Source organism: Martes martes (assembly GCF_963455335.1).
Source record: "Martes martes genome assembly, chromosome: 1".
NCBI classification, from domain to species: Eukaryota; Metazoa; Chordata; class Mammalia; order Carnivora; family Mustelidae; genus Martes; species Martes martes.
Window position 1 is genome coordinate 172,079,803 of NC_137888.1, and position 72,089 is coordinate 172,151,891.

Sequence of the window (72,089 nt, forward strand, 5' to 3'; positions counted from 1 at the left end):
ATTCTGGTGTATAGTGAACTACTTTTTGGTGTCACCTTCCAGCCACCTGGTTACTATAAAATCTAGAATTGTTCTTACATGGTACTACATAGTTCATGGTAGAAGTTTAAAAATTGCTAAACGTACAGTAGATTATGCATCCTTATTCCCTTTATTTATATGATCTGCCACTTTTCAAAGAAGACTATGTACATTGGTCTGTTCTATATTAAGAAATGCTGATTGCTACCTAATATGTTGTTTCTACAAATTTCTTGCCACTTAAGTTTTAGATGGTTCTATTTTAGATTTTCTATAAGCATAAAAGTCCATAGGTCTGCAACTTCATATATCTTTGCTTATTCAGAAACTTTTTTAACCCACTTTCATGTACAATATCACCTTGACTTTTTCTCTCCCTTTGGGGTTGTGTTTGATCTACTAGCTTGCACTTGCAGAAATGTCAATAGTCAATTTTCTTTTAATTAATATTTTTATCAAAGCTGACATTCTATCACCCTCATTTATAAGTCTATTAGTAAATTTTTCATTGGTGTTCTTAAGGAAGGAAAAAATCCACCAACTTTTTTGAGACTTTTTAAAAAGTTTCATTTAAGTTCAAAATAAAATATCCATTCTGTGGGAAGAATTTTAGTTGTGACAAAGTCAGCTTATAATATCTGTGGTTGGAACTTGACCCAGGAGTTTGAAGGCAGGTATCTACATTTTGAATTTTTTCCAAACATTACACTCAGTCACAACCTGCGTGGCTGGTTCTGGCGTTTCACCTGTACTGTATCAAACTGGGTCAGAAGCCATTGGTGGCTCTGATGAATTCTGTCATTTGTTCTCCTAAAGGCAGTCCCTTCTTTTAAACATAGTGAATCTGTATCTTTTACTCTCGCTGCTGGAAGATTTCCAACTTGAAAAAAGCCACTGTGGTGGCTGTTTTACATTTGTTATATTCCTTTCCTTTTAAACAGAGTATCCTAGTCACTGAACACTATCAGCTAGTACTTTATTTTATTTTTTCATTTTTAAATTTTAATTCCAGTGTAATTAGCATACAGTGTTATATTAGTTTCAAGTGTATAATATAGTGATTCAACAATTCTACATATTAAACAGTGCTCATTATGATAAGTGTGCTCTTAATCCCCGTCATCTATTTCAACCATTCCTTCACCAATCTCCCTTCTGGTAACCATAAGTTTATTCTCTATAGTTAAGAATGTGGTTTTTTTTTGTTTTGTTTTTTTGGGGGTTTTTTTGGTCTCTTTTTTCTTTCTTTTGTTTCTTAAATTACATAGATGAGTGAAGTCATATGGTATTTGACTTTCTCTGACTGACGTATTTCACTTAGCATTATACCATCTAGATTTATTCATGTTGCAAATGACAATATTTCATTCTTTTTTATGACTAATATTCCATTGTATATATATATCCATTCATCTATTGATAACATTTGGATTGCTTCTATAATTTGGCTGTTGTTTTTTTCATTTGTTTGTTTGTTTGTTTTTAAAGATTTTATTTATTTATTTGAAAGAGAGAGAGAGAGCATGAGAATGGGGTGAGGGGCAGAAGGAGAAACAGACTCCCCACTGAGCAGAGAGCCTGATGCGGAGCTCCATCCTGGGACTCTGGGATCATGACCAGAGCCAAAGACAGACGCCTAATCAACTGACCCACCCAGGCGCCCCCATAATTTGGCTATTGTAAATAATGCTGCAATTGACATAGGGGTATATGTATCTTTTCAAATTAATGTTTTCATATTCTTTGGGTAAATACCCAGTAGTGTGATTACTGGATCATATGGTAATTCTATTTTTAATTTTTTTGAGAAAACTCCATAATGTTTTCTACAGTAGCTGCACCAGGTTGCATGCCCACCAATAATGCATGAGGGTGCCTTTTATTCCACATCTTCATCAACAGTTGTTTCTTGTGCTTTTTATTTTAGCCATTCTGACAGGTGTGAGGACATATCTCATTGTGGTTTTGATTTGCAGTTCCTTGATGGTGAGTGATACTGAACAGCTTTTCATATGTCTGTTGGTCATCTGTATGTCTTCTTCAGAGAAATGTCTGTTCATGTTTTCTGCCTATTTTAATTGGATTATTTGGGGGTTTTTTGGTGTTGAGTTGTATAAATTCTTTATATATTTTGGATACTAATTCTTTATCAGATAAACCACTTGCAAATGTCTTCTCCCATTCTGTATGTTGTCTTTTAGTTTTGCTGATTGTTTCCTTTGCTGTGTAGAAGGTTTTTATTTTGATGAAGTCCCAGTAGTTTATTTTTGCTTTTGTTTTCCTTGTTTCAGGAAACATGTCTAGAAAAATGTTGCTACAGGTGATGTCAAAGAAATTACTGCCTGTGGTCTTTTCTGGGATTTTTTTATGGTTTCAGGTTACACATTTAGGTCTTTTATTCATTTTGAGTTAATTTTGTGTATGGTGTAAGAAAGTGATCCAATTTTATTCTTTTGCATGTAGCTGTTAGTTTTCCCAACAGCATTTGTTGAAGAGACTGTATTTTTCTTACTGCATATTCTTGCCTCCTTTGTCGAAGATTAGTTGACCATGTAATTGTGGGTTTATTTCTGGACTCTCTATTTTGTTCTGTGTATCCATTTTTGTGCCAATACCATCCTGGGTTTTCTGTTGTTGTTGTTTGTTTTTATTTTATTTTTTTAAATAATGGAGCCCAACATGGGGCTTGAACTCATGACCCTAAGATCAAGACCTTAGTTGAGATGAAGAGTCAGATGCCCGACTGCCTGAGCCACTCAGGCACCCCAAAACCATGGTATATTTTTTAAGTAGGCTCCATGCCTAGTGTGGAGGGCAACACAGAACTTGAACTCAGTACCATACTGTTTCTTGTTTTTGTTTTTGTTTTTTAAAGATTTTATTTATTTATTTGACAGAGATCACAAGTAGGCAGAGAGGCTGGCAGAGAGAAAGAGGAAGAGAAGCAGGCTCCCTCCTGAGCAGAGAACCGGATGCAGGGCTCGATCCCAGGACCCTGGGATCATGACCTGAGCCGAAGGCAGAGGCTTTAACCCACTGAGCCACCCAGGCACCCCTGTACCATACTGTTTTGATGACTACAGCTTTGTAGTATATCTTGAAATCCATCAGTTAGTATTTTAATAATGCCTTTGAATTGGGAAGAGAGTTGTTTCAAATGATTTGTATGCTTTTATCTTCCTATTAACACCCAGCATATCTTGTACTTAAAGCGTTAAAGCAATATTCTATGCACTGTTTCATATCATCGCACAGCTACTCTATGACATTCACTTCTATGTTTAAAACTTTTCTGTGGCCAATTTCATGGGACTTTCAGTTTCTCAAACCAGCTTTGTTTTCTGCTACTCCAGGGTCTTTGAACATGATAACTTCCTCTTCCTGGAATGTGCTTCCTCTTCCCTCCTTCTTCCTTTCACCAAGTTAATGACTATGCACCTATCAAATCCAAATTGAGGGATCACTTGCTCAAGAACAATTTAGGAACTTTTATTGTATGTTCTAAAAAGATCACTATTAGTCTTTCAATTCTCACTCATTTATTTGTATGATTATTTAATGTTAACTCTCCTTCTAGACCATTCATTCCATGAGAACAAGTACTAACTGGATCTGGCCCAACATTGTATCTTCTGCATCTATTACCATGCCTTGTATATGTAAATACTCAAATATTTGTTGAATGAATGAATGGTTCCTAAATTATACAGGTGGAAACAGAGGCACAGAATTCTTGAATAGCTTCACCAAAGTCTTATAGCAACTAAGCAATAGAGGTAGGACTCAAACCTAGGTCTTCTCTTTCCTACTTTTGTGATTTTTTCTGTTAAACACAGCTACTCTATGTTTCTAATTTGACCCCTTTTAATCTACCTTCTATTTTATAGTCGTTGTTTCTTTGGTTTCTTGCAAGTGGCTAGGATAGCTCAGATCACACCTTGAGTGTGATTGCAGCCTCAAGGGAGATGACAGGTATGTATCAGTGTGCCTGAAAAGGGACATGGGAAAGAAAGATGGAAATCCTCTTCTTCAAGAGTCTTTCCCTTGTAATGTGTTACAATTTCAGGGAAATAAATGGAACTATTAGAGGTAGTACAGAGACTCACCAGGTGAGGGCTATGGGGGAAGTTTGAAGCATTGTTTGGTGCTTATGACAATCTGTGTTTAGCCTGAAGTTGTAAGGTCTAAAGAATACTATACTCAGTCTAGATATGATTAAATGTTTGTAGTCCCACATCTTCTACTAATTAGTTGTGAGACTTTCTGCAGGTATCTTTACATCTCTGGCCTCAGTTTCATGTCTAAAAAATGCTAAGTGAATGAGTAAATGAGTCTTGGGGTGGAAATGATCACAGAATAATTGGCAAAAAATCTGACTGCAGCTCTGTAGGAATGACTTTTTCTCTTTTCCCTCATATTCCTTGCTAAATGAAGTAGAATGTGCTGTGACTTGGGGATTTAGGATAGGAATTAATTCTGTGTTATAATCTAGCTCCCGCAAGAGTATAGCGGGATTGGTCCCACCTATCTTTGGATTGATTATGGCAGTACTATAGGGCTCATTGTAGGTCATTTCTAATAAGGGAGGATTGAATCCTGGTATGTTTATTTCCAGTTATAATAATAAAATGTTAGTATCAGACAGGACTTTGGGAGTCAGTAAATAAAGCTATTTATTTTATTTATTGGGAAAGCTAAGGCTTGGAGAGGAAAAATGGAGAGCTCAGACTCAACTGAAGGCTTTGGACTTCATGTCCAGGTTTTCTCCACTATACCACATGGCTTATTTTATACCACACTGTTATTTTCAGCACAATTTTAAAAATGTTAAAATTGTCTCTGATATGATAATAATCAAATATGGAAAACTTAATGAAGCATTGGGGTCTTTTTTTCTGTTTTCTGATGGAAATATACTTTTTGTAATCACAAAAGTAATACATCCTCCTTGTAACAAAACTCAATCCACTCAGAAGAGCACACACTTGAAAATGAAGGATTCTCCACAATTTAATTTCCCAGAGATACTTATCATTAACTTGCTTCACAATTTTTAGGTTTTTCAAACATATATGTTTTTTCATATAAATCTATATATCATACTTTCTACATGGCTATATAGATAGATATCTTACATAGATACCGATATTTTATATATACATATATACATATATATATTTAAAAATTAGGTCATATTATACTATTTGCATTCTAATTCTTTTTCTTGGCAATACTTAAGAGACACATGGACAACAACACATAGACATCTTTTCTTGTTGGTACATTTCCTCCACTTATGTTGGAGTTACATCCTGACGAAGCCATCATAAATTGAAAATATATTTTGAAAGAGCACTTAATACATTTGATCTGCTGAACACCATAACTTAGCCTAACCTACTTTAAATGTGCTCAGAGCAGTTCCATTAGCCTGTGGGTGGGCAAAATCATCTAACACAAAGCTTATTTTATAATAAAGTATTGAATGTCTTGCGTAAGTTAGGGCATACCGTACTGAAAGTGAAAGACAGAGTGGTTGTAAATGTATTGGTTGTTTACCTTCAGAATCAGGTGCTGACTGGGAGCTGCAGCTTGCTGCTGCTACCCCGGATTATGAAAGAGTCTCATACTGCATATTGTTAGCCTGAGAAAAGATCAAAATTCAAAAGATTTAGAGTTTCTACTGCAGTAGGGTTTCTATTGAATGTATATTGCTTTTACCCTTTTTTTGTAAGGTTGAAAAAGTGTAAGTCAAAAACAGTTTGTACATCTAATGTATTCTTTTTATTGGGTGAGTGGTAGTTTGTTGTATTACTATATTTCACTTAAGCATCCCTCTCCTAATAGATATTTATATTGTTTCCAGTCTTTCATTAATTTAGGGATTGCTGGGGGTGCCTGGCTGGCTCAGTTGGAAGAGCATGTGAATCTTGATCTTGTGAGTTTGTGTCCCACATTGGGTGTAGAGATTACTTGAATGAGTAAATAAATAAAATTTGAAGAAAAAAAAATGCAGGCAATGCTGCAGTGAATATCCTTCTGCACACATCTTTGCATAGTCCTGTTTCTTCGTGATACATTTCTAGAAACCACACTTCAAGTTGATCATAATATTTAGGTGCAAAATTGTGTAAGTAGAGCAATACAGTTTGTCAATTCCTATGGTAGCAAAGAAAGGGGATTTCAGACTAAGGTGATTTTAGATACAAAATCCTGAAACACATGAACATTTCCTTGGTCAAGCTTTGTAGTTTTGTAATCACATTTTTGCAGGGTCCGCTCAGTGCAGCAAATTCCAGTTCAGTGGATCCTACAAGTCCTTTCTAGTTGCTCTATAAGTAGTGCTTCACTTGGCTAAAGTTCACTATAAATGGTTTGAATCAGGCCAAAGATGCCTAGAGTTTAGGTTTTTCCTTCCATCCCACAGTAGTTATTTTACCTTCAGCTATTTTATGAGACCCTCAAATATTGGGAGGGACTACCAATTATGTGTCAAGGAGTGAAGCAAAGAGGAAAAAAATAACACTTTCCTATTGATTAACTGTCATTTGTGGGGCGCCTGAGTGTCTCAGTTGGTTAAGCATCTGACTCTTGAGCTCAGCTCAGGTCTTGATCTCAGGGTTGTGAGTTCAAGCCCCGCACTGGGCTCCCACACTGGGCATGGAGCCTACTTTTAAAAAAAAAAATGTCATTTGTGAAAAGACAAGCTGATGACATCACTGAACTGACTTTTTGCCTCAAAGGATCACCAGAAAGGGAAGAGCCCCCATGGCTTGGATTTGCTGTTCCCTTTAGTTGCTTGAACTTGGCTCTCTCTGTGATCATCTATGATACAGCCAGTGCTTTCAGAACCATTTAGTAGCTTCCCCATACCCCAAGCCTTAACTCAACCACTGTTGTCCATGTCTGTGTTGGAGGATTATATCTTCTTAAACATGAATCTAGACAGAAGATCTGAGAGTGAGGAGAGCTACAAGAAGTCATCTGGAAGGGTGACCTCTTACCTTTGGAATTTCTCTGACAACATCTCTGAAATATCACCATCTTTAAGTGGCTCCTGTTGATCTTCAGAATAAATATTCCTACCCTAGTAATTTAAATCCTCTGTAGTTGACATATAGATGACCTTTTAAACCATATTTCCTTAATTTTCCCAAATAAGACCTATACTCTGGTCATTCCTCAACTTCTCCTCTCTGTCTTTTCTTTATGCCATTTTCTCTGCCTGTTAATGTTATTTATGTGGCTTAAATACCATCATTTCCACCCTATCTTCCTTCTTGAACTCCTGTGGTACTTCAGCTATATTTTTTTGGGACACTAATAATTTTCTATCCTGTATTTTCTGTGTGTCTATCTTGCATCTTCTACTACAGTATAAACACTTTGAGAACAGATTGATATGACTGTGACTGTCCTTTGTATTTCAATACCCAGGACATTGCCTAATACTCAGTAAATATTATTATGGAAGTCGATGGGCAGACCAATCTTCCAATCTTCTGCTGCCTATCCCTGTGCCAGGAAGGCTGAAAGAGGAAGTCCATTCCACTTTGGGGATAACTTAAATTGTTAGGCCATCTGAATCTCATTATCATAAAACAGTGCTGCATTCAACTACCTGAATATTCAAGTACAATACCTAGAGTCACCCTCTTCTACTCACCTTGCACCCATTTTTTCACCTGAAGAGCTGAGCCTAATGGAACAATGACCAATGGGAAATATGTGGGAAGCCCAGCTCTCCAAAGACAATGAAAACATTCATATTCAGATGAATGTCTGAATATGGACAGCTCATATTCAGATGAGTGTCCTGATAAGCTAATACCCACAAATAAATTCTCTGGTTTTGTAATTTTGTTCTAAAAAACACTCCCATATACCATGAACCTTAAGTTACCTATATATTTTTTTTTGCAACTTTTAGAAACTTTATATTCCAGCAACCTTATTTCCATTTTGTTTGAGTTTGTGGAACAGTAGCTTAAGAGACCTCTCAGTGTCTGCTGCCACCCTTTCAGTGGCCTGAACAGTGGGGGCTGCAAATCAGTCTTTGGTGGCAGGGTGAGCACTCCAGTCTTCAGTAGGGAACTGCTGAATGGCACAGAGGGCACCTGCACACCTTCAGACCAGCCTGCGGCTTCAGGTTGAATAGCAGTGAACTTGGAAACTGGAGCAGTACATTCACCCTGAAATTCCTCCTTGGTCACAGTCTTTCAGCAGCAACCTGTTCTTCCTTCTCAGTCTTTTCAGGTTCTATGTAAAAGTTGAGATTGGGCATGACTTCCCATGGGTGTTTACAGGAAATGGTGCAATGCATGTGTAGAACTTCTTAGCCAGCATCCACCACGTCAGACCCACTGAATGATCTCCTTTGTTATTGCAAGGGATGGCAATGTCTGCATAGCATAGAGGAGAGTGTGTTACACAGAGAAATGGTAGGCAGGTTAACATAAGAAGCTTCTGTGAGAAGCTGGTGGTCCATCTTAGGATCGGTAACCACCAGAAGTATTGGCTCCCAGAAGGCTCCCTGGATCTGGTTAGTGACGGTTCCAGGAGTGAACCAGCAATGAGAGTGGCCCCAGTAGCAGTAGTACACTTCAGCACAGCTCACTAGCCACTATTGCTGGATGATGTGACACTGACATCAGCCAGGTTTTCAATGGCAACAAAGGCATGAGCTGCCAGCAGAAGCTTCTCTCAGGTTCTCTTGGGATTTAGGAGGTAGATGCCATCACTTTTCCTTTTGTAGATGTACTATTCCGTTTGGAAGTCAAGGTTGGCGCCACCTAAGTGGGTTCCTGCTGCAAGGAATTTGAGAACATCCTCCTCCTTCCCTTGCAGGACATCAAGGGCTCCACACAGTGAAAGTTTCCCTTTAAGTGACAGTGGGAACCCAGAACAATGCTATATGGACCTCCCTCTAGGTAGCGTGGAATGGCTTAATTTATCTATTTTTAAAAGCACTGTAAAAACCCAATAGTGCCTGCTTAACACCATTTTTTATAATCTTTGATTTGCCTGCAAGTTAGCTAAATGTAAAGCTGATGTTTACCTACATTTAGCAAGTGCTTCCTAACCATCATTGAGGCATTCTGTGCACTGTTAGACTCTTATCTATGAGTTGACTTGGTCAGGGATACTGTGTGAGGTTGTGCAGAGTGCATGCTGCCCAGTTTGGGGATGAGCCATGATATGACCATGGGAATGCTGCCCTCCAAGCAGTGCAGTGTGTCCTCTGTGTGGTTATAATAATCTGATGTTCAGGTACATGCATTTCAGGTTTGGAATCTCTGGACCCCTCCTGTTTCAGTTTGCTGGGGCTGTTGTAACAAAGTACCACAGACTGGTACTTAAACAACTAAAGTGTATTGGTTCATAGCTGGAGACTGGAGTCCAAGATCAAGGTATCCTCATAGTTGGGTCATCCTGAAGACTGCGAGGTAGGGATCCCTGTTCCAGGCCCCTCTCCTTGGCTCGTAGATGACCATGTTCTCCCTGGGTCTCTTTGCATTGCCTTCCCCCTATGTATGCCTTCTTCTGTGTCTCAATTTCCTCTTTTAACAATATCTCTAGTCATACTGGTTTAGGGCCCACCCTAATGCTCTAATTTTAACTCAATTACCTCTGTAAAGACTTTATTTCCAAATAAGGTCACATTTTGAAGTACTGGGTATTAGGACTTCTTTTTGGTGGGAACACAATTCAACCCATAACAACTCCTAACAGATGAAAAGAAAATCTATTTCTTCATGGGAAAGTAACTGGGTTCAGAATTCTAGCTCTCCTTGTACTGGCTATGTCCAGATTAGAGAGGAATATGTAGGACTGCATCCCAATAGCAGCTTGGGCTGGACTGGAATTAAGGGAAGAGTTACAGATGGGAAAGGATAATGTGATATTAGTTAGGAAACTAAGGAAGAATTCATATTTATATGTTAGGACAGGCATTACTCCAGATTCTCCTGATGGTGACACAGTCCATGGCAGGAAGTGTGCATATGTGTAGGTATGGAGGGGGTGGTCTGGATCATTTGAAAAACTGGGCAGAATGGGCTATCTCAAGGAAGAAGCAGTTAGCTCAGGAGAGTAGTGGAAGCTACACATCCGTGGACTATTTGCAAAGATCCTCTGAGTCTCAGAGGCAGCCCAGTCTACACTGGTTACTGCTACTACAACAAGATACTCTCACACAGCCCTGCTCAGCATCCCAAGCATCCTACTCCATCATTCTCCACATAGATGCCCTAAGAGCCTCCTGGCTTTGAGGATACCCATGCTGCCTGTGTGCAGAGATGGCTGAGGCCTTTACCGTGAGACCTCAAAATGCCCAGAAATTGAAACATAGTATATAAACCATTTATTTTAAAAACACTGAAACATGTTTATATATATAGATATATAAAATATACAAATATATTATTGTTATATATACATATATAATTTATATCACACAGAAATATGATTATTATATACTAATATATAATACATGTATTAAAATATGTAAGTATATATAAATACATGAATATATAACACATTTAAAATATGGATATACTTATATACATATATTTTATATAATATATATTTTAATACACATGTTTCAAAAATAAATATATAATTTATTTCAATATATTTCAAAAACATATAATTTTATTTTATTTATCTTATTGTTGTTTTATGTATTTACTGCAGAGACTTGTGGTATGAGAGGGGGAGAGACATCAGAAGTCATGGAGTAAACCATATATAAATTTAGATGTGAAAATAAATATTTTAACCTTCCTTTTCTTTTTCACCAAGCTCCTGAATGACTATCAAGAAGTATTATTGCTCCCTTGGGGCACCTGGGTGACTTAGTCATTAAGCATCTGCCCTCGGCTTGGGTCATGGTTCCAGTGTCCTGGGATCCAGCCCCCCATCAAGCCTTGCATTGGGCTCCCTGCTCAGCAGGAAGCCTGCTTCTCCCTCTCCCACTCCTGCTGCTTATGTTCCTTTCTCACTGTGTCTCTCTCTATCAAATAAATAAATAAAATCTTTTTTTAAAAAAAAAGTACTATTCTTCCCTTGATAAGTATTATCAATAGAGATATTGTGGGAACTGGGTCAAATAGCCAGAATGCACACATATCAGCCCTGAGAGAAAACTTACAACGGCACAGAGTAGCAGATGTGTGGTTTTCTCCCTTTTTGTAAGATTCTGGGACAACACACAGAAATCTAGCGTAGCTGGAAATCAGATTCTGACAAAGAGATTGCCATTCTTGGAATCTGGGGCTTTTAGGATGAATTATTAGGAAAGCGTCAGCTCTTCTTTGCTGTTGTTGGTGGCCAGCCAGGATACAACCCAATTAAGAGTGGGCTCCGGCTGCAGCCGCTAACTCAGCATTTATGGTTGGGGATACCAGCCTCTCTCCTCAAGTGATTAGTGGGCTGGAGTCTAAGAGTTGTGATTGCAGCTGTATGATCTAGGAAGCTACTGGCAGGATTTTCCACATTAGTGTTCAGGCTGGGGAGGCTGGCATGTTAGGAGGAGTGGAGTCCAGGACTCGCCACCACTGGCCAGGATTAATGCCTGAAGCAGTAGGCCATTGCTGAATTTTCATGCAACTTTTTAGAAAGCTAACTTCTTTCCTGGGAGGCCTGCCTTCCCAGGATAAATCCTGGGCATAACCTTTCCCTCTGAAGGGAAGCGGAATAAGCACAGAGAGCAGAGATAGGTAGGCAGCAAATATTCAACCCTTCTGTTCCATTTCTCTGTTCTTAGATACTGCAGAGTTAAGGTTTGAATGCAGTTGTTTTTTATTCCCAGTCCCTGTTCTTTGCAACATCCTTCAGCTCTTCATCTTTTTCTTTTTTTTCAGGAATGGTTGTAGAGCCTGTGAGAGTTTTTTGGTTTTGATTTATGTAATATATATTTTAAGTCAAGGAGGTTTTTTGTTTGTTTGTTTGTTTGTTTGTTTTGCTTTTGTATTTTGGCAGTAGCAGTTGTGCCCCCAAAACTCCCAAAATAAAGATTTACTCTAGGATGTGAATTTACCCTGTGATCTTTGTTGGTTGTGAGGGAAACTTGAAATCATATGAATACTTTATTCATTTTTCTCCATATTAGAACTTGAATTCTTATCACCTCTTTCAGTTCTTTCTTCTGGAAGAATCGATTCTTGTTTTAAATTATTAATTAAAAATTATATGTGTTTTGGAGCACCTTGGTGGCCCAGTTGGTTAAGCATCTGATTCTTGATTTCAGCTCAGATCATGATTTCAGGGTCCTAGGATTGAGCCCTGTGTGGGGCTCTGTGGGAAGTCTGATTGAGGATTCTCTCTCTCTTTCAGTCTCCCCCACTCCGCCAATCCCACGTACTCTCTCAAATAAATAAATAAATATTTCTTTAAAATTATATATGTTTTAGGCCATGTGTCATAGATTTCCAGTTTTGTTGGTTTTGTTGTTTTGCTCCTTAGCAATGCTCAATATTCACTCATAATTCTACCAAACTGTTTGCCACAAGTGAAAATAACTACCTTTGTCAGCTTGAAATAATGAGTTGCAAAATTAAATTGCACATTCGGTGCCATTCCTGAAATTGAAATATTTACATATTTTATAAATATGTAGGATTGTATAGGAAGGTACCCAAAGCCATGCTCTTGGTTAAAACACAATTTTTTGATCCATCAGGAGTGAGAGAATCTTCCAGAACCCCTGTAATTGCCCTGAGGCCAATTTCTACTATTTTTACCCAGATCATAGACTTATGGGGCAAAACTACCTTGGGAATACAATCTAAGATAAGCCACCTTTGTTTATATTGTTCCTTTTGTTTCTTTTCCTGTGATCTATGCCTATTAAAATCTTACGATTACTAATTTCCTCAACTCTACTCCTAAAAAATAAATAATTAGTAGCTAGTAAGCACTTATCATGGGCTAGGAATGGTGCCAAGAGATCTCTACAGATACTCTCTTTCGTTTATAAGCATACCTCGGAGATATTGTGGGTTTGGTTCCTGACTATCATAATAAAACAAATATTGTAATAATGCAGGTCAAATTTTTTGGTTTCCCAGTGCATATAAAAATTATGTTTACACTATACTGTATACATACACTATACTGTATATATTAAATGTGTGATAGTTATATCTAAAAAGCAATGTACACATTATAATTTAAAAAAAAAATTTTTTTTAAAGATTTTATTTCTTTGACAGAGCGGGAGAGAGCACAAGCAGGGGGAATGGCAGGTAGAGGGAGAGGGAGAAGCAGGCTCCCCTCTGAGCAAGGATCCCAGTGTGGGGCTGGATCTCATGACCCTGTGATCCTGACCTGAGCCAAAGACAGATGCTTAATGGACAGAGCCACCCAGGCACCCCCAATTTAAAAATTCTTAATTGCTAAAAATGCTAATCATCATCTGAACTTTCAGTGAGTCCTAATCTTTTTGCTGGTCTTGCCTCAGTGTTTGTTGATGGCTGCTGCTGATCAGGGTGCTTGTTGCTAAAGGCTGGGTGGTTGTGGCAATTTCTCAAAACAAGACAACAATGAAATTTGCCACATTGATTGATTTGTCCTTTCATAAACAATTTCTCTGTAGCATTCAAAGCTGTTCAATAGTATTTATCCACAGAACTACTTTCAAAATTGGAGTCAGTCCTCTCAAACCCAGCTGCTGCTTTATCAGCTATATTTATGTAATATTCTAAATCTTTTGTTGTCGGGCGCCTGGGTGGCTCAGTGGGTTGAGCCGCTGCCTTCGGCTCGGGTCGTGATCCCAGGGTCCTGGGATCGAGTCCCGCGTCGGGCTCTCTGCTCAGCAGGGAGCCTGCTTCCCTCTCTCTCTCTCTGCCTGCCTCTCTGTCTACTGTGATCTCTCTCTGTCAAATAAATAAATTAAAAAAAAAAAAAAGTTTTAAATCTTTTGTTGTCATTTCAGCAGTGTTCACAGCAATCACTCCAGTAGATTCCATTTCAATAAACTGCTTTCTTTGTTTACCCATAAGCAGCAACTCCTCCACCATTAAAGTTTTATCATGAGATTGTGATAATTGAGTCACATCTTCAGGCTCCAATAGTAACATTAAAGATCACTGATCAACATAACAAATATAGTAATCATGAAAAAATTTGAAATATTGGAGGAATTACCAAAATGTGACTTAGAGACATGATGTGAGCAAATGGTGGAAAATGGTGCTGAGTAGACTTACTTGCTTGATGCAAGATTGCCACAAGCCTTCAATTTGTAAAAAGTGCAGTATCTGCATAGCATAGTAAAAGGAGGTATGCCTGTAATGGTTCCATTTTCATGCCTAATCTCTGCTTTCACTGTTCTGGGTAGACCAGCAAATAAGGAAAATATGGTCTCAGTCCTCATGGTGCTTACATTCTACTAGGGAAGATAATGAAAATGAAACAAGCAAAAGATAATATCAGAGTAGCAAGTGTTATGAACGATGTAAAGTAGAGTAACATGGTAGAAGGTGACTGGGAGTGAGGGGCAACTTTTAGATAGAAGGATCCCAGAAGACCTTTCTGAAAGGAGCCAGCTATATGGAGATCTGGCAGCAGAGAGAATTTGAAGGCTGAAGGTGTGAGTGAGGCAGGAGTCAGCCTCATAATAGCCCCATGAAATCAGTAGGTCCATCTGTGGGAACTGGTTAAGGAATTCAACTCTCAGAGCCCCAGTTCTTTTTGTCACAAAGACAGATTCATTAGCTCATTCATAACATTTTTCTTGAGCACTCACTATGTACCAGACACTGTTTAGACTCTGGGGATGTATGTATTACTGCCCTCAGGGAACTCGTCTTCTAGCGGAGGGCTTGGGAGGCAGACAGTAAACAAATAATTATAGAGATTAGATAATGGTAAATGCCTTAAAAAAATAAAACAGAGTAAGAAGACAGACTAAAGGCGGGAGGTCGGTTACTAGGGGAGTCCGGGAAAGCCTCCCCGTGGAAGTGACATTTGAGCAGAGACAAGAATGAAGTGAGGGAGAGAAACAGACCATGTAGCTACCTGGGAGTGGGGAGTATCTTAAGTGGAGAGAATAACTTGTACCAAAAGGTGTAAGGTTGAAGGAGCTTCATGAGTTCCAGGCATGGTAAATAGGTCCATGTGGTACAGAGGAAGGACTGGGTCATTCTGAGTGTGATCAAAAATCACTGCAGGATATGGAGCAGGGATATAATGGGAGTGCTATTACCTACGATGGCGTATAGGGAGAATTAAGAGATAAGTCTATACATTACCTGGCACAGTGTGTGCTGATAAGTGCCCAAAGACCTCTTGTTTCCTTCTTCCTTTCCTTTCCTTTCCCTTCCTTCCTTCCTTCCTTCCCTCCCTCCCTCCCTCCCTTCCTCCCTCCTTTCCCTGTCTCCCCTCAGTATCTCCTTATCTGTTCTTTCCTGTTTCCAGCCTTTGTACATCTATACTGCTCAAGTATGTCTTAGAATAAGGTGACCTAACCTGCTGTTATTTCTTTCCTTGTTAACTTCATGCTAAACCGTAACCTCCTTGAGGACAGGACTTATTTGCTTTATAATTGTTACATCACCCCAGTGTCTTGCAAATTGTTGGAATACAACAAAGTTACTGAACTGGCATAAAAGATTCTCTTCTGTGGGGAATGGCAATGATGTCTGGGAGTTAAGAAGTATGTTTGGACTGGCAGGACCTTCTTGTTTGTACTGGAGAGTCCTGAATTTGGTCATGGTAAATATACTGGGAAGTCTGAAGCTTTGTTGTGATTCACATAAGAACTTCCTAGCTTGCTAGTAGCTTAGAGCCAGATGCTTATTCCAGCAGGACTTGGGCAAGTCACTTAATCTTTCTGAAGCTCAGTTTTCTCATCTGTACAACTGAGATAATAATCCACAGGATTATTGGGGGATTGGAGGAGATCATGTATATAAAGCTCGAAGTACAGTAGACAGCTCTGAGTAATCAATAAATACTATGCAGTATTGAAGTACTGTCCTGATTCCTGCCTTTCCCCTCAAACAATCAGACCAACTCCAGGAGTCAGTCTGGCAGCTATGGAGAAGGGGAAGGAGGCTGTCCCTTGCTGAGGCAGTACATTTTACCTTCTAAGTTATAATTACAGCAATGAGTCTGGTGCTGGACAGAAAATCCAGTAGTACTTGTTCCTCCTTTTCAACCTTGTCAATCTATTTGTGTCAGATTTGCTTTAATTCTTTGAGAGCAAAGATCTTGCTTTTTTCCCCCCTTTTCTTTTCTATCTTGATGCCAAGGGAGGAAATAACTTGCCTAAGGTCACACATCTAATAAGTGGCAGAGCTGGGATTTGAATAAAGTGTGACTCATTCTGCAGCTCATGGTTATAGAAGAAAGCATACTGTCCTAAGTCAGAAAACATGATCCGGGCACCCTATCACTTATCCTGTCACCTTGGGAAAATGCATTTATCCTCCTCAGGAAAAGGAGAAACCGCTCTCTTAATTCCCAGTATGACATCTTTTCATTTGACTGTCTCTGGCTTCATTTTCCATCTGTACCAGTTTAAGATGGAGTGGTCTCTGACTCTGCTCTGCATTTGTGCAATGAAGCAGTGATGCACATTGCTCCAGGACCTATAGCTGACCTGCTTCTGTCAGGTGACCTTTCTGTTGAAAGATCTGTATGGTTATTTCTGGGTACCAACGTCCCCTAATGCTTGATAAAGCCACTTAACATTGCAAAGTACTCAATGTAGTTGTTTTGTAGTTAGCTCAGCCATGGATATAACTTTACATTTCAAAACCCTTTGCTCTAATTCTCTGTCCTTCTCTATACACTCTTCCCCCAGCCTTGCTTTTTTCTTTCATCAGCTAACTTCTGCTTTGAGTCCCATCTGTTCTTCCTTTTGTTCATTTTATCTCCACCAGGGACCTGGAAGATAGGAAAACATACATCTGAAATACAGAGTTGTTACCTGGGAGAGATCAGAGCATTGTTTCTTTCCTTTTTTTTCTCTTCTCTCTTTTTCCCTTAACAGCATGATAGTATCTTGGTTCTTTGCTGATAACTTTTCCAGGCTGCCAATTAAAAGGTTGGATAATGAGCATTTAGTGTTCTGGTGATTAAGACGTGCTCTGCCTCACAGGTCAGCGCCCCTTGAATTAATTGGCACCTTCTCAGTTGGAGTTCCATTCTCACATGTCTTATTCTACCAAGAACGGCATTCAGAGATCTCTATAATCCATTGTCATGCAGTTTGCCTAGCCTTTCCTCCCTCCATCTATGCCACTCATCTCTTGACTGAGTGATTTACCCTCTGCCTCCCTCTTGCCGTATGATTTGCCTCCCTTCCACTGTGTTGCTTATTTCCTTCTGCCCGGAATGGTGTAGTTAACAACTGTAAAGTCAGGAGACAGTCTATAATGAAATTTTTGCCATCAGTTCTGTAACCCTAGATGTTTAACTTCAGCTTTCTCACATATAAAAGGAGATGATGATGGCGTACTCATGGCACTGGATAGTTGTAAAGTTGAGATAAGATAGTGAGTGTAAAGGATTTGGTGGAATACCCAGCCCATAGTAAATGCTCACTAAATAGTAGCTGCTATAATTTTCCACTTGTACCTATCCAGATCTTACTGCTTCTTCAGGGCCACCACTCAAAATGCACTTCTATTTCCTATAAAAGGAGTCTTTTTTGACCATATTCCAGTCCAAGGAGACTTCTTCTTTCAAGTATTCTTATTTTGTGATTTGTATAGAATTATTTGGTTGATCTGAATTTATGTTCAAAGTCCCCACCTGCAGGTGAAATACTACCGGAGGCAGAGACCTAAGCCTCTCGCACAGAGCTGAGGCACATCTCTCCAGAGTGGAATTGTAATTTTCTGCTCCTGACTTGAGGGAATTTCATTTTGTTAATGTTGTTTTGGGTTCTTGATTGTTCTACTGATTTAATAAACGTTTCACTCATTTTTCACTACACCAAGACACTGGTATCCTGGGTGTTTTGGTTCCAAGAGTATAGTCAGTTCAGGCTGGTAAGGTTGTGACATGAACTCTTGAGTTCACCTATTAGGCAATCAATGGTAAGGCCTGTTTTGAACCATTACAATCATTTACCTTTGGCATGCTAAAATATGAGATGTTCTGAAAGAACCTTCAGGGTAAATCATGATACCATCTATGTGTATCTGCAGTTAAGACTTGTAAAGAAAAGTTTGGTTTCTGATTTTCAGTAGCAGGATTTTTTTTAACTGCAAGAAATTTCACATATACTTTGCCTCACAAATACCTATAATTAGGTCAGAATTCAGGAAAGTGGGCTTCTATTTGCATAGAATGACATTAATTCTGCATTTTCTCTTAACAAGTTTGAAAGAAAGGATTAATCACTTATTCATGCAAAACCAACTCACATGAATCTTTTATTTATCTCGTTCTGGTAATTTTGCGGAGCTCATTTTTACATGCCTCAGGTTGCAGATAAAGCAAAAACTCAGAAGGTGATTTACCCTCCACAATAAAGACATGATGGCTGTGTAAACAGGATGTTTCCTATAGGAAATCAATAGGTAACCATGGAAATGACTCTGCTATGGGAAATTCTATTTCCTTATGACCAAATCATCAAAAAAGATCAATTGTAAAATGAAAGGGCTTTGTGCCCATACCTTTCACAAAGTCTCTTGGTCTATGAAAAGGAGAAAACATGCACATAGGTGCTATATTGAAAATGAAACATCACTTTTTACGTTCAGAAGTTTGGAGTAGAATTTTTGAGTACTGTTCTAAGAGATATAACTAAGAAAACATATCCAATGGCAAGAAGAATGTCCCAGGATACAAGATGCTTGAATTCTTAACCCTTGCCTAACTTCAAGCAGTGATGAAATCTTTGATTTAATTTGAATTTGATTTTAATCTTATTGGACCTCAATTTCTTCATCTTTGAAATAAGTGGGTCAAACTAGTGCAGGTACCGCAGAAACGTTGCCTGTTTACTGTCCTCTCACTTTACCCTCTGTGGAAGACATCACTAATCAATTATGGTACTTTTTCTCACTGAGCCTAGACAGAACCTCAGATTCCTTGATGCTTTTCTCTAGGCAGCTGCTTCCTATGGAACAGAGTTATCATCTGTAAGGCATTCATCTGCAGCTCTCTGACCTTTAGGGCTCATATAAACCTGACATAAGAATTTGCAAGCTAGCTACAAGTGTACTGAATGTCTGTTCATGTCTTTTCAGCTAGACTTGAGCCCAGAATTCAAATAAAAACAACAATTAGAAATTGTAATTGTGTTGTCTGTTTTAAGCCAAATGAATCGTTTGGTTTCATTAATGAGTCAAATATTTATTTCAATAAAAAAGTTGCTGTTGAACCACACTCATCAATAAAAGTGAAATGATGTTAGTAGCGCTTTGTAGCTGTCCATTTTTATTAGCAGCTCAGAGACACAAAGAGCAAATGTTTGCTATTTGCATGCCTACTCCTTTGTCAACAGTAGAGAGCAGCACAGTTATTTTCAAGCATCTTTTCTGGGAGCCATTTATGCCTGTACAAGTACACATTGGGTCCGAAGGTGTGGGCTGTGGCAAGTTGCAATGGGAGAGTATATTCACATGTGAAAAGAACCACCTTAATTAAATCTAGATTATGGTGTTGAATTTCTCTTTAGGCTTTCAGAAATTGCTGTTAGAATATTTACATGTTTTAGCATTTCATATTGATTCTCTTTATTTTAGTCTTTCTGTTATTTTTTCTGTCTTGTTACTTGAGAGTCAGTGTTACATAAGCAAAACCAGCACAGCTGAAGGTTTAGATTTGAATCTCAGCTCTTTCTTGCTAGATCTGTGACTTTGAACCAGTCAGCCTCTCAGGGCCTCAGGATTCTCCATTGTTAAGCAGGGACTGAAATACACAACCTTCCATAACATCTCACAGGGTGTTGTGCATATCAAATAAAATCAATCCATGTGAAAGCATCATTAAATATAGGTTTAAAATAAGTGTTAATCTCTTATATGCTAGCATTACTAATATGCATCTAGCTGTTAGATAAAATGAATGACATAATTTTTACAATTTCTTTACGAATTAGGATGGTATCTGTAAATAGGTAGTACTGGCTGCGAGGATATCTGGGATATCCTTGGCGTGGAGGATGTCTTGTTGAAAGCAGGACTGCAGGAGCTAGTATTGTTACAAGGGCTGAACCCTGAAAGGGTATGTCAAAGATCCACAGGATTTATTGTAATTGCTCATTGAATAAAGGCTAATATTGATATTTTAAACCTATCAGACATAGTATCTCCTGTCTTTAACAGATATTTAGTAAAGTATTCTTTATTCTCAGATAATGAAATTTATAGATGATAAAATCTCTGTGTATATATATACAAATATAATTTCCCAGAGACAATAAGTTAATAAGTTAATGCCCTAATTTTAATATGATGGACTACCAAGTGAAAAGTAATTAAAAATAATATGTATTTCAATATGTAAGTACATGGACTTGACTACTCTAAAAGACATAATGAAGCAGTCACATGCTTATACTCACACAGAGAATGGAAACCATAAATGTATACTCATATAGGAGGTTCATGCTTGTGACTCAGGTATGAAGAATGTCACTGCATTATTGGTGAAGTGATTTTCACAAAAATGAACAATTCTTGGTAAAGGTTCCAGTTAGATGGAACAGATTCCCCTTGATTTATAGGCTAGACACTGTTCTGGACAATCTGTTAGGTATTAGAACTTTGTGTAAAACAAAACAAAACACCTTGAGAATGTATGTAAAACAAAGTCAGCATCTAGACTCAGATAATGTCAAAGAGGTTATTTCCCCTATGTGAATGTCTAGAGAGACACGGTACAGCTGTTGCTTGTGTGGGGTTGTTCGTTGCATTGTGGGATGTCTATTTTCACTGGCTCCTACACTCTAAATGCCAGTAAAAGCAGAGTGGTGGTGTGGGTGGAGGCAGCTTCTATTGTGATGACCAAATATGCTGTCAGCTGTTTCCAAATACTGCACTAGAGACAGAGCCATTCCAATTGAGAATCAGTGGTCTAAATAAAGAGTCCATACAGCAGCTTTGGCATGCTAAGAGTGAAAGTAACCCAGCCACTGACTAGATGTTCAGGGAATGGAAACCAGCCCTAGAAAGTACAGGTGGCAGTGGCTGGGCAGCTCGAGAGACACACAGCTACCCCAAGCTCATAACCTAGTGAAATCCAGAGTAAAGGTAGCAGGGCTAATTCCAGACTCTCACCAGTTGATGGGGCTAAGCCTAGTGATTTTTATCAGCCTTGATCCTGTTTTAATCAGGGACCCGTTAGGGCTGTGGTCACAGATCTAAGGCATTGTGGAGTCTACCCCGAAAACTTCTAGACAAAGTAGGAAGTAAAAAGTGTAGAACTATAAATATTGGAAGGAAGTTACGGAAAGACAGGTATTGGCTCAGTATTTGGAAACACTTCAAATGGAATGGTTACTTGGTAAAATAGTGATCTGCTGCATAATAATCTCTTACAAAGGGATTTCATCTTTGCAATTAAGTTTCATGTGTATATTTATCTTCAATTGCTTGTGCCTTTTCTTCCTCAGTAGCCTAATATTGTCACAGATCATTTATTATTAGCCGTCTATAGTGAGTTCATCCATCCTGAAATAGTAGGATCTTCACATACTATCTTCCAGAGACACTTCTATTTAGAAGGAAAGACCGATGTTTTATCTCAGTACACTGAATTGGTTTTCCATATTGGCTATGTGCATGAGTTACTTCCAGAGATTAAAGTGTATATATATATATATATATATATATACATACACACACACACACACACACACACACACACACATATACACACACATATACATATGTATATACACACATACATATATATGTGACCAAGTCCCTCTTCAGGCTATTTAGATCAAGAAGAGTTGATTATGGAATATGTATCTTTAAGAGTCCCACAAGTGATCCTTTCATCATTAAAGGCAAAGAACAACTTTCTTAAAGTATAGGCTCTTTCATCCATATTGGAACATAACATCTTCAGTCAGGGATTCAGTTAAGAGACTCCATAACACCTAGCTCAGTGCTAACCTCAAAGTTCTTATTCAGTAAATATTTGTTCAATGATTAATGTAAAACTTCAGGCACTGTGGCTCATGTATGTGTGTGAGTGTGTGTGTGTGTGCACAGGCATGTGCATATGTGGCACTTTGGAGCAGTGTGGGCTTTTCTAATACTTTGCAGTTTTTAACCTCATAGGCAATGGCTTACTTCTGCAGATTTTAATCTGATTGTAGTCCCACCTCCTTAGGAAGTTAATGGTTCCCCTCCCTTCATTCTTTCCATTATCTACCTACCTACCTACCTACCTATCTATGTTTACCTAGTGCAGGCTGAATTGTGTCCCCACTTTCCCAATTCATATGTTGAAGCCGTAATCTCCAATGTGACTATTTTTAGAAATAGCTTCTTTCTTTTTTTCTTTTTTTTTAGAGAGAGAGAGAGAGAGAGAGAGGAAGAAGCAGACTCCCTGCTGAGCAGGACCCCCCCCCCCCCAACCAAGGGCTCAATCCCTGGACCCCAAGATCATGACCTGAGCTGAAGGGAGATGCTTAACCAACTGATCCACCCAGATGCCCCTAGAAATAGTTTCTTTGTGGAGGTGATTAAGTGCAAATGAGATCATAAGGGACTGATGTCCTGGTGCATAAACAATGAATCTTGGAACACTGAAAAAATAAAATTAAATTTAAAAAAAAGAAGAAGAGGCGCCATAAGTGAACATGAACAGAGAAAAGGCTATGTGGGGGACAGAGTGACAAAATGGCCCTCTGAAAGGCAGGAAGAGAGGCCTCACATTAGATATCACCCTATTGACACTTTGATCTTGAATTTCCAGCCTCCAAAACTGTGAGAAACTAACTTTGTGTTGTTTCAGCCACCTAGCCTGTAGTATTTTGTTACAGCAGTCTGAGAAGACTAATACTGTCTATCATTTATCAATCACCTTTTTTTGATGTGTAGCAACTTGCCTGGCAGGTAGTATAGCTCCTTTCCCACCAACCCTAGAGACATCCCAGAAATGACTAAGTTTTGGGAATTATTTTTATTACAACTCCAAGCACTACAGTTTCTTCTCTTATATTGCAAAGAGAAAGGGGTGGTGTAAAGGATTGCATGACCTAGGTATTTTCTGGTATTGAGGGCTTGAGTGACAGGCAGTCAAATAACACATCCGCTGACATCAGGTACTGCTAATGAGATATTACTTTAACCCTGGGATAGAGGAGCTTGAGAAGCTCATGAGGTCAAAGGAGAGGCAATGTCTTTAGGCCTTTTGGTACATAATGAAATTTAATAAAATCTTTATTTTTAGGAGCAGTGGCTGTGCTTCACTTTGGTATTTCATGAGAATAACAAATTGAGACAATGAGGCTGAGACGCTGAGGATTTGTGAAGCATTAATTTTAGTTTATTGTCTCATTGCATTTTTTTGTCAGTAGACTCATTTCCTCTCATTTTCACACTTACCAATGAGTTTAACACCTTTATAATGAATTACATGCCAGTGATGAAAGAAAGACCAGTCATGTTCTCCCGCTTACTCTTCTCTAATATGACTAAATTATACCTAAAGATCGACTTTTTCAGGCCACCCTTTATGAGCTCTAAGAATGTAATAAGAAAACCATCTGAGCTTATGAATATGTCTCAGTGGAGTTTTAAATCAATGGCAAAACAGTTGTATGTGAAAATCTTTGGATCACAGTTATGGACTTCATTTGAGTGGAAATGTTTCCCTGGGGGGTTTCAATTCTGAACATTATTCTTCCACTTATAAGTTATGTATGTGCCTATTTCTCTTGAGAACTTGCACTACACATATTATCTGTCATCGTCACCACCTAGTTTTCCATCTAAAAGGTCGTTCATTGATTGATTGATTCATTCATTCATTCCTGTGTTCATCAAATGTACAGTGATCTAAAGGCAGACTGTCTTTGAAACCTTCACGGATTTGTTTGGGAGATAGACATGTATATAAACAATTAAAATACTCTCTAGAAAGAGATATAACAATGGAGCACAAAGGAAGGAGCTGTCTCTGGGAGGATGGAGAAGGGTTAATGTCAGAAATCTATCAGGAAGGACATTAAGGAGTTGGCATAGAGAAAGAGGGGAAGGATTTTTCCTGACAGGGAGCACAGCATGGATAAAGGTAAGGAAAACATAGTTATGGCCTTTTCTAGAAAGTCTGTGTGATGCAGAGAGGACTTAAATGTGTACAGTTGTGAGGATGGTTTATCATATGAGGTTTATGTGAAAGGAAAGACTCTTTTGTTTTTGGTATGGAATGTCTTTCATGCTTTATGCTTGCTGCTTCTCAAACATGCCATTCACACCCATGCCCTTGTTCTAATGATTTTTTCTTCCTGGAACACTTCCTCCTCATCCTTTGGGGATTAACTACCCTATGCGGTTAACTTTCTTCCCACCTTCTTGGCAAAATGTATAGGGTTGTATATGTCCTCATAGTACTTTACTGTTGCTATTGCAATCATTAGATAGCTCATTGTTTATGATAACTTTCTCCCTACTGGATTGTGAGCTCTTCAAGTACTGACACTATACATTGTTTTCTTCATTTATTCTAATTGTCTAGCATACTGCCTGGCAAATAGTTTGTGCTCAAAAAATGTAGAATGAATATGGGAATGACCACTAATACTCCAAACAGAATAATTTTTAGAAGAAAAACAGCTTGACACAATAGGAAAAGGCCTGCACGAGGATACTGGAAACTGAAATCTAACTTCATGTTGCTTCTTGGTCCTAATCAGCTGTGTGCCAAGAGACCTGCTCCTAACCTTCTGGGGCTGCCTCTGTGTGCACATGGATAGAGCTACCCTGTTATAAAGCCAGTAGATGGAGTGAAATGATCTTTTGAGATTCTTTCTAACAGCTGTGATTTTAAAACATATCTGATGAATTGATTTTATATTTACAGACATTTTCTTCATTTTCCTTTGAAGTGCAGGAGACTATTTTTTACCTGTTTAACTGTTCTCATCAATAATACACGGAGTTGTTGTTGTTGTTGTTGTTGTTCTTTTAATCATTAGGTGTTAGTGAAGGGAGCTGAAATCCTGAGTTTGTGTCCTGAATCATCATTAGGGTCAGGAGGGATGTGAGAGCATCTTTAAAACATCTTGCTGTCTCTAGACATTTCTCAAACTATGATCAGCAAAAGTAATTTTATGTTGTTTTCTCTGTACTGACACGTTAATGTTCTATCTCCAAGAACTTTTTTGTTGAGTTGAATTCTTAATGAGTTGGTTAGTAGGCAGATGACCAGAATCTAAGAAAGTGAAAAAAAAAATCATTTTATTAGTATTCACAACCAAAATACTTTGAAACTCTGAAGGAAAAGGGAAATAACTCAGAAACTGTTTTTCATCTAGTTTTTTATTATTAGAAAACATGGCTAACCAAGTATATCAGGTAGAAAGAGATGGCTTTATCAGATATGCAATCCACCAGTGAAGTATTGAAATAAAGTGAATATTTAAAATACTGCTTTCCAGTAAGTCTATCATCTTCCTCCAATTTTTCCTCATCATCACCACCCTGCCTCTGGTAGCCACGAATCTGATCTCTTTTTCTGTTTTTTTGTTGCTTGTTTTGTTTTTTAGATTCCACATATAAGTAAGATCATGCAGTATTTGTCTTTCTTTGTCTGACTTACTGTAATTAGTATAATGCCTTCAAGGTCATCCATGTTGTTGCAAGTTGAAGTTCCTCATTTTTAATGGCTGAATAATAATGTACACACACACAACATCTTTATCCATTTATCTATTGATGGATACTTCGATAATTTCCATGTCTCGACTATTTTAAATAATGGTGCTTTAAAAGTGGCAGTGCAGATATCTTTCTGTTAGTATTTTTTTTTAAATATATGCAAGGAAAGTGAATGAGAAGGTTGGTAATCTTTTTTTTTTTTTAAGATTTTATTTATTTATTTGATAGAGATCACAAGTAGGCAGAGAAGCAGGCAGAGAGAGAGAGAGAGAGAGATAGGAGGAAGCAGGCTCCCCCAGAGCAGAGAGCCCGATGTGGGACTCCATCCCAGGACCCTGAGATCATGACCTGAGCTGAAGGCAGAGGCTTAACCCACTGAGCCACCCAGGCACCCTCTGTTAGTATTTTTATTTCCTTTGGATATATTTCCAAAAGTGGAATTGCTAGGTCATATGGTAGTTCTAAATTTAAATTTTTGAGGGTCCTCCATACTGTTTTTTTTTTTTTTTTTTTCCTAGTGGCTGTACCAATTTACAATCCCATCAGCAGTGTGCAAGGTTTCTCTTTTCTCCACATTCATGCCAGCTTTTGTTACCTCTTATCTTTTGGTTGATGGCCATTCTAACAGGTGTGAGGTGATATCTCATTGGGGTTTTTGTTTGTGTTTCCATAATGACTAGTGATGTTGAGCATCTTTTCACATACCTGTTGGCCTTTGGTATATATTCTTTGGAGAAATGTCTGTTCAGATCATGTGTCCATTTTTTAATTTAGCTATTTTTTGCTATTGAGTTCCATCAGTTCTTTATACATTTTGGATATTAGTCCCTTATCAGATATATGGTTTACAGATTTTTTTTTTCATTCTGTATGTTCTTTTCACTTTGTTTATGGTCTCTTTTGCTGTAAATAAGTTTTTAGTTTGATGTAATCCCACTTGTTTATTTTTTGTTTCTTGTGTTTTAGATGTCACATCCAAAAAGTCATTTCCAAGGCCCATGTCAAGGAGCTTTATTCTTTTGTTTTCTTTTATGAGTTTCATGGTTTCAGGCATTGTATTTAAGTCTTTAATCCATCACAAGTTACTTTTTGTGAATAGTGTAAGATAAGGGTGCAGTTTCATTCTTTTACATGTGAATATCCGATTAACTCACCATCATTTATTAAAGAGACTGCCTATTCTCCATTGAGTATTCTTGGTCCCCTTGTTAAATATTAGTTGATTGTATATGCTTTGGGTTTATTTCTGGGTTTTCAATTCTTTTCTTTTGGTTTATTTGTCTGTTTTTAATGCCAGTACCATCCTGTTTTGATTACCATAGCTTTATAGTATAGCTTGAAATCAGAAATTGTAATGCTTCCTGCTTTGTTCTTCTTTGTCAGGATTTCTTTAGCTGTTCAAGGTCTTTTGTGGTTCTATATAAATTTTTTTTGATTTCTGTAAAAATCCTAATGGAATCTTGATAGGGGTTGTATTAGTTCTATAAATAGCTTTTGGTGGTATGGATATTGTAACAATATTACTTCTTCTAACCCATGAATGTGGGATAACTTTCTAATTTGTGTCTTCTTTTTAAAATACTTTTTATTTTTTATTTTATTTTATTTTTTAAAAGATTTTATTTATTTATTTGACAGACAGAGATCACAAGTAGGCAGAGAGGCAGGCAGAGAGAGGGAGGAAGCAGGTTCCCTGCTGAGCAGAGAGCCCAATGCAGGGCTCAATCCCAGGACCCTGGGATCATGACCTGAGCTGAAGGCAGAGGCTTTAACCCACTGAGCCACCCAGGTGCCCCTAAAATAATTTTTAAAGATTTTATTTATTTGAGAGAGAGAGAGAGCACATGAGTGGAGCAAGGGGCAGACAGAGAGAGAGAGAGAGAGAGAGAGAGAGGGAGAAGCAGACTCCCCACTGAGCATGGAGTCCAGAACAGGGCCCAGTCTGAGGACCGAGAGATCATGACCTGAGCTGAAGTCAGACACTCAACCAACTGAACCACCCATGTGCCCCTATTTGTACCTTCTTTGATCTTTTTCATCAATTTTTTGTTTCAGAGTAGCAATTTTTCACCTTCTTTGTTACATTTATTCTTAAGTATTTTATTGTTTTGTTTTGTTTATTGATGCTATTGCAAATGGGATTGATTTCCCTGATGATCAGTGATGCTGAGTATCTTTTCATGTGTCTTTTAGCCATATGGAGGTCTTCTTTGGAAAAATGTCTATTCATGTCTTCTGCCCATTTCTTAACTGAGTTATTTGTTTTTTGGGTGTTGAGTTTGATAAGTTCTGTATAGATTTTGGATACTAACTCTTTATCTAATATGTCATTTGCAAATATCTTCTCCCATTCCATAGGTTGCCCTTTAGTTTTGTGGATTGTTTCTTTTGCTGTGCAGAAACTTTTTATCTAGATGAAGTCCCAGTAGTTTAGTTTTGCTTTTATTTCACTTGCTTCCAGTGATGTGTCTAGTAAGAAGTTGCTACAGCTGAGGTCACAGGTTGCTGCCTGTGTTCTTCTCTAGGATTTTGATGGTTTCCTGTCTCATATTTAGGTCTTTGATCCATTTTGAATTTATTTTAGTGGTCCACTTTCATTCTTCTATATGTTGCTATCCAGTTTTCCTGACACCATTTTTTTGAAGAGGTTGTATTTTTTTTCAATTGGATATCTTTCCTGCTTTGTTGACCATATAGTTATGGGTCCATTTCTGGGTTTTCTATTCTGTTCCATTGATATGTGTGTCTGTTTTTGTGCTAGTACCATTCTGTCTTGATGATTACAGCTTTGTAATAAAGCTTGAAGTCCAGAATCATGATGCCTCCCACTTTGCTTTTCTTTTTCAGGATTGCTTTGGCTATTTGGTATAAGTTGGTTTTAAGTTGATGATAACTTAACTTCAATTGAATTGCCAAACTTTACATATTCACTTCTCCCCCTCATAGTTCAGGTTATTAGAGTTACAAAGTACATATTTTTACATTGTGTAACTAATAGGAGATTGTTGTAGTTATGGTTATTTTTACTATGTTCATTTTTATAACTTTTAATCTACAATTATAAATGAGTTGTCCATCACTGTTACCAAGTTACAGAATCTAACTTTCACAGTATATTTACCATTACAGTGAGGATTGCACTACCTTTTTTTTTAAAGAGAGGGGTTGGGGGAGGGACAGATGGAGAGAGAGTGAATCTTAAGCAGGTTGTCCACCCAGAATAGAACCCAACATGAGGCTCAGTCTCATAACCCTGAGATAATGACCTGAGCTGAAATCAAGAGTCAGGTGCTTAATGGACTGAGCTACCCAGAGGTACCCTTTTTAAAACGTTTTTGTGAAGTTAGTTAGCATCCTTTTATTTTCATTCAGGAATTCCTTCTAGCATTTCTTGTAAGGTAGGTCTGGTGGTAATGAACTCCCTCAGATTTTGTTTGTTCAAGAAAGTCTTTATCCTCCTTTATTTCTAAAGGACATCTTTGTTGGGTAAAGAATTTTTGGCTGACTGTTTTTTTCTTTCAATATTTTGAACATGCAAGTGCATTCTCTCCTGGCCTGAAGTGTTTTTGTTGAGAAATCTGCTGATAAGTCTTATGGGGGGCGGTTTCCTTGTATGTAAATTTTTTCTTTTCTTTTGTTGCTTTCAAAATTCTTTATTTGTCTTTAACTTTTAATGATCAAAATGTGTCTTGGTGTAGCCCTATTCAGGTTCAACCTATGTGGAATCCTTTAGATCTCATTGGTTGGGATGTCCATTTCTCTCCCCAGGTTTGGAAAGTTTTCAGCCATTATTGCTTTAAATATACTTTCTGCCTCTTGCTCTTTCTCTTCTCTATTTGGATTCCCTATAATGTGAATATTGTTTCTTTTCATGGTGTCCCATGAGTCTTATAGGCGTTCTTCATGCTTTTTTATTCATTTTGTTTTCCTCCTATGACCAGATTCTTTCTACTATTATATTCTCCAGGTCTCTCATTCTTTCTTCTGCATGGTTAAGTCTGTTTTTGAAATTTTAGATCGACTTCTTTAGTTCAGTTATTGTATTTTCCCCCGGGGATGTTTGTTTATTTGCTGGTCTCTGTCACTTTGCTGATCTTGTTTTGTTTGTAAATTATTTTCCTAATTTCATTTACTTATGTGCATTCTTGTAGTTCATTAAACTTCTTTAAGAGGATTATTCTGGATTCTTTGTCTGGCAATTCTTTTTTTAAGATCAGTTATTAGAGCTTTATTAGTTTCATTTGGTGATGTCATATTTACCTGGTTTTTCATGATCCTTGATGCCTCATGTTGGTAAAAGTGCGTTTGAGTAATTAGGATCCTCTTTTAGACTTCACAGATTTGCAGAGATGGATCTTTCCCAATCAGCACAGTTTGAGTTTTGGGGCCTGTCTGCTGGTAATGTTTTTGGGCAGGTGGGGCCTGCTATTATGGTCTGTTTGGGGGTTAGTTACCTGTTCAAATTCAGAGGTTGGGTATGGGCCATCATCTGAGAAGAGTTGGACAGGACTGCTGGCTTGGTTCCCTACTCAAGTGAGGCTAAAGGATGGGCTCTTTCAATTGTCTGATCAGCCTTTCTAGATGGTTGGGAAAGTGTATGATATTCAGTAGTAGTTGGGGCTCTGAATTAGTTTCTTTGCCCTGACAAGTTAGCAGGATGGGACCCAGGGCTTGTATGGCTCATTGTTTGAGAATCTGATTCAGGCAGGAGTGCGCACTGAATTCCCTAATCAGATGAGGGCACTGGTTTTACTCTGCAGATGGGGAAAGCCACAAGCTGTGCTCTCTGTTTAAGTGCCTCTGTAAGCAGGGGTGTTGGATGGACTATACAGTTTCCTATGTGCCCTGGTTAGATTCCCTGGTCAGACAGACTGGTGGGTGTATTGAGGGATGAGCCAGACTATGAACTTATTTTCTTGCCCAGGTGTAGGGGGAGAAGCAAGTAAAGCTCTTTGTTGTCTAACTCAAACTGACTCATGCCCCAGGTTTTCTGGCCGAACAGCTCCACTGGCTTTGCTGTGCAAACTATGGCCTCTTCCCATAAAGCTGCCCATCTTTCAGCTTTAGGACCACTGGACCACACAGCCTCCAAGTGACATGCTTGCTGGTCAGTTGGAGCTAGGATGTCCAAAGAGTGGGTAGAACTATCTCTCAGTTCCCTGAACTGTGTGGGGAAGGGAGGGAACATTCCAGGCAATTCTCAATTTCCCAAACAGGTCATCTTGTTGGGATAGGCCAGGAAATACCCTCAACCTTTGCTATGAATGAATCCTCCTGCCTATGCATCACATGGGAACCCTTCACACCTGCAACTAGCTTTGCTCTGTGGGTAGTCAGCTTTGCCTACCTGCCTCTCAGCTCAAGCACCCTGGGCCATACTGCTTCCAGGTGCTTTAGCCAGACCTTTGGTCAGACACTCTCCACAGGGGTTGTGGCCATGATTCAGCTTCTTGCCTGGGCAGGGGCAAACCAGGATCCAGGGCTGGCAAAACTCCTGTTTGGGGATCTGAAACAATCAAATCTGCACTCTGTTATGTTCTCAGATCAGATTGTACCACCAACCTGGCTCTGCAGATAAGCAAAGCCACTGGTTGGGAATATTATGTGGGCACTACAGGTATGAACTAGTTCTGTCAAGATCTATATGCTCATTGTTGCTGGCTGCTCTCCTGACTCCATCACAGTCAGATTTCTAGTGGTTGAGCCCTGCAGATTCCCCGGCCGTTTCCAAGGCTTGAGATCAGAGTAGTAGCTCCCACAAAGTGACCCACAATGCTAGGGGTGCTCGTTGTCCCCCTTGAGTTTTCTTTTCCCATCAAAGGTGCTGGGACTCAGGGAAGACTTCTCAGTGTGGTGCTATGCTGGGCTGGGGGAGAGGCAGTTGGGTGAGGGTGTAGCTGCTTCTCTTACACTTCTAATGTAGTCTGTCTCCGTCTCCATGATGCGGGGGGGGGGGTGCTTCAGCCTCACCTCCACATTCTAGGGTTCTCTCAGTAGTGTCTTGTTCTTAAAGAGTTGTTACTTTTTCTCGCAAGAGGAAGCAAAATCAGGAATGACCTCTGTCACCATCTTGGTGATATCACTCCCCACTGATGGTGTCTTTAATGAGAGAGCTAGATTTTTTTCTTTTTTCTTCTCCCCCGAGAAGAGAATATTTAAGTCCCAGGCCTTGGTTTTCCCTTGCTCCAAAGGAGAATTTAGAAGTCTTTGTTTTGGATGTTTCGATCTCCTATAGATGTAGAAAGCTGGGCTTTTCCACCTCCACTGGACTTCTCTGCTTTATCATCCTGTTACCCTGTTATATTAACCCCTCATTGCCAGGTCCAGGATCTAGGTAGAGTATTACCCTCAGCTGGCTCCAGGCTTTGCACATATGTGCTTAGAAATAATATTTCAACATGTTTTCTGATTATAAAAGTAATACATTATTATTGTGGAAAATTTGGGAAACAGAAACTAGAAGGTATAAATAAGAAAATAAAAGCCATCCTAAATCCCATCACTCAGAAATAACCACTGCTAATATTCTGTGTATTTTCTCATAATTGAGATCATAGTTTGCATGTAGCTTTTTCCATTGAACACTACATCATAAACACTTATTAAGCCTTGAAAACTTCTTTTTTTAAGATTTTAATTAATTAATTAATTTGAGAGAGAGAAAGAGAGAGAGTGCACAGGGGGAGGAGCAGAGGGAGAAGGAGAGAGAGAATCTCAAGCAGACTCTGCACTGAGTGTGGAGCCCAACTCAGGGCTTGATCTTATAACCCTGAGATCATGACCTGAGCTGAAATCAAGAGTCAGACATTTAACCAACTGAGCCACACAGGCATCCCTAAAATGCTTCTTAAGCATTGTTTTTTTTTTCTTAATTTTTAAAATTTTTTATAAACATATAATGTATTATTAGCCCCAGGGGTACAGGTCTGTGAATCGCCAGGTTTACACACTTCACAGCACTCACCATAGCACATACCCTCCCCAATGTCCATAACCCCACCACCTTCTCCCATTCCCCCCTCCCCCAGCAACCCTCAGTTTGTTTTGTGAGATTAAGAGACTCTTATGGTTTGTCTCCCCCCCCACCGATCCCATCTTGTTTCATTTATTCTTTTCCTACCCCCCAAACCCCCCAGGTTGCATCTCCACTCCCTCATATCAGGGAGATCATATGATAGTTGTCTTTCTCCAATTGACTTATTTCGCTAAGCATGATACCCTCTAGTTCCATCCACATCGTCGCAAATGGCAAGATTTCATTTCTTTTGATGGCTGCATTGTATTCCATTGTGTATATATACCACCTCTTCTTTATCCATTCACCTGTTGATGGACATCTAGGTTCTTTCTATAGTTTGGCTATTCTGGACATTGCTGCTATAAACATTCGGGTGCACGTGCCCCTTCGGATCACTACGTTTGTATCTTTAGGGTTAATACCCAGTAGTGCAATTGCTGGATCATAGGGTAGCTCTATTTTCAACTTTTTGAGGAACTTCCATGCTGTTTTCCAGAGTGGTTACACCAGCTTGCATTCCCACCAGCAGTGTAGGAGGGTTTCCCTTTCTCCACATCCTCACCAGCATCTGTCATTTCCTGACTTGTTAATTTTGGCCATTCTGACTGGTTTGAGGTGGTATTTAAGCATTGTTTTTAATGGGTACTTTACATGAAAGAAGATCCATAGTTTACATAATAAGTCTATTGTTATGTAGGTTGTTTTAAAACAGTGACTTTCCACATAAAATTTCTTCTACTCACTAGATTATTTTGTTAGGATAATTTCCTAGAAATAGAATTATAATGGAAAAGACTATGAGTATTTTTAAGACTCCTGATATGTAATATTTTTATAGAATTGTTATGGTGCCATATTCTCTGTTTAACCTCTGAGTCTCTTCTTCTCACACATTGCTGATAATGTGCAATATTTTCTGACACTGTGTAAATGACTGTGGCTACCCACTTTGGGCCATTGGTGCCAATCAGCCAGTCAATGAGGGCCTTTAACCTTGATTTAGACCCTTTTATAGAAAAAGAAGTGAAATTTGTTTCATAAAGGTTTATATCTAACTGGATAACAAAATTAGGGCATAACAAAATTAAAGCATAAAATTAACAAACAATTCAAGACAGAAACTCTATTACCTTCCTTTATAAGCCACGTCTTTCATTAGGAATCTGAGGTCTCTACAACATAGGGTCTCTGAGCTCTAAACTGAGCCTGAACCTGAAACTGCTCTGGGTTTCTGGAAAAGAATTTATTATCCTGTCTTCTCAGTGATGAATGGCATCTTGAGACACTCAACAGTTTCTAATCCCCACAGTCTTCTGGATAATGACAATAATGGTGATGATGCCTAACACTTAGCAATTTAACTTGTGCCAGGCAGAGTTAAACACTTGATGTGCAGTATCACATTTTATCTGCTCCAGACCTTTGTAAGTTGATAGTATTATTCATATTTTATGAGTGATTTTAAAAAATGGGGCTTAGAGTGATTAAGAGATTTCCCCCAAGGTCACACAATAGACAGGGACAGAGCTATTATAACAACCCAAGTCTGTCAGTCCATGGCCCATTATCTTGAACACAATGCCATATAGCCTCTTGTTCTGGAAGGGCCAAGAGGCTGAGCCACTGCTGGGAAATGTTGCCCAGTCAGACTCTCTAGCTGGTCTAGCTGCTCTTTGCAAAGGCAATTCTAGACAAAGGATTTTGCTATGTTTGTGGCCACAGTGTCAGGAGCTGCTCTCCTTAGTGTCTCTTGTCAGGAGTGTTACTGGTTGAGAGTGCTCCCAGGGGACTCGCCTATCAGAGCATTTCTCAGAGACACTTTAATGTCTGCTGGAGTCTGGTTTTCTGAGCTCTCAACTCCTGAACATTTAGCCTCACTTTTAGCATCACTTCTGGAAGGCATCTTACAGTTTTTGCACCTGCAATTCTGCATTAACTCACAACCCATGGCAGAAATGAAGGAAGCCACAAAAACCTCTGTATCAAGGCCTGAGTATCCACATCCTTGGCTAATGGTGAGCACTTGTCCTTCTCCAGGAAGCCCTTTTCAGAGTTGCAAAGTTGTAGAATATTAAAGATCAACCTCTCCTTTCAATATTAAAATCCACACCATGTGTAGACTTGACAAAAGCTCCCAATTCCTCTTCTAGTGCCCTCCTAGTGGGCTTGCAGCACATATGGAAAACCAGCCTTGGGAACATTTTCCCAAGCTAAAAAGGCAAATTCAACTCTTTTGCCCTCCTCCATGGAGGAGGTACTAGGTCTAAGCATTATAGGAACTCAAAGAAGATGCCAATAAAGGGTGCACTGACCAGAGAAGATTCCTTGGAATAGGTGAATCTAGAGTTGAATCTTCAAAATGGCTGGGATTAGAACAGCTGGGCTTGAATAGGGAGGACATTCTGAGAGAGAGAGAGGAACCTCATGCAAGATGTCAGCGTAGAAGAAAGTTGGGCCGACAGCAGGTCCATGCTATGTGCACAGAGATTTTTTTAACCTTCTCTTTTGTTGCTTATGCCCCACAGATGCTCTGTGTAATGTACTATTTACAAGGCCAATGCTAAGTGTCTCGGGATGTGACAGCTCTTACATTACTGCTTCTTCTAGGCAGATCTTGGCAGAAATTGCCTTGGAAGTAGCAGCCACCTTTGAATGTTTCTTTTGCGGGAAATCTAGCTAAATACCTACTCGGCATTTCCTAGTTGTTATTGAGGCAGGTGTTTTAGATTTTTCTTTCTTGTGATATTTTGGTTTGCTTGCAGATGTCAGAAATTCAAAATAGCTCAAATAGCAAGGGGGATGTATTGACTTGTATAACCTAAAGAAAAGCTCAACTTAGGTTTCAGGAATGGCTTGATTTAGGAACTCAAGTTTTCCTTGTTTTTATTTTGCAACGCTTCATCCCTCCATTTTGGCTAACCAGCTCAAACAGAGTCTGGCCATATTGATGTGCCTAGAAACTCCAAACATTCTTCCTTATAGGTCCAAACACAGGAAACAGAAAACTTTTTCTTATTGGTAAATTTGAAAAAGTATCCTGGGCCTGACTATCACTGGGCTGAATTGCATCACATGCCTAACTCAGGACCAAGTCCTGGGGCAAAGGAGGAGAGATGCTCTGTGGGGTCCACTCTGAGTCACATGCTCCCCTTTGAAAGGAAAGGTGGAGTACATCCACTCCAACCATATGGACTGAGTGGAGAGCTTGTATGCATCCCAAGAAGAAAACCTGGTTGATGTTAACAGAAAAGTGGCAATATAGGCTAAGTGGTAAAAAAAAAAAAAACAACCTATGATTACTGTAGTGAGTCTCTGAGTCTCCATGTATTAAGACCTGGTGTTTACTTTGGAAGACACTTTAGTATTGCCTAGATCCCCCAGCGAGCCATCTAGCCATCCACTCTATGATGGATGTGCCTGCTTCATGTGGCCACTGCAAGCATCCTGGAAGTCACAACCAGGATTGAAGAGTTACTTCAGTCTCACCGAGAGGATGTAATGGATGGTCTGGATGTGCTTTGTATCTGGTGAGAGGGGAAGGAGGATAAGTTTATAATCTGACCTTACTTTGTTGGAAGCGAGCAAGTAAAGCTGCATAACTCATTCTCTTGGAGGCATCTTTGTCAGAAGATAGTACAGTGGTTAAGACCATTGCCCTCCAGGGGCACCTGGGTGGCTCAGTCAGTTAAGCATCTGCCTTTGGCTCAGGTTATGATCCTGGGGTCCTGGGATTGAGCCCTGTGTCAGCTCCATGTTGCATTCCCTGCTCAGCAGGAAGTCTTCTCCCTCTGCCCCCTCTCTTTCCCTGCTATTGGTCTCTCTTAGATAAATAAGTAAAATCTTAAAAAAAAAAAGAGAGAGAGAGAGAGAGAGAAAAGAGAAAAGAACCTTGGCCTCTGAAGTCAGGCTGCCTGGGTTTGAACCGCCTTTTTTCAAAATCAATAGACCTCCATTTTCTTTCTCTACGAGGGGTGTCCTGAGGATTCATGAAATTATGCCTGTGAAATACTTGACACAGTGCCTAGCCTACAACCAAGTGTGTATAGAATACAAGTTAAATACTCTTTGCTATAGCAGGTGATGTCACAACAGCTGGTGCTCGGGAGGGCCTGTCTATCTAGAAGCATGCAAAGTCCAGGGCATATTTTCTTTTATTGGCTATGGAGCCCTTCTTTCCATCCCCGCTTTATTTCCTGAGGGGCCATCAAGCCTGAGTAGAATCTTTGTATATATTCTCTGACAACTAATGGCTTTCGGGAGTCATTGCCACACCTCTTTTCCCTTCCCACACCAGTCAGTCCCAGAGTCTTGCCTGTTCTATCTCTGAAATATTTCTTGAATCTGACCTCACTCTTCACTGCCCCTGCCCCAGCTCTAGTTCCCAAGCCCCTCTCTCCTGCCTGGTTACGTCAGGAATTTTTCTGACTTGGTTCCCTGTCTCACTTGTCTTTCTATCTGGTCTGCTCCTTTCCTTTGCTCCTTTCCCTTGCCTACACAATGATGTCCTAATTCCTCAGCGAGGCATTATTTAAACACCTTTTCAGTCTGATTCCAGCCTACCTTCCATCTGCAAGAATCTCCCCCACAAAACATCTATGACAGCCGTAGCTGCTGGTGTTCACTCTTCTCTAAACACTCCATGCCCCAGCACCCCTGCAGGCTTTTGCCCACACTGTTTTTGCTGGCTGTCTGCCTTTACCTCTTCTCTGCCTGGCTAACTTCTGCATATTTTTTAAAGTTCAGCTCTTCTCCGGGGGGTCCCTGCTCCTGTGCTTCCATAGCTAGATGTCCATGCTATTACTGTGCGTTTATCACATGATTTAACAATTGACTGTGTACTTATCTCTCTCTCTGTGTATCCCATCAATTCATGGAAGAAAAAAGAACATAATTCATGCATTTTTATATACCCAGAGCCTAGAAAAGTGTTCAAAAGCAGAGCTTATTTTCAGCAATGTGTATCTGTTCTTAGGTTGTAAATCAAGAAGGGTAAAAGACACTTCTATGCATTTCTCTTATTACAGCACCATTCTGAGTGCTTCTTCTGACTTTTTCTTCCCTTTTTTCAATACATGTTAAATTATATAGTAATAAGAAATACAGGAATCCATTCTTATCCTTGAAAATGTATATTAATCCCTTCTGCCAAGGTAACCACTGTTATTAAGTTGGTGGATATTCTTCAAGGCTTTTAAAAAATTATTTATTTATTTAAAATAACAGCTTTATTGAGATACAATCCACATACAATAAAATTCACTCCTTTAAAATGTACAGTTTGACAATTCTTAGCATTTTCACAGTTATGAAACCATCACCAGTATCTAATGTTAGAACATTTTAGTCATTAGCAGTCACTCCCCACTTTTTGCTCCCCGTCAGCCCTTAATAACCACTAATGTACTTTCTGTCTTGGTGAATTCGCCTATTCTGGATATTTCCTGTAAATGAAATCATACAAGAAGCATTTTATGTCTAACTTCTATGATTTAGGATACTGTTTTCCAGGCTCCTCCATTTGGCACCAGGTATCAGTTCTGCTTTCCTTTTAGGGCACAATAATATTCTAATTTTAGATAGAACATATTTTGTTTATCTGTCTATCAATGGAAAGAAATTTGGGTTGCTTCCACTTTCTGACTGTTAAGAATAATACTTTATGAACATCCCTGCACAAATTTTTGTGTAGACATATGTTTTTGGTTCCCTTGGGTATGTGCCTAGGAGTGCAACTGCTGGGTCATGTGGTGACTCTATGTTTAATGGGTTGAAGAACTGCTAAACTGTTTTCCATGGCAGCTGCACCATTTCAATTCCCACCAATTCAATTCCCGATGAATGAGGATTCCAATTTTTCTACATCTTTGTCACCACTTGTTCTTGTCTTTGCTTTTCACTATGTCATTGTAGTGAATGTGAAGTGTTATCTCATTGTGGTTTTGAGTTATGTTTCCATAATGACTAGTAATCTTGAGCATCTTTCATGTACTTGTTATCCATTTGTATATCTTCTTTGGAGAAATGTTTATTCAAATGCTTTGTCTATTTTTAAATTGGCTACTTGTCCTTTTATTGAGTTGTAAGCATTCTTAATATATTCTTTTCAGATATATGATTTATAAATATTTTCTTCACAACTTTTTTGCATACATTGAAATAAATATATATTTATTTTTGTGCTTGTATTTATATATGTAAAGATTTAAATAGGTTTCTCTTTTATACATATAGATTATATTGTTTGCGTTGTGTGTAACTATCTTTCCCAAACATTGTACATGTAAACCTACCTGATTATTTCAATTGCCAAATAGATATACATGTAACCATTCCCCTGATGATGGGCATTTTGGTGAGTCTCAATATTTTTACTGTTATGAACATTGTATAGTGAGCGTCCTTATAAGGGTCCCTTTCCACACATGTGTAATTATCTCTCTAGGATACCTTGAAGAGGAATCACTGAGTTTAAGATTATCTGTATTTTACATTTTGATACATATTATCAAAATGTCTATTGGAAAGGCTGCACAAACACACTTCACAGTAACAGTGTATGAGAATACCATTTCCTTGTATACTGGCCAATATTCATATTTAAGTGTTCTTGCCTGGTGGTGAGCAAAAATGGTACTTAACTATTGTTTTAACTTGCATGTTGTTTTGATATCATGATTTCCATAACTTCTATTAATTGGTGTTCAGAATAGAACCTGTCTCATTTAATTCTGTAGATTTCTTCTTCACATGGGAGCCCCTTCATGACATGGAAAAGAAATGATAGATGGACTGGAATAGTGTGGATTTATATTCTAGCTGTTATGTATAGTGAGGCCAGTTTGAGAAAAACATGGTTCTTCAAAGACTTTCCATTGTATTTAGAGCTGACCAGACTTTTAACCACAATCTACAGACTTTTAACTTCACAAAGATGTGGCATTTTATTTTAATAAAGCTATCAACAGTGCTCCCTTTTTGAGTGACTTTTCAAAAGCGTCTTTTGTCAGCAGAGAGCTTTTATTAGCCAATGTAACCTTGCTGTACTCCATGTTAGCAGAGAGAGAAAAGAAATGTCTTTGGGTACCGAATATGGAAAGTTGTGCAAAAATTCTCAAGGGGAAAGAAGTTGTTCAGCTTTTGAAGCTATGTTTGTCACTCTGTTGTATCTTAACTAAAAATAATGAAGTTTTCCAATGCTAATGTCCAGAAGGTAAAGGTTTATAGGATTATGCCTCCAAACAGACAGTTGGATGAAAAGAAATCACAGGAGATTAATATGGAGAGACCAGGTACAAGTGTGGGCGTGAGAGTTTGGATAGGCTCAACTATAAATGTCTGTGGTCTGAGCCCCTAAAAATAGGATGTTAGGCAAGAAAATCTAGGAGTAAGAGTAATAGCCATGGCCATGGAATGGGGCAGCTAACTAGTGAGAACTTAGTCTGATCCAGTACTGATAACTGAGCAGTGTCAATAAACTGTAGGGTGATGGGGAAGACATACATATTGTGGGTTCTGGGTACAATCAAGTGGGAAGTTAATGATATGATTCCAGTAATCAGTCTGTTGATGTAAGTGCTCATTCAGTAATCAGAGAGTGTGGACAGGGTCTTACACGGCTGTCAAGACACTGGAAAACAAATTGGGATTCTGGGACAGGTCCACTGCAGTATGGGAACTGAAGTGTTGTCAGGAAAAAGCCCTCTGACCTTGGTTAACATGGTAGGAATGGTGAAAGTTGCATCTCAAAGTGAATCTATACAAATCTTCAACTTAATGGCTTAATTTCAAAATCCATGAACAGACAAGGTGAGGCAACTACTACTTCTTCTGTTTTGTTAGGGACTGATTCACAAACTGAGGAGGGCACTTAACTGATACTGTACACTTAGGGCTCACAGCGAGGAGTCACTGGAGAAGGCAAGAAGGACATGCTGACAGCACTGTCCCTGAGTCCCCAGATACCACTACAAATTATCTCTCATCTTTGCTGGGAACTGGTAAGTAGTGGTGTTTGATGTCTATTAGACTCCAATTCAATTTTGAGGTCTGTAATTCAATGAGGATAGATATAAAAAGGGTTCCTTTTTTATCAAAAGGGTAATTACCTAGTTATCAGTGTGCTGGAAGGATGAGAGCTTATGGATTTTTCATAAAATCATAAGTTCATAAGGGGCTGGGTGAAGTCATTTCATTCTGTCTTCAAGTAGGGCTGAATTTAATTCACCCTTGATGGATGGGACACTGTTTAAGAAAGATCTCTAGAGAATAATAGTTGACAACCTTCAATATTTTAGCTATCCTCTATTGTGACATTCCTTTTATCTTGGTGAATATGTTTACATAGAATGGAAGCTCATAGTCTTTTGTGTCCTTTTTGGGTAGAAAGAACAGTGCTGTTAAGTGTCCCTCATTTTCATCAATTCAGAGAACAGGGTACCTGCCGTGTGCTGGTTGCAAGTGATACAAGGGTGAAGCAGTAGAAAAGACAGATTTGATTCTTGTTAATATTTAACTGAAAGACACATGATGGATAATACTCAATAAACAAATAAGTGATTACAAGTGGTAATAAGTGCTATAAAGGGAATAAAGTGCTGCTATAGAAAGGAGCAAAAGGAAGCTAAAGCCTAGTTTAGATGAGTGAACAGAGGCCTTAGAAGTAGAGACTTATAAGTGATGTTTACTACAAGCCCTGAGGTATAAAAGGGACTAGCATTTTAGCATGGAGAGAAGATTCCTCTTGACAAAGGGAGTAGAATCTGCAAAGGCCCTGAAGTAGAAAGACTGTGGTGTGTTTGAGAAATTTAAGAGGTCAGTATAGCTACAGCAGAGTGGTTGAGGGAGAGGCTGGCATGCAGTGAAGTTGGGGAAGGAACTAAGGGGCCAAATAATATCTGACCTTGTAAGCAATAATGAGGAATTTGGATTTGATTAAAACAGAACTTTTTAATAGATCACCTGGGTACTGTGTGGCAAATGAATTAGAAGAGGGAAAATCAGAATAGAGAGACCATTTAGGAGATAATCTGTTCGTGTTGGTGCCTTACACTGTGTAGGTGGCAGTGAAAATAGATGGAGACTTTTTTGAGATCTACTTAGGGGTCTCATTGATGGGTTGGCTGTAGTACAAAGGTAAAGGGAAGACATCAATTCAAGGCTGACATCTTGGATTCTGGATGGAGGAACTGGTAAGATGGTAGTTTCATCTAGTAGTTGGAAAACAATTCAGGAGTAGATTTGTAGAGGCAAGGATGGGAATTAAAAGTTTGCATTTGTACATGTTAAGCTTGAGATACCTGTGAAACACACAAATAAGACTGTTAATTCTAAGTCTGAAGATCAGAGAAGTTGACACTGGAGAAATAAATTTGGATATTAGTCTGATAATAAAAGCTATGGGAAGAGAATAAGAAACCAAATTGATGGCCACTACTCAATAGCCAATAGGACTTTTAACCCAGTTGAAATTTTTGGGTTGAAAAGTGAATTCCCAACTGCAATGTAGTGGATGTGTTTGTAGCAAATGAAGTTTCAGAGCATTGTTTAAGGATCTCAGGGTGGTATCTATTCTATATATCTTTTTCTTTACAAATTAACACTGTCAAATTATTCATGTTGGAATGATGTTTTAACAAAGTGCCTTTACTGTTCCATCATGATGCCTTTTGGTATTTATTTATTTATTTATTTGGTTTTTGGTGAGATGATTCTCTATTGTTTTTGCTTTTGTCTCACAATGTACCACCTGAACCTACCAAGAAAGTTGGAAAAAACTGAAAAAAAAAAAAAAAGAGTTCATGCTGAAAAACAAACATTATTGGTTAGTGGAAAATAATAGGTAAAGTAACAATTAGATGTCACATGATAGACTTTCTTTTTTACTCCCCAAATGCTCTGAACATGGCATTGGGTCATCTCAGCAAAGAAGGAATACAATTACAGTGATGACAAGCTTCCTGTCATGTAAAGCCTTGTCAGCAATTTATTTCTTCTACATGTCACTATTTTCAGGATTCAGAACTCTAGTCATGACTGATAGGGTTATTAGAGAAAGGAGAGGTTAAATTAAGTGAAAACAGTTATTACTTGTTACATCTGGGTGATTTGGCTAAATTAATAGTAGTGTTAAGTGCATAATACAGAAAGTGTTGTAAAAAGGTGTGAGCCAGTAACATAATTGTCCTTAAATGAAACGGGACATTACCAATCTAATTTTGTATTTTTTTTCCTCATGACTTTTGGGCTCTACCTGGAAACCCTTTCAAATTCTCCAAAATACACCAGCTTGGGTCATTCTCAATATTTGTGTTTATATGAGACAAACATTTCCAAACTGTATTATGTGAGTTTGGCTGTATTATTTACCTTTCCCCTTTCCCACCTGTATTGAGTTGAATGTAGCCATCCATAAAAAGATATATGCAAGACCTAACTCTAGTACCTGTGGATAAGACCATAAGAAGAGTGAGGCAGAGATTGGAGTGATTTGCCTATAACCCCAGGGACACAATGATTGTAGCAGTCACCACAAGCTAGGAGAGAGTTATGGAAAAGATGCTGCCTCAGAGCTTCTAGAAGCTTGCTCACACCTGGATTTAGATTCTTGGTCTCCAAAATTGTAAGATAATACCTTTCCATTATTTTGAGCCACCTATTTGTGGTAATTTGCTACAATAGCTCTAGGAAGCTAATATACCACCTTCTATTAGGCATTTTGTAGGTCACAGCATGATGGAATAGAAAGGTATTGGATTTAGAATTAGGAAACATAGTTTCTAAGCTTAAGGCTGCTATTGGTAGCTGTGTAACCTTGGGTGTGTCACAACCTCTCTCTGAACCATAGAATGAAGACTTGGAAATCCCTTTCAAGTCCTTCTAGGTCTACTCTTATTATCCTACTTAAAAAAACAAACTGGAAAACTGTACAAAACATAAAATAATGCTTTTTGGAGAGTGGACAACAGGCAGCATAGGTGTATGTTGACTGAGAAAAGAGAGAGAGAAAAAAAAAATGATGAGCCTTAAGATTATTCCTGCTTGGGACGCCTGGGTGGCTCAGTGGGTTAAAGCCTCTGCCTTTAGCTCAGGTCATGGTCCCGGGGTCCTGGGATCGAGTCCTGCATTGGGCTCTCTGCTCAGCAGGGAGCCTGCTTCCTCCTCTCTCTGCCTGCCTCTCTGCCTATTGTGATCTCTGTCTGTCAAATAAATAAATAAAAATCTTAAAAAAAAGAAAAAAAGATTATTCCAGCTTTTGCTTCCAGGCACTTTATGCCCTGTATCTCAGAGATGGGGAGTCAAAACAAAGCCCAGTGGTATTGCTTAGTTGAAAAGAAAAATGTTGGAATTTTTGTAGGACAGGGAACTGGAATTTGTGGTACAGAGTGCCAGAGAGGAGAGAATTATGCAGAAAGACAGCTCCAAAAATCTGCATAGTATTCCCCTTGAATCATTGCTGGATACTAAGATGTAAACGCTTATGGTGAAATTTCACAGTGATGGACAATGGAGTGACTGGGTAGTGGTGAGCTACATGGTTTCCTGATCTCACACAGCCTGGAAGCTGTTTTAGTTCCAACCAGTCACATTGGAGAGACTTCATTGAATACCCAGCATATCATTAAAGACACCACAAGAGTTATGTCTTAGTAGTAGGACTAAACTAACTTTAAATAAAGAGTATTCTTGACCTACCTTAACAGAACAGAAGAATAAATGTTGAAAAGATCAGGTCCATTTGCAAGCAATGTTAACTGCCTACCAAAAGAAACTTCAACACTCTTCAAAGAAATGCATCAAAATCCAGACACTCAATAATATAAAATTTTTAAAGTCCATTATCTAAGAAAAAATTATTAGACATTTTAAATAGCAGGAAATTGTGACTCATAATCATTAGGTAGAATCAGATCTAGGAATGTTAGAAACAATGGAATGAGCAGACAAAGATTTTAAAATAGCTCTAGTAAATGTCCTCAGATTTAAATGAAAATGTGAATGTAGTAAAAGGATAAATGGAAGATATTTAAGAAGTATCAGATGGAACTTCTTTTTTTTTTTTTTTTGGCCGGAATTGAAGCTTTTTATTATGGGATATACATACCACTGTTAGTGTTGGAACACTTTTACATCATGTGAGTCTCTATTATGGAATCTGTGTAGTTCTATACTGTCATGAAGACATTTATACAAAGTGACATTTTGGGATTTGCTTGACCCCATAAGCTAGGTATCAGTGAAGACTGGCATACACACATCATCAGTAAGTATGTTGACATGTCAGTGTTAGGGTCTTCTGTTATTCTAGTTGTGCTTCCTTTGGCAGACGGCTGTTATGTTTGACTTTAGTACCATACTGCGGGTGCCAGAGAACTTGCATTTGCCAAGGAATAATCTCCTGAGATGCAATGTCATGAAGTAGAATGGTGTAGTCTAACTCAATGAAATCATCATTTCTTTGCACTTGCTTGACAGTTTGAATTTTTACCATTTTATACCATGTGTTTTCGGTAGAATTCTGCCATATTATATAACCACAAGCAACCCAGGCTAAGTGTTGAACTGGCTTCATTTCTGGAGATACATTTCCAAAACTGTCTGGAATATTTTGTGCTTCAAGTGGTTCTTTCATGGACTTGAGTCTTTGATAAAATGTGTTATCTTCTTTATCTGGGTTCTTTCCAATTTCTCCTTCAAATGTGAAGTTGACTTCTGGTGCAGTATCTTGTCCCATTAGAGGATAAAGTACTTCTGCTGTACAGTTCAGTGTAACTTGTTTTTGGATAATTTCTTCCACAGAAAATTTAAGGCAATACTTGTGTCCTTTTCCCGGAATATCCTCCATGCTGGCTTGTTTGATAGTCTGCACCAGAAACACCTTGTGGGGGGTCCCCTGCTGGTAGTTGATGCAGTTCTCCGCCACCGAGGCTGCCCTGGAGGCTGGGAAATGGGTCGGGGGGATTTCCATTCTTGGTGGGAGCTGATGGCTGCTCAAGTTGCAGGGACCAAACGTTCCCAGCGCACCGCTGGTTCAGCCTTCTGCCGGGTAGCTGCCCAGATGGAACTTCTAAAATATAGAAATGCCATTTCAGAAAGGAAAAATTAACAGCAAGTGAATCACACTCTTCACCCCCCACCCCTGAAAAAGTGATCATAGAACTTGAAGACACAGCAGTAGAAACTATTAAACTGAAGTACAGAGAGAAAAAAAAAAAGTTTTAAATGTAATTAACAGACAATAAATGAGCTTCTGGGACCACAGGAAGTTTAACATATATAATTGGAGTTCCAGAAAGAAAGGATGGGACAGGTACATAAAAAAAAAATAGTAATAGGTGAAAAATCTCCAAAGTTAAAGAATATCTTTCAGTCTTCTGATCTAAGTAGTTCAATGAGTCCCAAGCAGAATAAACAGAAAGAAAACTACACCAAAGTATATCATAATGAAATTATTGAAAACCTGTGATTAAAAAAAGTCTTAAGAACAGCTAAAGAGAGGTCACATTACCCACAGAGGAACAGAATAAGAGTAATCACTGATTTCTTGTTAGAAATAAGGCAATACAAAAGAAAATAGAATGGCATCTTCAAAATGCTGGGCAGAAAAAAAACACTTAGAATTCTATGACCAGTGGAAAATATCCTTCAAAAATAAATGTGAAATAAAGAAATTTTCAGATAAACAAAAGCTGAGAGAATTCATTGCCAGCATATTTGATAAAAGAAGTTTCAGAATGTAGGAAAATGATACCAGATAGAACCTTGGATCTACAAAACAGATTAAGGGCTCAGGATATGGTAAATATGTGGGAAAATATAAATACAAATAATTTCTTTCCTCATGTATACATATATTTCTTTGAAGAATAATTTTTTTAAAGATTTTATTTATTTATTTGACAGACAGAGATCACAAGTAGGCAAAGAAGCAGGCGGAGAGAGAGGGAGAAACAGGCTCCCCGTCGAGCAGAGAGCCCGATGCGGTGCTCGATCCCAGGACCCTAGGATCATGACCTGAGCTGAAGGCAGAGGCTTAACCCACTGAGCCACCCAGTGCCCCAAGAATAATTTTCTTTATAGCAAAAGTAATGTAGAATTTATAACATATGTAAGAATAAAATATGAAAATAGCAGAATGGATAGGAAGGAGAAATGTAAGCATTCTGTTGAATGGTCTTCCATCGTATGTGAAGTGGTTTAATATTATTTGAAGGTAGACTGATAAAATGAAGATGCGTATTTTAATTCTAAAGCACCAAAGTTTTACTGTAATAGTCTCCTAACTAAATCTTCTCTCCTGAATTTTGTAACTAAATTAAATCATATCACATCTCAGGTTAAAACTCTCCAAAGACTTTCCATGTTAGAGTAAAAGCTGAAGTTTTATAAATCTATGCTTAATCTAATCCAAGTCTGCTTCTCTGATCACATCTCCAACCTCTGTGCCTCTCACTCACTCTTCTATAGCCATGCTGGTCTCCTTGTTATTTTTTGAACTTGACTGGCAAGGTCTCTCCTTAGGGTTTTTACACTTATTGTGTCCTTTGCCTCTAACACTCTTCATCCCAAATATCTTTTTTTCAAATCTCTTTTTAGGCTTTACCTGCTCACTGGTATCTTCCCTGAACACTGATTTATAATTGTAAACCTGGGGTGCCTGGGTGATTCAGTTGGTTAAGCCTCCAACTCTTGGTTTTGGCTCAGGTCGTGATCTCATAGGTTGTGAGAATCAAGCCAGGCATTGGACTCCCTGCTCAGTGCAGAGTCTGCTTGAGATTCTCTCCCTCTGCCCCTACCCCCATATGTGCTCTCTCTCTCTTTCTCTCTCTCTCTCTCTCTCAAATAAATAAATAGATCTTTTAAAAAATAAAATAAAATTGTTAACCTACCATTTGCTTTCCTGACACTCCTTGTACCTCTTCCTTTGAGTACCTGGTAGTACTTCTATTTTCTTTGTAGTGTTTTCCTTGGCTTAATTGTCCTTGTAGTACTTATTATTTTCTAAGGCATTACAAACTTTCTTATTTATTTTATTTATTTTAAGTCTCTCTCCACAGAGTCCATTACAACATAACCTTTACTTGAACAGGTTTCCTGTTTTTCTCTTTCTCCTCTATTTTCTTTTTGTTCACTGATGAATCCACAGGACCTAGAATATTGTCTAATACATAGTAACTACTCAATAAATATTTGGTCGAATGACAGGATCTGCAACCAAAAGCTTGGAAACTCCAGGAAGAGTACCCAAATTCCTTTTTGTTTTGTTTTGTTATAGCTGCCCCTGTGTATTGGAACCTGTATCTAGTGTATAACACAAGGCACTTTTCCTGCCCTCTTCAACAATTTCCCAACCATCTCCCTGTCCTCGTTTGCCTTAAGGCTGCAAGGGATTGGAAAGATGTTCCTTATCACAAAAAGAGAGACTTGAGAGCCCCACTCTAGGCTTTTTTATTTGCCCTGACAAATATGACAATCTGTTTTTATCTTTAAAGCATTTGTGTGTCTGAGAAGGCTGGTTTTTCTGTATTTCAAAGGGAATTTGTGGTCTTTTTTGGGTTTTGATTTCTATCTTGTGGAAAAGTCGGCGCCTGCAGCTCTGTTGCACTCAAGGCTTGAAATCTTTCATCCCTGACAGTAGGAGGATAAAAGGGGGCTCATCATGGTCTACCAAGAAGACTTTAGCTTCACGTACCTCTGGATGTAAGCAAAGGCCAAAAACAGACTGACCACAAGACTCTTGCTGTTTCCTGGAACCAGGGTTGAGGAAAAGAGAGTCCAGTTTGCCCCACACTAATTTATTTTTCAGACATAGCATTTTGAAGGGCCTGGCAGTTTCCAGAGAGAATCTGTTTCCCAGTCTGCCTCTTTGCCTCATGATTGGAGCTCTGGTAGGAAAGCTTAGAGCGCTTTGAACATAGCCTCAGCCTTTAGCAGTCAAGTTCCTTGGTATCTAGGACACTGAAAGAGAAGGGCAACACAAGACAAATGGGCAGATGTTTAATGGTCGAAGGTGTAGTTTGTGTGTACAGCCTACTTCACTACTAATGATTAAATACCTTTTAGGTAATGTTTTTGCACCGTATCTGAAGGTTAAGAGATTAGGAGGCTGTTTGCTATTTTAAGCTGGCTTTATCTTTACATGCAGCCAGACAGGTGAATAGTGGTAGTTTTCATTAGTACATTTAATTTTCTTTTGAGTTGATTATAAAAATAGCAGTGCTTCTCCCTTCCCCTAACATATTCAGTGCAGCTAATGCATAAGATTCATTTCTTTAGTATTAATGAATAAGACTTCTGGGCTCAGGACTTCTGAGCATCTGCTGAGGGTTCGATGTATTAGCTATTGTGCCAACAGATAGCAAACTAAATTTTATCCTCCCTTTCTTGACTCTTTCCCTAGATTTGAGCTCATTTTGTGGCATTCTGAGGGATAACATGTTGTGAAATAGAAATTAGAAAGACAGGGTGAGACAAAGCCTGTCTTGCTATATGGTCAGGAAGGGGATCCAAGTGACTTTGTCAGGACTTATCTCTTCCTTACTTTTATTTTTCTCTGTGGACCTCTTATTTTCCTATACATGTGAAAGAGAGATAAATCCTGATAACCTTACTTGGGTTCCTGGATCCAGCCATGCCTGAAGCCATAATAGCCTTTAACTTTGAAGTTATGTGAGCCAATGAATTCCCTTTTTTTATTCAAGTTAATAGAAATTGAATTTAATTTCTCTTGGTTGCAACCAAAAGAGTTTTGAATAAAAAAACAATTAAAGCAAGAAAGGCAAATTAAGTTATCTGAAACTTTTGTAAATTGTTTGGACAATTACTCTCTTAGGATAAAAGCATCTCTAATCTTAAAAATATGACCCTGGTTAGAATAAAGGAGATGTATGATAACTTAACCCCAGTCGCCAACATGATCGTATCCCTTACCTAATTGAAACCCTTCTTCCTCGGACCCAGTCTTTCTTCTTATAGCAGGGAAGAGGTGCTAGCAGTATTTGATTCAAATCCTTTTGTCTCAGTGACTCAGATTCTAAGCCCTTTCTCCCTTAGCTCTAAATCTAAAAATCCTTAGATGGTAGACTCTGACTCAGTTGCATCACATGTCCAGTTTTGAGGCAAGGGAGGCAGAGTAATATGATCTTTAGTCCTATTAGAATCAAACATTTAAATCTGGTGAGACATTGTTTAGTTAAATTTAGGTAGTGATTTTTATTTTTTTTCTTTTATCGTTTGCTTACCTGTGCATAAAATACCCTTGTAAAAAAAAGGGAGCATTTTCACTGAATGAATGAGATGGTCATGTGAGTAAGTGTTGACCCCGATGCCAAAATTTAGTAAATTTATCTCCATATTATCATTTGCATGTTGCAGTCTCTTGGGGTGGATAGAGCTAGAGTCATCTCACCTGTTCATTTAAGAGAACTGAAGCTCAGGGTAGATTAGGAAGTTAGTCAGTACTTTTAAGGAGAACCAAGCAGAAGAGCAAAAGTAATTTAATGTATACTCTTTTTATGTCTACTTTTTTGGGGAAAGGGGTTAACATTTTATGGGTAAGAATAAAGTATTAAAATATAAATACTGGAGTGCCTAAGTGGCTCAGTTTGTTAACTGTCTGATTCTTGGCTTTGGCTCAGGTTATGATCTCATGGGTTATGGGATAGAGCACTGTGTTAAGCTCCCCACCCAGCAGAGTCCTGCTTGAAGATTCTTTCGCTCTGCCCTTCCCCCAACTCTTGTGCTCACTCAAACTCTTTCTTTCTTTAAAATAAATACATTAATCTTTAAATAAAACAAAATAAAATATAAATATTAAAAACAATGCATTGTCCATAATTTGTAGTGTGTTACCAACGGCAAAATTTAAAAATATAAATTAGGCTTCTCCTACTTTTTTCTTCTACTTTCCTTAACTTTTCTAAATTCCACTTTACTCCTTGTGGAATGAGCAAGAGTCAATAGACCAAAAGCATTTATTCAGCCCTTCTTTCTTTCTTTATTTTTTTAAAAAGATTTATTTATTTATTTATTTGACAGAGAGAGAGATCACAAGTAGGCAGAGAGGCAGGCAGAGAGAGAGGGGGAAGCAGGCTCCCAGCAGAGCAGAGAGCCCGATGCAGGGCTCGATCCCGGGACCCTGAGATCGTGACCTGAGCCGAAGGCAGAGGCTTTAACCCACTGAGCCACCCAGGCACCCCCAGCCCTTCTTTAGATTAAAAAGTTCTTGGGGCACCTGAGTGGCTCAGTGGGTTAAAGCCTCTGCCTTCGGCTCAGGTCATGATCTCAGGGTCCTGCGATCAAGCCCCACATCTGGCTCTCTGCTCAGCGGGAAGCCTGCTTCCCCCTCTTTCTCTCTGCCTGCTTCTCTGCCTACTTGTGATCTCTGTCTGTAAGAAAAAATAACAATAATTTTTAAAAAAAGTTCTTAAAAACAGAAGTCTTACATAGTTTCTTTCTTCACCCACAGTGATTAACTCAGAGGCTCACACAGAACAAGAAATACTTGCAGAATGAATGTAAAAATGAATAAGTGAATAAGTAAATGAATGAATAAGTGATTGAACAAGTAAGTGAAGGAAAAAGGCCATGGTCTATTTTGATTTTCTTACTTTAATGGGCTGTGAGTATTAGAAAAAACATATGCAGCCATGAGAGAAAGCAATCTCTTCATGTATTTTCTTTTTAGAGTTGCATTTTGCTATATAACTAATACTTTCCTTTGAAGAAAAATACTGTGGCTCTTTGATTATCACTGTATAACTAACCAACCTTAAACATAGTGGTTTAAAACAATGATCATTTATTATTCTTTCCCTCTTTTGTGGGTTGACTGGACTCTGTTGGGTTATTCTTCTGCTCCATGGGGTGTTGATTGGAGCTATCGTGATCATGTTGTTCTACTGGCCAGGGATTGTCAAGATGGTTTACACACATAGCTGCCATTTGATGTTGGCCTACCTATTCAGGCTATGAACTGGAATATCTTAGTTTTTTTCCATGTAGTCTCTCATGTGGCTTGGGCTTCTCTGTGACAGAATAGTCCCAAGAATGTTCCAAAGGTGTGATAACAGAAATCTGCAGATCTCCTTAGCCTGAGCCTGGGAAGTGACTTAGGCACTTCTACAAATTCCACTGGTCAAATTAAGTCACAGGGCAAGCCCAGTTTCAGAGAAGAGGAAATGGGCTTTCGTTCCCAATTTGTAGAGCAACAATTTGCAGCCATCTTTCTCCTACAGTGGCATATCTTTAAGAAAAAGAATCATTTGGTGAATGCATACATATCTGAATGAATAAATGAAAGAAACAGCATGTCTGCATTCTAATCTTGGCTCCATCATTACCTAGTGTTTGATCAGGTCGAGTGATTTAAGCTTTTTGAACCTCAGTTTTCTGAACTGTGAGTTGGGTTTTTTGAGGATTAAATGAGGTCCAGTAGATAAAGTACTAAGCTTAGATACTCAGGTCCATAGTATTTATTCAAGGAATTGTTAACTGTTGTTGGTATTGTTATTATTTTCACTGTTATTGTTAAAATATAGAAGCCAACTGAATTTTAATCACGGATAGGCATGTGATATTTCCCAGGGTGTACTTTGGTGTAATAATGTTTGGCCTGGAGAACTTCTGGTACTGAGTGATTGAGCCTTACTATTTATGTAATTAAATAATTTGTTACCCTCAGTGCTATAGGCTTCACACAGAAACAAAACGTCAGAATCATTAGTAGGTCATTGTGATCTTTCAGATCCCCATGAATAGGTAAAACTCTGATGGCTTTGATTTCAAGCATTGATTTGGGTTATTCACTTCGAATAATAAGAGCAAATTAAATATCATTTCCATTTGGAGGGCAAATGGTGTGAAAGAACAAACATATCTGTGTACCTTTAAGTTGTTAGAAGCGTACATGTAATTTGACAAAAATTACCTCATGGATAGAACTGCAAAGTGATACTGGTCAGGAAGCAAACATTATAACACATGATAAATGTACAATTTATTATACCATTATATTAATCTCGCTGTGCATAAAAGCTGAATGTTAGTTGATATCCATAGCAGAAAAGAAACAATGATTAAAATGGAGCTCTTCCCACCCAAATCTGTTCCTCTTGCAGTTTTAGAGATGTCTCCATAAATTGCTCAAGCCAAAAACAGAGCCCCTCTCTCTCTTAACCCTAGTCTTACCCAGTCCAAAAGCTGGTAATTTAAGGTTTATCTTCAAATGTATATTCCAATTTGACTACTTCTTTCCATTTTTCACTTTTAATCCTAATCCCAAACTCACCATATCTAACCTAGATTATAATGATAGCTCCTGATATGTCCTACTTCCACTTTTGCCTCCCTCCTTTTCCTTCTGTGCACAGCCACTTGAAAGTTCTTAAAAACCTTCCAGGGGTGCCTTGGTGGCACAGTCTGTTAAGCCTCTGATTCTGGGTTTCAGCTCAGGTCCTGATCTCAGGGTCATGAGATCGAGCCCTGCTTTGGACTCTGTGCTCAGCCTGGAGTCTGCTTGAGATTCTCTCCCTCTCCCTCTGCCCTTCCCCCCATGCACTCACTCTCTCTCTCTCTAAAATAAATCTTAAAAACAAAAAACAAAACAAACCAAAAAAACCTTCCAGTAGCTTTTTCCACTAGTCTTAGGCTAGAATTCAAATTTGCCCTCATCTCCTATTGGTCTCCCTTTTGCTACGTGGGCTCCAGATAGAGCTGCCCTGTTTTTGAGCTTCTAACACACCAAGCTAAAGTTTGTATTTGCCAAAATACTTTGATACTTGTTGTTTCCTCTGTCTGAAATTCTTTGTGTTCAGGTTATCCTCTGGCAGCCTCCTTCTTATCTTTGAGGTCTCAGCTTGCAGAAACTTTCCTGGACCTTCCTTGATGTGGAAGCTAAATTAGTACCCTCCCCCTAATCACATAATCACTTCTATAGCCTCCTTGCATTTACCATGTTATGCAATTATTTTGGCCATTTATTTGTTTATCATTTGTTTCCTTTTGAAAATCATCAGAGTGGTGGTCTTATTTTTCTATCTTATTCACTACTATAACCACAGCATCTAGAAGGTGTCTGGGTATATAGTAGGTGTTCAGTAGATATTAGTTGACTATTTCTAGGTGCCTAAGAAGGCAGAAATGATCACTACCTTCATGAAATATATCCTTCTTTAGTCAATTTTACTTATATACTTATTTTTTTTAAAGTGTTACGGCTTTTTAGATGAGAATATGTGAAAGTAACTTGGTATTCTCAGGTATTTTATTTAAATTCACATCCCTATTTTCATTGATTGATCTTCCTTCCTACTGATTTTAGTGATTGTTCTGCTGATAGCCTAGACAATGTGTAGGAATAGTATAAAGGCTGTCATATTCAGGTTCAGGGCTGTCATATTTTATTGATGTTGGGTATGTAGATGATACTTAATGGAAAACGAAAAGCTCTGTAGGTTCTTCTCTTTTCAAAATTTGCTTTCGGTGAATCAGAGCAAGAGATCAGAAAGATTTTTAAATAAATCTATTAAACTAATAATATGAGAACTGAAAAATGGGCCATTCTATAGTTTTCTTCCTAACTTTGAAATGGTGTTTCATTATTCACAAATTATCTTTCTGAACATTTTGATGCACTTTGTGAAAATAGGTTTTGAAATAGTACTTACATATTCAGTTTGGGGGTCTTTCAAAAGTGAACAATTTTTGTTTCAACATTAATGAGTGCTCATTACAACAATTTAAAATACATTTCTAGATGTTGTAATTCTTCATAGTTCAAACTGAGGTACATTTCATGTGTTCAATAGTCTTGTCACAATTTGGTGGCAAAGTTAGAGCAAGCATTTTTGTAACTCACTGTTTCTATAATTTTTATTTTAAAATACACAGGATTTGGGGGAAAATTTGCTTAAAACACTGCCGTATTATTTAATCAAAGATGTATTAAACATATCTAGAAGGATTAAAGCTGAATTCTCTTAATTCTTTCAGGGTATTTTGATCAAGTTATTGAGATAAAATAACTGTATAATACTGAGTGCCTGATAGATGCATTAATTCAAGTTTTCACATGCTAGCACCTTATTAGCCTCATTTCTCAGAAAAGAAAACAAATTCTTAAACAGCTGAAATAACTTTTTCAAGATTATGTAACCAATATGGCAAAGTCAGAATTTAATTCAAGTTCTGCCTAGATCCAAAAATGTTTTATTATGCCGCACTATTAAATTGTCTTCCTTAGGGTTGGGATCACCTTATATGTTCTTCGTGATCATTTGAAAGATTAGTGATGAAAACTAGAGGGCACAGGAAGGAAATTTAATGTTAGGCTATTAAGCTCAAAGGCGAATTAATGGGAAAATTCCTAATTTGGGATACTATTACTAACTTGGGATACTTGGGCAGCCCTGGAATTTCACAGCAGGAGAAGGATACCTTCAAGAAGATTTACCTCTTCTTCTCTCCCCACTGCTCTTCCACCTTCTCCTCCTCCTCCTCCTCCTCCTCCTTTTTTCAGTATAGTTGACACACAATGTTACATTAGTTTCTGGTGTACAACATAGTGATTCAACCACTCTGTTGAACCACAAGTGTAGGTACCATCTGTCACCTACCACTTTTAATCCAGCCTCATTTTGCCGATGATGATGTTGAAGCACTGATAGCCAGGCTTATAGCTAAGTGTTTTGCAACACTGTCTCTTTTTATTTCCATAACAGCTTGTTGGGATGGATGATATAATCCCCATTTTACTCTGGTTAGTACCAGAACTTAAAAAGTCTAAATAACTTACTCTTTCAATGGGTGAATTGGGAGTCCAGCCTAAATATGTGTAACACCAAGCCATGGTGGTCCCTACTATCCCTCAAGGATCACTTGAGGGATAGTAATCTTTTAGGAAGGAGATATGGGGGAGGGGACTTGAAGGTCCATGGATTGAGAAAGATCACAAGAATCCTACCAAACTCTTGACTTAGTATTGCCAGTGATTCTTTTCCAAGCACTGACTCCTTAGAAACTACCTTATTTCATGCTCTGCTCATACCAGATACCCAGGATTTTAACCTGTGCCTGATTTTAAGATCCTGTTCTTTTGGTTGTTGTTGATTGTAGCTGTTGTAAAACATATTTTAGGCTATTTGCAGAAAGATGAGTAAGTTAATTTTTTAGTTGACTTTTTATTTAAATTCCACAGATATGTGATACAATAGATTATTTGTTTTTCTCTGTCTGGCTTACTTCACTTAGCATAATGCCCTCAAATTCCATCCATGTTGTTGCAAATAGCAGGATTCCCTTTTTTCTCATAGCTGAATAACATTGTATTGCACATATATACTACATCTACTTTATCCAATCATACATTGACATACATTTAGATTCTTTCCATATTTGGGCTATTGTGAATAATGCTGCAGTGGACATTGGAGTACAGTTATTTCTTTGAGATGTTGTCTTCATTTACTTTGGGGATATACCTAGGGAAAAAAAATATACTCAGAAGTGGGATTATTGGATTTTATGGTAGTTCTATTTTTAATTTTTTTGGAGGAGAATCTCCATACTGTTTTCCGTACCGGCTGCAATAGTTTACATTCCAAGCCTTACACAAGAGTTCCCCCTTCTCTACATCTGTATCTATACTTGTTCTCTCTTTTTGATGACTGCCACTCTAACAGGTGTGAGGTGGTTTTGATTTGCATTTCCGTGATGATTAGTTGTGTTAAGCACCTTTTGATGTACTTCTTCGTTATTTTCACATCATCTTTTGAAAACTCTTTGGGTCTTCTGCCTATTTTTTTAAATCGGATTTGTTATTTGTTTTTGTCTTTTTTTACTATTGAATAATGTGGATTCTTTATATATTTTTGGATATTAACCCCTTATCAGATATATGATTTACAAATATTTTCTCCTGTTCCGTAGGTTGCCTTTTCATTTTGTTGATGGTTTCCTTCACTGTGCAGAAGCTTTTTAGTTTGATGTAATCCCACTTGTTTATTTTTGCTTTTGTTGCTTTTGCTTTTGATGTCAAATTTAAAAAATTATCACCAAGACCAATGTAAAGGAGATTGCCTTCTATATTGTGCTCTAGTTTTATGGTTTAGGTCGTAAATTTAAGCTGTAACCCATTTTGAGTTGACTTTTGTGTATGATATAAGATAGGGGTCCAACTAATCTTGAATCTGGAAGTAGTCAAGTGGGTTGTCAAAAAGGAAGCTGAAGAACAAGTTGTGTTAGCTTTCTAAAAATTTAGCCACTTGAATGATATGTTGGAATTATTCTGTTTCTTTTTTCCCCCCTAAGATTTATTTATTAGTGGAGAGAGGGGCAGAGGGGGAGGGAGAGATAAACTTAAGGAAACTTCATGCTGAGTGCAGAGCTTGACATGGGGCTTGATTCCACGACCTTGAGATCGCAACCTGAGCCCTGAGCCAAAATCAAGAGTCGACGCTTAACCAACTGCACCACCAAGGTGCCTCCATTCCTATCTTTAATTTCCTTTACTTTTAAAAAAAAATTGTGCTTGTGATTCTTTCATCCTCTTAGCAATAATTTTATGCTTCTGTCACTTTCGGTATCTGTGGCCTCCTTGTGTCCCCCATCTATCTATCAGTGGGCTTTGGATGCCTCCAGGTCTCTACTTCTTTGGATCTGACCCTGACCTGCCTTTTCTGTTATGTCTGGTATTTCAAACTTCTGGTTTTTACTGTACCTTGTCCTCCCATGTAAAAATAGCTATTTAGAACAAACCATTTCAGCCTACTTACACTATAGTGTTAGCTTATGCTGAAGAAGGTCTGTAGTGGAACAAATACAAAATCACTCTACCTTGAATTGATTAGAGTCAATAAAATAGTGAACTTATAACAAATCCCGGTATTAACAACTTTGCATTGGTGACTTTGAAAGGTATATAAAACCGGTTGATTTAGCTCTCATTTTGTTCTGTTTCTATTGAAAATGCCTTAATGGTTTTGATTGGCACTAACATAGTCCTCTACATATGGACATTTCTCAAAGAGAGACATAGAATGCATATTTGTACTCGAGGTACGAATGATGCCCTTGAAATTGATGCTCAAGGAGTACCATATTGGAGAGACTGAGTTATAAGTTCCACTGATTTTATTTGGAAATAAAGATTCTGTAGAAAATAATAAGGATGATAAAGGTGATGATGAAAGTGGAAATCATAATGGTGGTGGATATAATCATAGTGCCACTGTGCAGAACACTTTCCATTTCTTATTTAGTTCTTGAAACAATTCCATTCAGTAAGTTTTATTATTACCCTTATTAGAAGATGAGAAAGTAAGACAGTTTAAGATACTTGTTTACTATCAGAATGTAAGTGGTACGATGAGATTATATTCTAAGTGTTTACAGAGATTGCTTTTTTTCCTTTTAGATCAGTTTAAGGTTCACAGCAAAACTTAGAGGGAAGTGCAGAGATTTCTTATATACCCTCTGTTACCTTACACGTATAGCTTCCTCTCTTACGAATAACCCCCACCAGAGTGATACATTTGTTACAATTGATGAATCTACATTGACATTTCATGCTTACCTAAAGCCTGTAGTTTACATTAAGATCCACTCTTGATGTTGTATATTTTATGGGTTTTAACAAATGTATAATGACATATATCCACCGTTATAGTATCATACAGAGTATTTTCACTGCCTTAAAAATGCTCTGTGCTTGGTCTGTTCATACCTCTTCTGTCCCCAACCCCTGGCAACTATTGATCTTTTCACTGTTTCCATAGTTTTGTCTTTTCCAGAATGTCATATAGTTGGGATCATGTAAGGTTTCCTTCTTCCACATAATAGTATGCATTTATATTTCCTTCATGTCTTTCCATGGTTTGATTAGATAATTTCTTATTAATACTGAATAATAGTCCTTTGTCTGGGTGTACCACAGTTTATTGATCCATTCACTTACTGAAGGACTTCTTGATTGCTCCTGAGTTTTCCCATTATAAGTAAAGCTACCATAAATAGCTGGTGCATGTTTTTATGTAGACTTAAGTTTTCAACTCTTAGCGTATATAACAAAGAGCATGATTTTTGGATTATATGGTAAAAGTATATTTATATATACTCATATATTTATATATATTATATATTATATATATTTATATATAATATATAATATATAATATAAATATTATATATAATATTATATATATAAATATTATATAATATTATAAATATTATATATAATATTTATAAATATTATAAATATATATAAATATTATATATTATATATTTATATATACACACTTCCATATACTTCCATATATATATTTATATATAAAGATATTTATATATCCTTATAAGGATATATAAGATATATATATATATCTCCATATATATATATGGATATATAAGTATATCCTATATAAGGATATTTATATATCCTTATATATAAATATATATATATGGAAGTATATGGAAGTGTGTGTGTATGTATATATGTGTGTGTGTGTGTGTGTGTGTGTGTGTGTGTGTGTATGTGTGTGTGTATCCTTATATATGAGTAATCACCAAAATATTTTCCAAGCTGGCTGTGTCATATTACATTCTCACCAGCAGTAAGTGAGAATTTCTGTGCTCCACATCATCACCAGTATTTGGTGCTGTCAGTGTTCCAAATTTCTGGTTAGTCTAACAGGTGTGTAGTAATCTTATGGTTCTTTTAATTTGCAATTTCCTGATGACATATGTGGAACATCTTTTCATATACTATTTTCTATCTGTTCATCTTTTTTGGTGAGGTGTCAAGGTCTTTAGCCCATTTTTTAATTGTACTATTTTTTTAAATAGTTGAGTTTTAAGAACTCTTGGTATATTTTAGATACCAATCCTTTACATATATCTTTTCAAATATTTTCTCCCTGTCTGTGGCTTGTCTTCTTATTGTATTAACTATTGTCTTTTACAGAGCATAAATATTTCATTTTAATGAAGTCCAGTTTGTCAGTTCTTTCTCTCATGGATCATGACTTGGGTATTATATAAAAGTCATTGCCATACCCAAGATCATCTAGGTTTTCCACTATGTTATCTACTAGGAGTTTTTTTGTTTTGCATTTCACATTTAGGTCAGTAATCCATTTTAAGTTAATTTTTGTGAAGGGTGTACGATCTAGGTCCAGATTTGTTTTTTAAATATGTGATGCCCAGTTAATGCACCATTTGTTGAAAAGACTTTCTTTTCTCCCTTATATTACTTTTGCTTTTTTGTTAAGATCAATTGACTATATTTATGTGGGTTTGTTTCTGAGCTCTTGATTCTGGTCCATTTATCTATTTGTTTATTCTTTCATTAATACTATACTGTGTCTGTTACTATTGCTTTACAGTAAATCTTGAAGTTGGAGGATGTCAGTCCTCCAACTTTGTTATTCTCTTTCAACATTGTATTGGCTATCCTGTGTCTTTTGTCTCTTCATTTAAACTTTAGAATCTGTTTGCCAATATCCACAAAATAACTTACGGAGATTTTGCTTGGTATTGCAATGAACTTATAAATTAATTTGGGAAGAACTGACACCTTGACAATATTATCTTCCTATCCATGAACATGGACTGTCTCTCCATTTCTTTAGTTTTTCTTTGATTTCTTTTATCGAAGTTTTATAGTCTTCCTCATAGATCTTATACCTTATACCATAGATCTTATACCTTATACCTTATACTCATTTGTACCTGAGTTTTTCATTTTTTGGGTGCTAATGTAATTGATATTGTATTTTTAATTTCAAATTCCACTTGTTCATTGCTGAGATATGGAAAAGCATTAACTGGGCGCCTGGGTGGCTCAGTGGGTTAAAGCCTCTGCCTTCGGCTCAGGCCGTGATCCCAGGGTCCTGGGATCGAGTCCCACATTGGGCTCTCTGCTTAGCAGGGAACCTGCTTCTCCATCTCTCTCTGCCTGCCTCTCTGCCTACTTGTGATCTCCATCTGTCAAATAAATAAATAAATAAATAAATAAAAAGAAAGAAAGAAAAGCATTAATACCTGTATATTAACTTTGTATCCTGCTACTTTGCTATTATCAATTATTAGCTTTCAGAGTCTTTTTGTCCAGGTTTTCAGATTTTCTTTATAAATGATCATGTCATCTGCAAACAAAGATAGTTTTAATTCTTCCTTCCCAGTCTATGTATCTTTATGTCCTTTTTGTGTTTTAACATTTCAGTTATAACTTACAGGACAATGTTGAAAAGGAGTAGTGAATGAGACATCCTTGCCTTGTACCTGATCTTAGTTGGAAAACTTCGAATTTCTCACCATTAAGTATGATGTTAGCTGTAGGATTTTAAAGACCTTCCTTATCAAGTTGGGGAAGTTCCTCTCTATTCCTAGTTTACTGAAGGTTTTTATCAGGAATGTGTTTTGGATTGTGTAAAATAGTTTTTCTTCATCTGTGGATATGATTGTGTGATTTTTCTTTTTTTTAGCTTACTGATACAATAGATTATATTAATTGATTTTTGAGTGTTGAACCATTCTTGCCAGAGCTTGTTCTTCTAGCCACCCTGTAGTAAGGTTCTATTGAGCTTGTATAAGAGACAATCTACTTTGTAGGAGACTAGTCTATCCCAAACAGAAAGACTTTATCATGATTATGCCTAAAACACCATCATCCATGATGTCTGATGCTCTTGATGTTGAAAATTTAGAATCTCAGCACACAACATGTAGATCTCTAGACCTTGACCCCTTGGGTTATTTGAACATAATGTGCCTTATTTTCTTTCTAGCCATAGTACTGAGAGTCATAAAAAATAATTTGGAGGAGAGCCTTGCAATATTTTTACCCACATATAGTCAAAATAAGATATAAAGTGGTGCCTGGGTGACTTAGTCGGTTAAGCATCTGCCTTTGGTGCAGGTCATGGTCCCAGAGTTCTGGGAACAAGCCCTGCATTGGGCTCCCTGCTCTGTGGGGAATCTGCTTCTCCCTCTCCCTCTGCCTCTTCTCCCCTCTTGCTCTCTCTTTCTCTCAAAAAAATAAATAAAAGTCTTGAAAAAAATGTAAGATATGAATATTAGCGTATGCCCTTCCTTCCTTCCTTCCTTCCCTTCTTTCTTTTAAAAAAGAATTATTGGGGCACCTGGGTGTCTCAGTTGGTTGGGCAACTGCCATTGGCTCAGGTCATGATCCTGGGTTCTGGGATTGAGCCCCGCATCTGGCTCCTTGCTCAGCGGGGAGCCTGCTGCTCCCTCTCCCTCTGCCTGCTACTCTACCTGCTTATGCTCTCTCTGTCAAATAATTAACATCTTTAAAAAAATAATAAAACAATAAAAATATTTATTAATTTATTTATTTGAGAGAGAACAAGAGAGAGAGCACAAGCAGGTGAGGGGCAGAGGGTGAGGGAGAAGCAGGCTCCCAGCTGAGCAGGGAGCCCAATGAAAGTTTCGATCCCAGGAACCCAGAATCATGATCTGAGCCAAAGGCAGATACTTAAACAACTGAGCCACCCAGGTGCCCCTCTTTTTCTCTTTCTTTCTTATCTGTCTCTATCTATCTACCCCCTAATATATACTTCTTGATGTAGAGTATAATATGTACTTAGTTTGCCAGGTTTTAATGTTTGTATTCATGTACAACTTAATGAACAATATTTTTATTTTGTATCAGGATAATCTAGAATTATTCTTTTTAGTGGTTTTGAAAGTAAAGTATGTAGATTAACATCCAGTTTGTAAGTGAACTTCATGGTATGTGTATTGAGTACAAACTTTATTCTTGGTTTCAGTTTGCTTCTATACACCTATTTTTCTTTTGCTTTGTCTTTGTTTATTTTGTTCTATTTTTGGATCTTTTAAGTTGCTTTAAAAACCTTTTAGAATAAAACACAATATAAATAAATGATAAAATATATTTGCATTATAATTCAGTATTTACTTCATATTATTATTTTTGAGCTATTGAGAGATACATTTGATACCTTTAGCTTGAAAATAGTCACTTGCCCCAAGTAAATCAAAACAATTCATTGCATATAATTTGTCTGTTTCTAGCCACAGGAGATTGTAAAATGGAGAGGTAAGAATGGAGCTGGCTTTTCATTTTTAAAATAATTTACAAGGCTGTAAACTCTGTGGTATATTAATTTTCCCAAACCCGTTAATAGATTATTTAAAATTAAATTTATTTTCATCTTTAAATATTTTGAAGAGGTGGATACAATGTCTGGAAACATTTGTCAGAAAAAAAATTTAGTTTTCCTTACAGATGTAGTAGGCAGCAATATATAAATACTAAATGTATCATAATTTAGGAAGAAAGCTAAAGGCTATTTTCTGTTTCAACTGGAAGTTATGAAGAGTTGGATTTTTCCCTGAGGAGCTAATTATTTGCTGAGATTACTATGGTAGCAGATTTTACAAGAAGTTCAAGATCTCTGTAAATAGTCATAAAAAAAACTATAGATGTCATTTAAGTGTAACACTGAAACCATATAAGCCAGTTCATTTTTAAAAATGGCTGATTGCATAAATGATTAACTATGAAGAATTGTTTAATTAAAAAGTTAAATAGTCCTAGGGCACCTGGATGACTCAGTCAGTGGAGTGACTGGCTCTTGATTTCGGCTCAGGTCATGATCTTGGTGTTCTGAGATGGAGCTCTGCATTGGGCTCAGGCCTCAGCAGGGAGTCTGCTTGAGGGTCTCTCTCCTTCTCTATCCCTACTCCCTGCCCTCTCTTTCTCGCTCTAAAATAAATAAATCTTTAAAGAAGAAAAAATTATACAGTCCTGGGAAGTAATATTTGAAATTGTTCTGATTTTCTAGTTCCTGGGATGAAAAGTCAGTCACATTTTATAATTTTCTAATTGGCATATCAAATTCATAGTCTTTCAGAAGATGATCTTTATTTGTAAGGTACTAAAAGTTAGAGTAATGATCATCCATAAGGCAAAGTATGTATCTTTAAATACTATCTTTGGGAATATGCCATCGTATCATATGTGTTTTCATGAGGTACTTGTGTTTTTCCTTGAGTATATATCCTGTAATGGACATTTCTATTTCTTGCCTCTGTGACCAGCATCTATTCTCTTTAGGTAAGAGAACCAGTTTTTTTTGTTTGTTTGTTTTTTTCAGGAGACAACAACTCCTCCCTTCCAATCAGTCTGTATAGTTTGGGTGTCAGTCTGTATAGTTTGGAAGGGCCTGAGTCTGCCTTGTGACTCTAAAGAGCATAAAAACTCAGAATGGACCAAGGAAAAAACTGATTTGCTATGGCAAGGATGAATGTATCATCCCAACCAGGTCATGATGAGGGAACATCAGTCTTGGCGCATTTTGGTGGGACTTCTGGGAAGAGGTGGTTTCTCTCCACTAGGGTTGCTAAGCTAAAAGGTTGTAAGTGGGAAGATTCTGTTGTTCATATTTGCCACAGTATGGATAGAGCTTCCCCAAGAATACTGTGGTATCAGAAAAATGGAAATGGAAAAAGAGAGTGTTCTATTTATCTTTTGTATCCTCTGGATCTAGCTATACCTATATCTAGATATACCTCTGAATTGCCTAGTTACTTGAGCCACTCTTTTACCTCATTTTGCTTAAACTAGTTTGAATTACGGTGTTGTCACTTGCCAAGAAGGCTGGAAGGTTTAGGTTGGACCACTGTACTATGGCTTATAGTAAATGATTTAATAATAAGATACAGTTTTAGTAAGGTGAAGCCTATGTATTTTAATGGAGGGGATTATTGAGGCAATTATCCTGACAATTCAAAAAATATCTTTAATTACTTACCTGTTTTTTCCACTGAATTATTTGTGTTTTTAAAGTTTTAAGTAGCAGAACAATTTAGCCTTGATTAATATTAATCTTCAATGGACAAAAGGAAAAGAACAGCAAGATAAAGCATAAAGAGCACAAGGTTAAGAGTGAGCAAATGAATTCTGCTCAGCAGGTTTTAAAGGGAATATTCAAAAAGAATTGGGAAGAGTTCTACTAGGCAATTGGCATAAGACACAGAAGTCTGGGTCAGCAGACATTCCAAGCCTACTTTGGTGTGCTTTTCATTCCTCTCCATTCTCCCTAATATACTTTTACATCTTGGTGATGTCCTAATGATTTTTTAAATCATTAGCACGATTTCCTCTACATTTTTTTTTGTTTGTTTTAGAACACTTTTAGTCTCCTTTTGTGATGTGCGTTTAATAATTTAGTTAGAGCTGAAATTCTTTATTACCCCACTCTTGACTATACAGAATTTATGTAATTTGGGAGTTACCTATTATTATGTCTTCTAGTACTGTGGAAACCATGTAAGGATCTCAGTGATATCTTTGACCTAGAGAAGTGAGAACTACTTGGATGCATCTAGGAACATTTTCCAGCCCTAAGTAAACAGTGTCATAACAATGTCAATCTTGTATGAGACAAGATCCTTAGATGTCTGAAAAGAGATATCAGAAGCTTACCTCTTTTGCCTGTCTTGGCAATTGACCCTATTGTGCTTTTTATGAGGTGTGTTTTATATATACCTTTATATGTATGTACACATACACACACACATATAGATCTCTTTATATATAGATACACATATGGGTGTTTATATATTGGTATATACATATAAATTGGTGTGTGTATATAAGGGTATAGGTACATAAATAAAATATTATATATATAAAGGTATATCTATGCATATGTGTTTATATGTATAAACATACCCTTTTATAGCTTTTTATATGTATATACATTTTTGTGTGCTACTCCTTTGGATAGGGTTTATTATATGACTTTGCCTGCCTGTATATAATAATACAAAGTATCTTCAACACTAAATGTGTCTCTCTTTTGTCTATTTGTCTATTGCCTACTGACCACTTAGAGGTCAAACCTACCGAGCAGTGCCCATTATTAGTAACAGGTTCTATTCTTGTTTTTTTCACTTTCTTGCCTATGTGACCTTGGTTGAGGCACTTTGCTTACCTAGGTATTTGCCACAAAGATATTTTCAACTCTAAATATTTTATTCTCTCAGAATTTTTTAGTTCATTCTATTATTAACACCAGAAATATTTTAGGCTGAAAAATGTGGGTATTCATACAATTTCAGTTTCTTTAGCGTATTGCTTTTGCTTAATTATCTGATGTTGGTCCCCATACCCTTGGGGAAGATGAGTACACTGCATTAATGTAGACATTCTAACTAGAGAGAAAACTGAGTAATTAATCTATCATTCTGTGGATTTACAAGTAAATCCACATTCCAGTGGATCATAGCCCTTTCTGAGACATTTTGTTTACTTTTGATAGAAGTTTGCCCTTCATATACCTGCCACCTTGAATTCTCTTACCTTGTTAATCTCCCAGTTTGAACATAACATGTTCTTTTAATGTTGCCACTTGTTATAGAGATAGACCAGTTCCTGACAATAACTTGTACAGACTGGTGACATGTTTGAAAATAACATAGCATTTCTTAGAAGAGTGCTGTCTTTTGATTGCATCATTGATTTTTTTCCTTCTGCCATTCTGTTTCTTACCAAGTATCCTGTGAACTTCTTATCAATATTATCAGGGATATATGAGAAACCTAGCATTCCTCTGGGAATATTATTTGTGTTGTTTTTCTCTAAAAACACAATGGAAAAAGAGGCTCTGTGATTTCCATGCAGTCTTTCAGCAAGTTAAAATACTAAATTTTAACACAACTATGTGTTCTAGCTGTAAAACAACCACTTGATAATCTTAACATTAATTAATAATCTTAAATATTAAAATAAAGAAGAGACACTTTCAAAATTAGTATCACTAAATTGACATCATAAATTAGTAATTATAACTTCGAGGTTATGAATGATACATATTTAAGGACAATTAATGAACAAAATCTTTTTGTGTATTCTATGCAGGAGTTAATATTAGCTAAAATAATCCAGTTCACTGTAGCAGGAACCTTACCGTTGCCAACATTTGTGTTATACTTAGAATGCTAAGGCTAAATGGGACCTGATCCAATTTCTGTGTTTTATACATGATGAAATTTAGGGGTAAATGACTTGGCTAACGTGAAGTAGTGTTGGAGGTAAGATAATTTCATGGATCTTGTAGTAACCATTTATTTATTAAAAAGTAACTCATAAATGAAAATGATTCTTCCCGTTCTTGAAACATTTTAAATTATGTATCTTTGGGAGTCTCCTTTATTTAATGTTTTAGTGACAAATTCTAAACAATAATGTTCAGTTCAAAGGTAAAAAAAGATTAGTTTCTAACCAAGCTAACCTAGATAATCAGTCTAGGCCAGGCATTATTATTATTTTTTTTTTGTATGCTTAAAGTTCACGTCTTCAAAAAGGAAAGCCAAGGAGTCTTTGGCATGTTATATTTTTTTTCCCTATATCTGGGAAGGTTGGTCATATTTCTTCAGGTGTATAAGAGCTGACATATATTTTAATGATTTTGTTCAACATGAAGTAACTAGGAACTAAGGGGTGAATCATAAAGAAGGGCAATTTATAATACACAGACATAAAAAATATGATTTAAAGGTGTCTTTTATAGTGTTTGATTTTTTGTATTGTGGATGTTGTTATTTAATTAGCACTTTGTTTTTAAGTTTGTAAATTTAGTATAGCACTTAAAATCATTTTCTATCTTTATGTGATTATCTGTGCATAGATGTGTTTTTATGTAGAACCTAACTGTGGTAAACAAAATAACATATACTCAAAGTAGCCTAAATATTTTTTAAAGTGCAAATGGATTTTCACAAAGTGAATACACCGATTTCATCAACACCCAGATGGGAATAAAACATCATCATTCTTGAAAACCTCCTCATACACCCTCCCATGTCTAGAATCAGCAATTACCCTGACTACTATCATCATTAATTAGTTCTTCCTGTTTTTGACCATTATATAAATGGAGTCTTACTGTATGTACTCTTTCCTGAATATTATAGTTTATATTACATGTATTAAATTCATTCATATTGTCACATGTGGTTGTAACTTGCTTATTTTCAATGTTGTATACTATTCTATCACATGAATACACCACAATTTATTTATCTTTTCTATTGCTGATGGACATTTAGGTTGTTTGGCTATGTAAACAGTGCTGCTCTGACCATCATCCACAGGTCTTTTTGTGCACAAAAATGTACACATGTCTATTGGGTAAATACAAAGAAGTGAAATTATTGGGTCAGAAGGTAGATGTGTGTTCAGTTTTTGTAAATAGTGCTGAATGGTTTTCTAAAGTATACTTCTTAACAGCAATATGAAAATTGTAGCTGTTATCAAACTCATCAATCCTTGGCATTTTCAGTCTTTTAAATATTGTCATTCTGGCAGTTATGTAGTAGTATTTCATTGTTGTATAAATTTGCAGTTAAATTCATTTTGGTTAAATTTGATAGCTAAAAATACCCCTTTTCAAACATTTATTAGCCATTCATATATACTCCTTAGGAAAGTGCCTGTTCATGTTTTGTGCCCATTTTTTTTCTATTATCTTATTGTTCTTTGTAGATTTTGTCTTATATATGTTGTTAACAAATTATATATATATATATGTGTGTGTGTTTGTGTGTGTGTGTGTGTGTATGAAAAACTTTTTCTGCTCCATGGTTTACCTTTTAAATATCTCTTTGGATGAACAAAGGTGTTTAATTTTAATGTAGTCCAATTCATCAATTTTCCCTCATGATTACTACTTCCTTTGTATTGTTTTCAAATCTTTGCCTACTCAAAGATCATGGAAGTATTTTTCTGTGATATATCCTATTTATTGTGTTGCTTGTATAATTAGATCTACAGTTAAATCAAGTGAGCACATAAATGTAAGCCTATTTCTATTCTCTTCCATTGGTGTATTTGTTTATCCTTAGGTGAAAACACACTTTCTTAATTATCATAGTTTTTCATAGGGCTTCATGTCTGGTACTATAGGTCCTCTAGCTTTATTCTTCTTCAAGATATTCCTGAAGGGAGGATTCTAGATGATTGAAGAGTAGCTAAATGTCAGGAATCTGTGTTCTTGTCTAGACAACAGTTGTACTGGTGGAATCTGTCTGGTGTAACTACAGACATATTTCACTTTATTATGTTTCACTTTATTGTGTTTTGTGGGTACTATGTTTTTAACAAATTGAAGGTTTGTGGCAACCCTGAATCAAGCATGACTATTGGCATATTTTCCCAGTAACATGCTCTCATGTTGTGTCTCTACATCACATTTTGGTAGGTCTTACAATATTTCAAGCTTTTTCATTATTATTATATTTATTATGGGGATCTCTCATCTGAAATTACAACTCACTGAAAGCTCAGATATTGGCATTTTTTAGCAATAAAGTATTTTTAAATTAGTGTGTGTACTTTTTAAAAGACATAATGCTATTGCACACCTAATAGATTACAGTATAATATAAACATATTTTTTATGCATTGGGAAGCCAAAAACTTGATTGAATTTATTTCTTTGTACTATTTGCCTTATTGCAATGATCTGGAAATGAACCTACAATATCTTTGAGCTACACCTGTGTTTTGGAACTCTAGAGTGTGTTGAAGGCTTGTTACCTCCAGGGTAATTCTTGGATGGTAAATCGTGGTTAGTTTGGTTCATTTTAGCTCTCAGCACAGTACCATCTACCCATCATCCATTCCTAACCATTCTTGAAGCAACCTGCACTTAGCCTGAAGGAGCCAGCGTTGGCAAAAAGGACACTGTCCTCCAAATATTTGGGATTTGTACCCTAATTGCTGATTGCTGTTTCTAATCACAGAGGTACAAAGAATCAGGTGGCCACTGCTGTTGCACCTCTCCTTATTGTTGTAAACCCTTCCTCCTCTGGATATAGTAACTTCCAGGGGACTTTATTTTTCTCTTTTCCCCTTTTATGGGAGAGAGGCACTAAATATTATAACATTCGAGAGCAACTGCATATACAAGGAAAATTAGAAAGTGATTCCTCATGCAAAGGGAAAGATGCATGTTCATTAAAGATCTGAGAAGACTTAAAGTTTACAGTTCAGGCTGGTCCTCAGCATAGAAGCAGCCTACAGGGCTGCTGGGTGGCTCCTGGGTGGCTCAGTCATTAAGCATCTGCCTTTGGCTCAGGTCATGATCCCAGCGTCCTGGGATCGAGCCCCACATGGGGCTCCCTGCTTTGGCGGGAAGCCTGCTTCTCCCTCTCCCACTGCCCCTGCTTATGTTCCTGCTCTCATTGTCTCTCTCTCTATCAAATAAATAAAATCTTTTTTAAAAAAAGCAGCAGCCTACAATAATAAAAACATAAACACAAAAAAGCAAAAATTAAAAAAAAAAACCAGCAAAACATGAAAAGGGGAGAATCTGATTTCTAGAGTTACCACATTATTAGATTCAAATGTCAGTTTTCAACAGAAATATCACAACACATACAAAAAAATAGGAAAGTACAGCCCATCCAAAGGAAAACAACATATCAATAGAGACTGTCCCTAAAATGGTAGACTTGGATATTCTTGGCTTTTGGAATTTCTGTATAAAATTTATAAGCAGCGGGGCGCCTGGGTGGCTCAGTCGTTAATCGTCTGCCTTCGGCTCAGGTCATGGTCCTGGGGTTCTGGGATCGAGCCCCATATCAGGCTCCCTCCTCAGCGGGGAGCCTGCTACTCCCTCTCCAGCTTCTCCTGCTTGTGCTCCCTCTCTCCCTATCTCTCTGTCAAATAAATAAATGAAAATCTTAAAAAAAAATTTATAAGCAGCTAATTTGTGTTATCCATTTATGTTTTAAATACACTTGCTGAGATTTTGATTTGGGTTACATTGAATCTATAGTCTAACTTAGAGATAATTAATATATTACTATAGTAGGTCTTCCAGTCCATGAGCATTGTATAGTTTTTCATTTCATAAGATTTTCTTTTTTCTTTTTTTCTTTTTTTTTAGTTTAAATAAAAGAGGGAATTTTATTACATGAATACAAAGGTTCTTGCAGGGATTCCAACAGCTATAATGGGTCATAGTTAGAAGCACACCTTTCTGAAGGACAGATCATGTTGTAATCACAGATTTCTACTTCTGGGTTTTGCAAGATTATGAAGAGAATATCCTAGAGGACAGTCCTCCCTGTATAGTGCATAACGGACTAGAATGTAGATTCATTTCTGCTTGCTTTTTGATGCTTATATTCATTTATTCTAGCCTCAAACTTGTCAAGCTCGTGTTGGCAGATATTCATGAGCTCATTTAAACCTCTCCAAAATGGTTCAACAGCTGGAAGAGCACCTCAAGTCTGAATGTGTAAATTAACTTTGCTCTCTGAAGAATAGGTTGTAGTGTAACTGCAAAATTCCACTTCCAGATTCTTCGTGATCATGTAACAAAGAGAATTTTCTAGAGTATGGCCTCCTTGTGTAATACAAATGTCATACACTGTCTATCTGTTCCAGCTGCCTGGACTGTTTCCAGGGCTGTCTTCCTCTAGCCTTCAGCCACTGAGGTCTTCAATTCAGTTATTTTTCTCTCCAGCTCTTGATCCTCTTTCATTGCATGCATGGTGAGGGGTGGAGTGGTGGTGGTGCGTCTCCTGGAATGCTCTGGTGGTGCTGTCTGATTGGAGGCTCTAACCTATATCATGAAACATGTGGGAGAAGCAGCTAGCAAGGCCTTTTTTTTTTTTAAGATTTTATTTATTTATTTGACAGACAGAGATCACAAGTAGGCAGAGAGGCAGGCAGAGAGAGAGGAAGGGAAGCAGGCTCCCCGCTGAGCAGAGAGCCCGATAGGGGTTCAACCCCAGGACCCTGGGATCATAATCTGAGCAGAAGGCAGAGGCTTTAACCCACTGAGCCACCCAGGCACCCCTAGTAAGGCCTTCTTTATCTCAATAATTTTTAATAAGATTTATTTTTAGAGCATTTTTGGAGTCACAGCAAAATTGAGTAGACAGTACAGAGAGTTCTCATATATCTCTGCCCCAACTCACTCACAACTTTTCCCACTGTCAACACTTTTTTTTTTAAGATTTTATTTATTTATTTGACAGAGATCACAAGTAGGCTGAGAGGCAGGCACAGAGAGAGAGAGGAGAAAGCAGGATCCCCACTGAGCAGAGAGCCTGATGCGAGGCTCGATCCCAGGACCCTGAGATCATGACCTGAGCCGAAGGCAGAGGCTTTAAACCACCTAGCCACCCAGGTGCCCCAACACTTTTTTTAAAATAAAGATTTTATTTATTTATTTTAGAGAGAGGGAGCACTTGTGAAC

General features: G+C 37.6%; 1 protein-coding gene and 2 pseudogenes across 3 annotated transcripts; all 3 read right to left on the reverse strand.

Moving 5' to 3' along the window:
* Window positions 1-8,070: 8,070 nt before the first annotated feature.
* LOC308348362 (small ribosomal subunit protein uS2B-like) lies at window positions 8,071-36,493 on the reverse strand (annotated as a pseudogene). The gene is made up of 5 exons: window positions 36,409-36,493; window positions 34,636-34,884; window positions 33,732-33,847; window positions 31,203-31,329; window positions 8,071-8,900 (listed from the first exon to the last, which is right to left on the reverse strand). The product of its transcript is annotated as a small ribosomal subunit protein uS2B-like (transcript).
* An 8,643-nt stretch (window positions 36,494-45,136) lies between these two features.
* On the reverse strand, window positions 45,137-45,805 carry LOC308351887 (latexin; the record flags this gene model as incomplete). The annotated part of the gene is made up of 1 exon (XM_080817851.1): window positions 45,137-45,805. The coding sequence occupies one exon, from the start codon at window positions 45,803-45,805 to the stop codon at window positions 45,137-45,139; it is 669 nt and encodes a 222-aa protein (XP_080673977.1).
* A 25,163-nt stretch (window positions 45,806-70,968) lies between these two features.
* Window positions 70,969-71,369, reverse strand: LOC308348926 (DNA-directed RNA polymerases I and III subunit RPAC2-like; annotated as a pseudogene). The gene has a single exon. The product of its transcript is annotated as a DNA-directed RNA polymerases I and III subunit RPAC2-like (transcript).
* Window positions 71,370-72,089: the final 720 nt, after the last annotated feature.